Source organism: Podarcis pityusensis (genome assembly GCF_964106645.2).
Source record: "Podarcis pityusensis genome assembly, chromosome: 4".
Classification (NCBI taxonomy): Eukaryota; Metazoa; Chordata; class Lepidosauria; order Squamata; family Lacertidae; genus Podarcis; species Podarcis pityusensis.
The window spans coordinates 50,007,904-50,079,992 of NC_138027.1; the positions used below are offsets into that span (position 1 = coordinate 50,007,904).

Consider the following 72,089-nt stretch of genomic DNA (forward strand, 5'->3'; position numbering starts at 1 on the left):
ATGAAGAAAGCTGAAATATACTGAGCTTGTCTAATTTCCATAGTCAACTTGTGCAGGTAAACTAAAACAAACATCAGCTACAGTACCCATGATGGCACCTTATCCAGGAAAGGCTTTTGATCAAGCAGGTGAATCTCTCTCTCTCTCTCTCTCTCTCTCTCTCTCTCTCTCTCTCTGTTGTATTTCATTTAGATGTCATTTTCATTTAATCACTTGTTTAAGAAAGCATTTAAATGTGTAATGTAGCATTCAGTAGAAACCATTAGCTATGTGTGCTTTAGGATTGCTATACTCATTTTAACATGACTGTAAATACAAAAACAAATGAAATGGCATTTGACCTTGAGTACAAATAGCCTGTTCCACTTAACTGTTCATTGCTAGCCCTTGGAATGCTGATCACATGCAGAAGGGATTTAGACAAAATAGATTTGACTTTTTCAGTAAATTAATTTTAAACCAGCTTAGACATTTAAATAATGGGGGGAAAAATCTAAATGAGAATTATGAAGGGAGATTTAGCTCACCCTGGTTAACAAAATCTCTCATCATGATCTTCGTTTAGCCAGTTCATTTAGAAACTCTAAAAATCCCTCCTCCTCCAATGCCTTAGTAAAATAGTTGAAACAGCCAGAGGACTTTTTAAAAAAAAAAACCAAAAACTGCAAATAAGCATTTTTTAGGACAATTTGTTCATTTTATCCAATAAACAGAATTATTAACAATGCAAGAACAGGAATAACCAAGTAAAATAAGCACTATAATCTAATGAATTATTTTTGCAAAATTCAGAGGTTAGTTACTAAAATACGTCCTAACAATTAAAAAAAGCGCAAAGAAGTTGAAAGGTTATGCTATGCAACACTTTTTGTTTTATTTTTCCTTTTCAGAATTTGTTGTGTTATAGATGAACCCACAGCCCAACCCTAAGATTTACTGCCACAGAAATAAAGTATTGGTATAGACTATAAAATGCATTGAGTGGTACTCAACTTACTTTTACTCAGTGTAGACCCATTTGAATTGATGAGCCAGCAGGCAGAGGACAAGGGGAAAGGTGATGGTGAGGCTGGTGTGGAACAAGAAATTGGCTCTGCTGGTGCATTTGCACTGCACAGCCCTGCCTCACCCCTTACCAATGCAACCAATTGGAGGTCAAGTGACCAGCAGTGCTATAGTATTTTTAAATGGATGATCAAATCTTCTTACATGTTTCTTCCAAGCAGAAGTTTGAAATTATCCAATTACACTGTAGACAGAACTTTGTAGCAAACGTTGGAAGCTTAGGGGCATACATCTTCTAACAAATTCCACTAGTGGTTTTTTTGGGGGGGTAGAGGTAATTCTTTTTGTTTCCCTTGAGATTTCTTCAGTATTTTGACCAAGCAAAATTTCTATTTCAGAGAAATTCAACGGCAGTTCCTGGCTTATTTTCCCTGCTTCCTACCCTGGAAAGAAAAGAAAAAATCCAAGGAACTGAACATCAAATGGTGGGGAAAGCTGAAGTAAAAGATTGGATAGATGATAGATAGATAGATAGATAGATGATAGATTAGATAGATAGACAGATAGATAGATAGATAGATAGATAGATAGATATAGATGATAGATAGATGATCGATAGGTAATAGATAGACTGACAGAAAGACGTCCCTGAATACCAGTGCCCTGTGTGCTTTTAACAGAGAAGGCTTTTTTAAGCAAATAGAAGATGCACCACCTTAGTGGGAATGCTACTTCATCCTTGCATCTCTGGAGAACTTCATTATGCGTGCACCATGGGAAGACTAGCTTTTGCTTCCAATTTATTCTAGGAAGTAGAAACATCCGGCATGAAAGAGTAAAGAGCAGATTACCCTGTAGTTCATCTATACTTGTTTCCTATATCCTATTGTTTTCCATCTGTTAAAAACTCAATAGACATCAGCCCTCTGGAATTAGATAATAACCTCGCTAAGCGGCAGCATAATGGGTTAATCAGTCAAGCAACGAGAAGTTTGTACTTTGAAAAGTCATAAAGAAATACTCCAAAGAGAAGCACAGCTGAGCGAGTCATTAAACTTAATGCAGATGTGTCGATGAAAAGTACAAGACAAAGGTACAACAGTTCATTAAGTTCTCTGCAAAACAAAAGTTGTTGTACTTAAAAAAAAAAATCTACAGGCTATGAAGGCATATATTTGCACACATTTGACTAAGGTCATAGGCACAAACTGATTCAAGCTAATGGCAGCATCAGATTTCAAAGCAGGGGCTTGGAATGAGAATGCACATCTTCCACCTTTCCAAGCCTTCAGACTGGAGCCAAACAATCTAAGTGCCATGTTTAGCTGCAATGGGGTCACCTAGCAATGTCCACCCACCCTACCACTGTGCAAACATTTCTAATCAAACCTTACAATGCATTGACTTTATAGAGGGATCATGTAACCCTACAAGGTTGTTTCAGCAGCATCCCATTACCAGAATCCCCAGGGAATAGTCTTACTATACAGGCATTAGGATACATTTCTAAGTTCCTGGGGCACTGTCAAAAGCATGTACATCTACATTTCAAGTGCCATGAGGCAAGGGAAACATAGCTCGCAGGACTCCTGTGATCCCTAATGAGGATATCGGATTCTGTGGAAACCTCAGTGTCCACATTTCTTGGAAAATATCTTGCTATGCCAACCACTTCTCAGTAGAAAAGTTACGTTACGTAATATACTTGAACACTGAATGTGTAAGCTTATGTCTAAAGTCAATGGATGGAACAAATGTCACTAGATGTATTGCTGGATAAGTGTTTAATGATTCTTGAATTTGTTTAAAAAACAATAAAAATTATTGGGGGGGGTGTGCGTTTAAACTCATTTCACAGGGATCTTGATGTTCAAGCTGCTTCCAGAGCAGTGATCTAAGGCATAATTGAGGTCCGATTCTAAAGTTTCTCCATTCCAATGGTTTTCAATTGTCATTGTTTCAAAGAAAGGTAGGAATTAATATACTCATTTATTTCAGTGTGTGTGTATGTAAGCTAATAGATGCAAACTATCATATATAACAAGAAGGTTTTGACTCCCAAGTGTAGAGATGGGGCTTATAGCTTGAGTTTGAATGAACAAGAACTTTATTGAAGTTGAACATAGATGAAAGTGTTTTCCTTCTTCTCCAGCATTTTTGGGGAGGATAGAGCCCCCCTGGCTTAGGGTTAGTAGTTCATCTTTGTCCTATATATGCCCCTTCAAAGCCCTCACCACCACCACATGAGTCTCACAGCTTTGCATGAATGAGCCAGGAAGGCCCTTCTAATCTCATAACTTTGATGGGGCAGATCTGAAGAAGTTTTCCTTCACCTTAACACTTGCTTAAGGGTGCTTACCTGAGGATTCTCTTCATTTCTGTTGGACATATACTGTATACTGCATCAGCCAGCCTATACAGCTGTGACAACCAATCTTTAACCAGGAGGACCAGCAGGTCATTGTAGCATAAATAAAACCTCCTTCACCAGCAGCCATAAAACCGTACTTGGTCTGTCAGTAAAAACAATAACAGCTATGTGGCAGAAACCAGTTTAACTCACATTGTATTCTGGGTGGGGAAGTGGCTGCCAAGCTGCATGTAGAAGAAAAAGTCTTGGAATATAATTGTATATCGTCTTACTCTGATTTTTCTTTAACTGACTCACCAATTTACTCAGCTAGCCATTCTTTTTCCTCACCAGGGGACTAAGTGCAAAGATGCCTTTGTTTTGTTTTGCGGATTGGTTTTTACAAATGATACTTCACATTTCTGCCTAATGTCTCCTAACTTGTGAAGACTTGGCTTAGTTAATTGAAAGATGCACAGTTGCTGCATACATTTTTAATAACACTCTTTTCATAAGTCCGGAATTGTGATACATCATACAAAATAATACATTCTGATTGCTATTTGTTGTTGAGCGGAGTTATTTGGCCTTCAAAATAGCAAGAACAGCCTGCCCTTCTTCAAGTTGACACACACACAAAGCTAGAGCTGCAGTTCCCCTTTTCTTCCTCTTTTACCTTTCCCATATCTTCTAATTTGTTGAGGGAAATGGTCTGACACACCAAGTTCTTATGAATGCTTTTACATAGTCACTCTCTGTTATAAAATTATTGACTAAAACATATCCACTCCAGTTCTTTTCTAACGTTTTAGTAAGTAGTCCCAGATTTCTTTTGTCTGTTCCCTTAATAATGTATTCTGAAAGGAATGGAAAGAACATGAAGGAAGTGACTTGATCAACAAAAAGAAAGACAAACTGTTCTAGGTGCAGGAAACCACACAACGCATGAACACTCAAGGATGTAAGTGGGAGAGGGTAGCAGCACTGAATTATAGTAAATTGACTTGTTTAGAGCAATAGAATAAAGGAATGATGGGGCTCACAAACCAGAGTGTTCCTCTAGGCTGGCTCACATCCAACATAATTTTATTTTTCTGAATAACAGCTGTTTTTCCTGTGAGTCACACACTGGGTTAAAAAATTAATGGTGTGGCAAATGAGGCTCCCTATGTTAGGGATATTATTTGTGGCGGAACCTTCTAACTTCAAAGCTCTAAGAATCATGGATGGCCCTACTGTAAGACAGAGGAGTCAGGCACCTCAGGCAGCAAATGCTGAGGGGTGAGGAATAGAGCTGTGTGTGCTACATGGCCTGGCCTGTACCCTTTGTGCTAGATTGCTGCTCTTAGGTGGATTTGAGGATACTGTTCCCTTTAGCCAGTGTAAAAAAAGGATTCAATTGCCAGATTGGTTAGTTTCTGAACATTAAGGTTGCCATATTTTGCAGAGCAAAAAAGAGGACGCTATGACGGCCATTCAAAGCAAATAAATGCAATTTGACTCAAATTTTACCCTTGAAAAAGAGGATCTGTCATGAAAAAAGAGGGCACATTGACTCAATATCTTGTTCTTTGTCTCAGCAGCAAAATGTCTTGGGCTAGTCCTGCTTAGAATCATAGAGACTGAATAAGAGACTGATGGGCTTACCTAATGGAAGAGAAAGTTGAGTCTAGTCAATGAATCCTGAGTTAACTAAGAAGACCATTGGGAGAGAAAACAGCACATAGAAGAGTCTGAGTGTTGACCAGAGCATGGATAAAGACTTGAGAGATAAATGGGATCCTCCTTATGAGGGTCCTGGTTGCGTGAGGGCCCCTAGGACACCCCTGCAGGGTTAATTATTTAGGGGTGTAGCCTAAGACTTAGCATTTTGGCCCCGGGATAACGCCAGGCTGTTTGGACCAATTACGTGAGGCAGCATGATTCTCGGGGTCTATAAAAGCGACAGCGTGACATAATTTGGGGCACTTGCTTCGCACTGCTAGGCACTCGCCCTCCCTCCTTAATGTTAGGTGTTGCTGCTTTGGCCTTGCTTTGCATTGGGTCGCCTGTTTTGGAACATGGGCTGGGTAGGAATTTTTCCATTTGGCAGATTGGCTATAGCCACTTGGTTTTCGCCTACCCCCTCAGCAATTGTCACAACTTTGTAAGGTATGGCGGTTAGGCATTGGCTTATTGAAATGTGGGGGAGAGGAGGTGCAGTCATCACCTGCCCCTCCAGGAATAGGGTATTTCGGTAAAGGAATCTGGGAGTCCTGGATCTCGTCCGAAGTCCGCTTGAGGGGCTAGCACCATGCCAGGACCACAGGAACCCCAGGGTGAGCTTCGGTTGGTCTTCATCGATGTCCCTCGTTTGGTGTTTACCCTTTCAGACTACCAGTCAGAGAGTTATAGTCTGTTGCCAATGCCTAAGCCAATACCGCTTACTTTGCTGTAATCAATAAAATAGTGGCCTAAAATTTTGCCCAATAACTTAAACTAAAATATGTATCCATGTAAAGTTATTTACAGGGGAGGGTCTTGGAGGCCTCGAAGCGCAAAAAGCCACAAACAAAAGAATGGAAGAAGAAAGCAACCCTTCTAGTGGTAACCCCACGATGGAGCAGAACTGGAAGATTATTGTAGGTATTCTGAGACACTGAGCTTGATCAGCCTGTACGCACATTCCTTTCTATCACTATTGAAAGAGAGTGGATGCTTTTTTCTGCTTATTCTGCAGTGATTTATTCTGGGTCTTTGAATCAGTCCTAGGAAAAATATGGTACAGAAGGTTAAGGTTTCTGCCAGTGCTGTGTCTTTGAACATAGGTTGATGAAGGTTGCAGTCCTAAGCCTCAGTGAATCTCATAGTCGTTAAAAATGAGTAGATATGGTAAGAATTGTGCTGATTACTTAGAGTAAGAATGTTTAGACTTGCATTGCAATTCTTGTTAGTGTTGGTGTTGTTTGTTTTGGCTTGAGGCTATAAGACGTCAGTGTACCAGGATTAAAACACCCACACCCACACACCCACACCCACACCCACACCCACACCCACACCCAACCATGTGCATCTTTATAGAAACATGCTTCAAAAAATAAACAGTTCTGTTTCCTCCATGTTAGATTTCAAGTGATGTGTTATTAAATGGACTAAAATCATGCAAATGTAGTGGTAGAAATTTGTACATATATGCTTACAATGACTTTTTAAAAATCCAAGTTTTCACATGTCACCTTGCTTCTGATATTCTGCAAGTATGGCATATCCTGGAATGCCTTCTCCTTAAAGGGCACATGTAGGATTCATTTTCCCATGTAATCTGAGCTAATACATTCTCCAACATATTTACACCATTTTTGTCAATATGTGAATAATATTTCTGTGTTTATTTAGTTATAATGCAATTAGCTGATAAAGGCTTATTACCACTAAGACCATGTTTATCACACTAGTCCTGAAAGTCATTCAGCTCAGCTTTCTTTTTATAGTAAATAAAACTAGCTTTAGCCACACAGGAAATCACTGCCATCTTCTCTAAATGACATTTGAATGCTAACTGTGATCCTCATTGGCAAACTTTCTCCTCCCCTACTGCTGAGAATACAAACCAGATAGAGTTAGAAATTATGCATGTGGACTTTGAAGAAATTCAATGAGCCTGTCTCCCTTGAAAGACTTATAGATTGATGGCAGATGGCACTTCACTGTCCTGCAGCAGGCAAGTAATATGCAACAATACAGAAAATAATCATATATGATAAACAATCTTCCCATGGACTCTCATTTCTCCCCCAAGTGATGATTTTGGAGTATCAAAATGGTGAATTTAGGGGAGCATGACTGGTTTGGTTGCCCTGGGCACAAAACCTTAGGGGCGTCCTAGGGGGAATCACAACTATGATCTATAATAGAAGGTAAGAGGCAGGTGCCGCTGAATCTTGGTATCACACGGGGCATCAACGACATTTGAGACCCTGAGATTCTTGTTTCTGGAAACCAAGCCTTATGAGGAAGAGTTCAGGGAGTTGGTATGTTTAGTCTGGGAAAGAGGAGATTGAGAGGAGATATGATAGCCATCTTCAAATATCTAAAGGGCTGTCACATGGAAGAGGGAACAAGCTTGTTTTCTCCTGCCCCAGAGCCTAGGATCTGGACCAATGGTTTCAAGTTACAAGAAAGGAGATTCTGACTGAACACCAGGAAGATCTTTCTCACAGTAAGAGCTGTTAGACAGAGGAACGATCTCTCTCGGTTGGTGGTGGACTCTCCTGCATTGGAAATTTTAAAGCAGAGGTTGGATGGCCAACTGTCATGGATGCAAATGTTGAGATTCCTGCATTGCATGGAGTTGGACTAGATGACCCTTGAGATCCCTTCCAACTCTACAAATCTATGATACTATGATCTAGACTTCAGTTTGTTTATCTGTGTTTAGTGTTTGGTCAGGGATCACATTCTTCAGATTTGGTTTTCTGCCTTTTCTAGTAAGGCAAGTATGTGGTTTTACCTTTCATGCTTTTGGGCACTGTGGATCAAATGTTGATTTGTGGGATCTGGAGCTATGTAAGTAATTTTCAGGTTCATCTGCATTGTAACATTAGCATTATCAAATTGAGAATCAGAATATGTCCAGAGTAGTGATGATTTTGATCCAGAATCTAGATAGGGTCTCAAAGGGCCCCGTTTTGGAAGCAATGCAAACCAAACAAAGGAATAAAATAACTGCCTCTCCCTAGTTCTTGGTCAAGTATTTGAAACTGCAGCAAATTCATCTGGACTGCAAAGAACCTTTACAATACTGAATTCTAACTTTAGTCTTGTAATTTGCCACCTAGGTTAAAATCTGGACCTAGCAGCAAAGGCAGCTGTCAGGTAGATAATGAGAGGGAAATATCGGTACAACTGGGCTAAGGTCATCAAACCATGACATAAACTGGGTTTGAAAGAAAGAAATGCCACTTAGTCTGCAGGAGTTTAAGACCTCAGTTGAAAGAGGCTTGATAGGGAAATGGCATGAATTGGGTAGGAAGAAAAAGAAATGGAAGCAAATATATAACCTCTGCTCTCACTTTGGGGATAATTATAGATCCCATCACCCAGAAAGAAGGGTGTGCTTTGTCGTAAATGTGACTCTGTAGGGAAACATATAGATATGTTCTGAGGCTTCAGTAGAAAAAGGGAAATTTATTATCCCTTGCTGTATGAATGGAAGGACTATTTGTCAGAAATCATTACAAAACTTATTTCTGTTTTGTACATTAGGAGCCAAAGCTTCTTAGAATACAGATGCTGAAAGTAAGATTCTTCCAACCCCTATTGACAATGGTCTAAGTATATAAAAGGCACACAGAAGGAAATGGTTGCACTCAATCATAGATCAGTAGCAATAGGTACTATTAAAACTTAAAATCTGAAAATGCATAGTGGAAAAATGAAGATGAGAAGATACCTGGAAACAGAAAAGAAACCCAATTGTAAGACCAAGTAGCACCACAAATATTGAGGTTCCTTTCTTCTGGAATGCTGGGATGCAACTCAACTTGCACTGGAGGCTAATGTATCTGCATTAGAAAGGGTAGATAGAGGAACCTCCAAGTTTCCTGGCCTGCCCTTTCTGACCTAACCTATGCCGACATTCCTTTGGGTAATCTCTTAGGGTTGCTGGCCTCTTTTCTTAGTCTCTTCATCTTCATCCTCATCTTGGAAGAGGAGACTTCTTTTTTTGTATCTCCCACTGAGATGCACAAACAAGCAAAGTTCAAGGCATCTCCACGAGTTAGACAGAACTAGGATCTTTCCTATAAAGCATGTATTCCTTGTAATAAATGTTGTTTTCTTATTTTACAGAGTCTCTCTGTGAATATATCCAGGTTAAAGTGATACAGGGATTCCGTATTCATTTCAGTTTCTGCTGAAAGTTTTAAGTCTAAACACCAACAGTTCCCTACGGGTCTGCCATCTCATCCTGAAACTATTGTTCTATAATTAGTTTTCTCTTCTTCCATTTGCATCAAGCAGCCTAGCCTCCTCCCCATTACCAGAATTGTCCTCTCACTGTTACCTTTGACTTGAAATTTGCACTAGCAAGTGCTAACCTATTAGGACAGCATGTCCTTTGCAGATCTAGTCAACACTTCCACTGAAATGGCCAGCCAATAATTCCAGCCAAGGACCTCCTGAAGGCGTAAAAGCAATATTTATTCTTCATAATTCAGTCAAGACAACATTGTACCACTTTACATTGTGTTGATGAGAGTTTTATGTAGCTCTCATGTGACGTTCCAGGTAGTAACTAAACACACCCATCTAGAATCAAGTATCTGCTTGTAACAGGAAGTGATTATAAATTTATGTATGGAACTGAAAAAGTGAATAGAGAAAAGGGTTTTTTTTTAACCCCATATCTCTCTTGTAACACTAGAACTGATGGATACCCAATTCAATTGCATGTTGCAAGATTCAGGAAACAAAAGTTGAAGTGGTTCGAACTTCCGGGGTGGCGCCATCGGCAATGGCGGACTCCCTCTGATCCGGAGGGACTAGCTCCGCGCGAAACGGGTCTTTTCCGCTACAGCGAAGCGGGGACCCTTTTAAAAATCACAGGCGGATGAAGCCTGTGACCATGGGACTCGGCGGGCACCCTTAGCGCCCCCCAACCCGCAAAGGAACCCACTAACGGGCTCCGAAGCGAAGAGGGGGAAGTGGCGCGGTGCTGAGAGTCAACTTCTTTTTCCGTGGAGCGAAGCCGCATAGCCGTTTCCAGAGAGCGCTGCCTTTTTCCTGGGACAATTTGGCTTCTAAAATAATCACCCGTGAGTACTTAAATTTTGGACAATTGGACTTTAAATAAGGACTTGTGAGCAGAAAGGAATTGGACTTAAAAAATTACTTCAATTTGGCACTGAAACGGGAAGGTCTAAACAGGAAGTCAGCCTTCCGTTTCTTTGTAGACAGAATAAAGCAAAGACAACGTAAACTAGAGCTCAGAAAATCGCTTCTAAAAGATTAACTTTCATCATTTAAAATTGTTGAACCCCCCTTCGGAAGCAGGAGAAGAAGGGGGATCTTTTTCGGACTGTTTAAACCTGCAGAAGTGAGTTTAAAGTAAAGTAACTTTCCACCGTCCTGATCCTGGAGCGGGGTGTCAGGACTGACGTTTTAAGCTCATTGACCAGAGACAAACGCTTTTGACAGATAGCTAAAAGAAGAGAAACATAGTGATTCCACTGTTCCCTTTCGCATTTTAAAGGAACAAATATTGACAAAATATCTCAAAAAGGAAACCTTGTTGCTAGATTCGTCCTTAAAAGAAAGAACAAATAGAAGTTTTCCCCCTAGAGGGAGACTGTGAAACTGTAACTAATTTCAGGGAGCTTGCAGCTGTTACAGATTACAATCGTGGGAAATAGACTTGTGACCTTGTAGGACAATGTATTCAGAAGCTCTGTTGTGTGCTCTCTGTAAAACAAATGCCCTACTGGAACAGTTAAATGAGAATACGGATTTGATGACTAATGCGGTCAGAATTTTTGAACAGGCAGTGGGAAACTATGTGGAGCCCACCCAGGAATTAAACCAGGAGTGTGCCCTGACAGAACAGATGAGAGAAGAGGATGTTGCTGAATCTTGGGCGCCAGAGATGGAGGGAGCTGTGGCCCTGCAGGAACATGAGCTTTTGGATTTGACAAATGAACTTGGAAAAAGCCAGATTTGGAAAGATAAGGTTTGGACTGGTTTGGAAATGGGGGGTTGGATAGACCCCCCTATGCAGGGATGTTTGGACTTTCCAAGTCTGGCAATAGGCCGTGAGATGTTTGGGGCTGTGGGGGCTCTTAATCTTGGAGAGATTCTGAAACATGTTTTTAAATACCACATGGAGTTTAGTCTGGACTTTGGAAAAGGGGCTGATTTGTTGAAAAGGGTCAAAAACATTACCAAGCTGGAGTTCCCATGTGTGAAAGGAGAATATGAAGAAGAGCCGCGGAAGGGACATGGAAGAGACTTAAGGGCCTCGGATATAAGGTTACCAGGTTAATGCGCTAGATCAATGGGATAAAGAGGACTGACAAAACCCGGGACCAGGAGGAAGGGACGCTGGATGAAGATTGGATTGTTTTTATTTATTTCTTTTTATTACTAGGATTGTTTTATAAAATCGATGAATGTTAGAAAAATGTTGGAACGAAATTACTTGGCTCTAGCAAAAATGTCTAAAGAATTAGGTAAGAATATTATGGTTATGAGAAGTAGGTAAAAATAAGAGTTAAGTTTTAAGTTTTAAGGTTTTCTATAAGATAAGATGAAAATAGATTAAGGTAATGTAATGACAGAACATTATGAAATATGGAAAGGATTTGCTGCGATAATTAATAACTAGGATACAAAAAAAGGGAGGAGGAGGAGGTCAAAGAAAGAAGGTAATGAAAGTTGAGGATTCGAGAATGATGGATTTGTTTTTATCTGTTTGTGGTGTATCTTTGTTTTTTTTGAATTTACAATGTTTGATGTGGTTTGTTTTTTCTTTTTCTTTTTTTTCTTTTTCTGCTGTGTTTTTTTCTGTAATTCTAAAAAATTTTCAATAAATATCATTTAAAAAAAAAAAGTTGAAGTGGTTCTTCACAGAGTGCACATTAAATGATTGAACTCTCTCCCACAGGAGGCCATGAAGGCCATCAATCTGGGTGGCATTAAAAGAGGATTGGGCAAATTCAAGGAGGATAAGGCTACCAGTGGCAGTAGCCATGATGGCTACGCTCTGTCACCACAGCTGTACATAGTAATGCTTCTGAATACTAGTTGCTGGAGGCTACAGGAGTGCGGAGTGCTCTTATGCTCAAATTCTCTTTGAGGGTTTCCCACAGGCATCTGGCTGGCCACAGGATGCTGGACTAGATAGGCCATTGGCCTGATTCAGCAGGCTCTTCTTATGTTGGGATTAAGTGCAGAATATATTCATACAAGCATATGGTCACCCAACAGTATTGCATCAAACCCTCAAACCAGCCATGAAGGGCTGCAAGTTCCAAGAACCCTGTTCAAATGGCCTACCAATTTACTTCCATCTTCTTAACCCCTGCATTCCTAATTTCTCTCCACATAAGCTACAGGCATTTCCTGCCATATCAGTTTTCATTCCAAGATGTGTAATGGCAGGCTCCTACTGTCTCTCTTTCACAAGAGGAAAAAACTACTCTCTAACAAGCTCCTGCAATGGACCCCTTAGGGTCTCATTCTCCCCTGAATCAATTTCCATGGCAAGCAAAATACTATTCAGCATGCAGTCTCTTATAATTATTTAGTTTCTCTTTAGGGCTTACTCTAGCCCAGCACCTAAACTTCTCCAAGACAAAGCAAGGGAGAAAGTGGCCCATAGGCAATATTTCACCCACCCAAGTAAGACTTCCCATCGGAAATCAATTTTGTCAGTAGAAACTGGAAGCAGGGAGTTTGTCTTAACAGTGAATTTCCCCACTAAGCCAAATCATAGATATAGCATATCAGAATAAGTATGTGTCAGAGAAGACTATGCTGGGAGAATTGAAAGATTCCTTTGCCTCCTGACAGGAGTCAGAAACATAGCAAAAGAATCAAATGTGCTCTTGTGTCATTTCTGCAGCAATTTCAAATCGAGACTTCCTCGAGTTAACCATGCAGAAAAGTCCTAAATGAGATATACTCAACTCTTCCTGAATATTTGCCCTTGTTCCAATACTTGACTACTCATGGCCACTTCTGCAACACTTGAGCACAGATAGTACTGTATAGTGTTTAATTAGGGCCAATGGTGGACTTTAGGCTCTCAAATTTCAGCAGCACCCAGGCATCTGATGCCTGATACTGGTCATAGGAACCTTAAAATTAGCAACTGTGAGGGTATGTTTAAGTGTTTTTAGGTTTTCTAAATATTTTTAGATGGATTTAAATTGTTTTTCTGTTTTGTAAGTATGTTTGTTGCCCTAGGTTCCTTTGGGAAGAAGGGATGATGATTATGATGATGGCTGACCCTGTCCTCTCCCAATTCCAGATCACTGTTAAGTATTATGTCAACCAATATCCCAAAACACCAAACATTTAAAAAGGAATTGAATCTAATTCCAAATGCATTGTAGATCAACAAAGGTATGACACAACGCCATATTTGTAGGCTTCTGATTCTGTTACCACCTTAATTGGTATTTGAATTTAGGCTGGAAAACCTAACCTTGAAGATCCGTACTCTAATATTCAACTAGGAAAGTCCATCTCATAATACTTCGATGTTAATTGTTTTCAGGTCTATTTTACAAAAGTTAAGAATGCTCGCTGAGTTCTAATTAAGTATCTGCACAAGTCTTCTCTGAATCAAAGTCATGGATATCTATATTTCATTTTACTTTTAATTAAAGCATAACTCCTATTTCAATAAGTTGGCTCACTTTAAAAGATAATAGAAGATGGCGACTTTGCGATTTGTAATCCAATTTATTTGTGTTGAAAATGATCTCCTAATGTCATTATACTCATTATTAAATGTTATTTGATACTGATGGAATATTGTTTAAAATGTATTTTTAATATTTTACATTAGACATTACCAGTGCTATTTTCTGGGAGGACACAGGGGTATGCATACCCCTAAATATTTTTGAATCTAAGTTTGGCTTCAGTGAGGGGCAGTATTTCAATATGAGTAGGAAAATGAGAGTACCTCTAAACATTTTTTTTTAAGAAAAAAAAGCATTGGGCATTACACATCAGTGGTGACAATAATAATGATGTTGTAGTCAACTGACTTTTACTCAGTGTAAATCCATTTAAATTAATGGTGATGACTTAGGGCTAGTGATTTTAGTGGGTCTACAGAGGTTTCCCAGTGGGGAGGGCAGTAGAAGGGGGAGTGGCACTTTCCTGTTTCACCCGGGGCAGTGAAGTGGGATGGGCCACCCCTGGTCATTGGATGCAACCAATGGCTTTTGCATGTCCTGATAGCTCTTTCCACCACATACTTCTACAAAAGATATTGATGGGTTCCCTTCAGCTTGGATCTAATTAATCATGAGGCTGGACTTGATTCAGAACAAGGGAGGTGCCATCAGTCTTTAATCACAGGAAGTGTGCTTTATACAATTTTGAGGGAATGTGAATATGTGACTGGCCCCCTCTCTAGATAGCCATGCATTTGGCATATACATCTACATTGGCAAAGTCTACAAGCAAGCAGCTGTTCACATGCCAGTTTCCATGCTATCGGGAGCCAGGCATGATGAGCAGGGTTTCCTCAGTACAAAGAACCATGCTGGCATATGGATTATCCCTGATAAAGCACTCTTCACGTACCTTTCCAGTGAATAGGGGCAACTGATTAAGGGCAATCCAGTGGTGTTTTGTCAGTGGCTTAGGTCAAGACCCTGTTGTTTCCAAATATTCACCAAATACACTGCTTTTACACATAAGGTGACAAACCTTGCCCAAATAGTCTTATAACAGAATAAAAACAAAACAAATTTCAAAATACTTATAATCTGAAGCAAGAAAAGGAGAAAATTAAAACCATAACAATGAAATCATAAAAAGATGTCAAAGTGAGACATACACATACAGCATATAGATACATTATCATTTTTATTCTGAAAGTTTTGATTACGAGTTCTACCCCACCCACCCCCCACTAAAAATATTGGGAGAGGCGAATTTGATTTGGGTAATATTTTCAAAGTTTAGAATAGTCAAAGAGTAAAAGTCTTAAAAGATCAAGATATTGCAGAGTTCCTCCCACTACTTTTCCTTGTTTTCAGCAGAAACAAATGGGATTTTATCTTTTTCTTTAAGAAGCGAAAAACAGCAACTTGTTTGTTTTATAAGGTCACAGAGACAAATTGCCCTTTCTGCTGTTAAAGAAACCAGCTTGAATCTTCCCCTTGCAATTTGTCCTGGGTACTGAATACATTGTGTTTCCATATAAATGCAGTTAATGGACTTTAAAAAACACAAGATAAATGGCAAGCTTCTGAAGTAAAGTCACGGTGCTATCAGGGGTCCTATAGTGCCATCACACTGATTACAGGTGAGTTACAGGTAAGTGAGAAGTGAGTAAAATGCTCACTAGGTGCCAATCACAAATAATAATGTGTTCTCAAATGAAGAAGTGCTCTATCACTAATAATACCTTGCAATTTGCATATGTTCTACTCAACTATGGCTGCTGGTAGGTTTTAATTATGGCTATTTTTAATGCTTTGATGCAATTGCTTTATTGTGTATTTCAATTATGTTTGTTGTTACAACATACATAATATGTCAACACATATGACTTTATATGTGTAAACTGCCTGGAAGCCATTTTGGCATGCATGTAATTAATATAATAAAATATAATTAGTACGATGATGATAACGATGGTGATGAACACCATGGGGGCAGGTCTAGCCCAAGCTTGGCATGCTCATTATAATGAGCTAGTGACTGGATTCTAGTTTAAAAGAAGATCAAAAGAGATGTCCCAATTATCCAACCCATTTGTGTGTGGACGAGACCATCACGCCACTCCTATCTGCCATCCCGGGCCGCTCTTGTGAAGCCAAATTGTTCTCACTCCTAGCCGACCAGAACAGCTCGACAGCAGAGAAGGTTGCTAAATTTATCGAGAGAGCAATGAGACTGAGAGCTGCCATCTGAATGACATCAGTATCGTCATCCGGATTTCTCGCTTAGGATCCTATCATTATTATCATTATGTTTTATTATTAGTATTTTATTATCTCTGCCAAGTTTTAAGTACTGAGAGTATTAACTTATCTGCATCTGGTTATTATTATCTCTCTCCCTGCCCTGACCATTTATATTTATAATCTTTCAATTTGGCTGGTCTATTTACTTAACCGACCTGGAATAATATACCAGAGAAAAGGCCGCCACCCATGGGACAGAGGATCATTGATGAACGATAATCCAGCTTTTACCTAGGGTTTTAATAGGCCATAAGATTATACGGTAACTATATTTGTAATGTACTTTTGTCGGTGTTTGTCCTTTGATGCTATGGCCTGTTGGCTACGCAAATAAAGTCTTTGTTGTTGTTGTTGTTGTTGTTGTGTGTGGCGAATTGGGGTAGTTATTGGATCCGCGGCCCAAAGTGGTTTGGGAGTGAGCTTTATAATGGACGGGGGGGGGGGAGAAAGAAGACGTCTACAACTTTTACAATTATAAGCACTTCCCCCTTCTCTCTGAAATGGCTTCATTCTGCTTCTCCTCCCTATTTCAGAATGTCCCAATTCCCCGACTCCTGCCCCCAGGTGGGCAAATGCTGAAATAGAGAGATGCCACATTTGCACCATATCTTTAAAGCAGTATCATACCACTTTAAACAGCCATGGCTTCCCCCAAATAATTATGGGAACTGTAGTTTGTTAAGGGTCCTGACTCCTGGGAATTTTTAAGACACTCCCAATTCCCTTCACAGAGCTACAGTTTATAGAGTGCCTTAACAGTCTAGGTCTCTTCACAAGGAACTATGAGAATTGTAGCTCTGTGTGAGAGTAATGGGGGTCCCTTAACAACTCTCAACACCCTAGCTCCCATATTGTTTTGAGCAAGTAAAGATTGTTTAAAGTGGTATAATGGCATTTAAAATGTATAGTATCAACATGACCAGAAAATAGACCATCTCCAACCTAAGTGCTGCATTGAGCCGCTTCCTTCATAGACTCTCATTCTACACCAGGCTTCCTCAACCTCGGCTCTCCAGATGTTTTTAAACTACAATTCCCATCATCCCTGACCACTGGCCCTGCAAGCTAGGAATTGTGGGAGTTGTAGGCCAAAAACATCTGGAGGGCTGAGGTTGAGGAAGCCTGTTCCACACTAATAAATACCTGAAAAGGGCTAAAGCCTACTTCAGCCTTCTCCAACCTGATATACTCCAGATTTTTTTTACTACAGCTCCCATCCTAGGATGGGACCCTAGGAGTCCTCATAAGGGAGCTGGTCCTGAAGGAAGAATTGTGAGGGGAGAGACTCCATCAAGCAAGGCCTCTTTCCACCTGCCTTGCTCTACCCTCTAGTCTCTGCTTCTCAATGCGTATTGTATTGTTTTACGTACTGTGGCTTGCTGTTGTTTTATTGATCATATTATTTATCGTAACTGTTGAGTGGATTTCTGTTTAACTTTTATATGTTGATATTATTTTATACTATTCTAATGATTGTTGAATGTTACTTTTTTGATGTAGGTTGACTATTTTAAAGTTATGTTTTATTATCACATTTTTGTATTGCATTAGATTGTTATAAGATGTACATTTTTTGTTTCTTCAGCTTGTAAACCGCCTTGAGTATTGTAAGATAGAAAGACGGTATACAAATTTAAAATGATGATGATGATGATGACGATGATCCTCCCGTGCTATTGGCCATGCTGGCAGGGACTGATGAGAGTTGCAAATTCCAAAACATGTGGAAGGAACCAGGTTGTGGAAGGCTGGTCTTGGGAACGTAGCTAAAACATTATCTTCTTCTGAGGTATAAAATATTGTTCCCCAGTTCACACAACTCTGAGTTTCTGGCACAGTGCTCTGCTTTCCTATTTACAGTGGTACCGCAGGTAAAGTACTTAATTCGTTCCGGAGGTCCGTACTTAACCTGAATCTGTTCTTAACCTGAAGCACCACTTTAGCTAATGGGGCCTCCTATTGCTGCCGCGCCGCCAGAGCACGATTTCTGTTCTCATCCTGAAGCAAAATTCTCAACCCGAGGTAATATTTCCGGGTGTGGAGTCTGTAACCTGAAGCATATGTAACCTGAAGCATATGTAACCCGAGGTACCACTGTATTTCATAAAATTTACATACGGCTTGACTGTAGAAAAAAACCTTAAAGAGGTTTCCTGTCGCAAGATGTAGCTCAATCTCCCAGGATCCCTAACATGCAACATTATAGAATTTCAAGTCTCAAATGAGAAACTTGGAATAAAAAGTATTTCACATGTTCAGCATTGTCTTAGTGCACCTATCTAGTTGTTTCAAATTTTAGTTTAATATCTATGCAAAGGCAACCTATTTTTTCTAATACCTGGTGTGAATATATAAATCTTTCCTGAGACTTGTATTTTCTTGACTATAATACAACTAACAGATTTATACTAGAAATATATAGCATCATAAATTCCTACCTTAAAACATCCTGCTTCTGACTCTTCTTATCAACTTTGATATAACATGAATCAGCACACACAATAATCTTACATTCCCACCCCCCAATAAATTTTGCCCTGCATCTGTGCACTTGCCGATGCTTAGTTTAAAAATGGTATTTCTTGGAAGAAAACTTCATACTTGCTCTCTAGAACTAGTCTGTCAGGTGAAGTCAATGGAAAATAATGAGAATCTTTTTCCAAATGGTATTGTTAATCAAAGGAGGATACAGCTTTATCACAAAATAAAAGGGGGGGGGGGTGCCAAAATAAAAATCTGGGTAACTGCCATCAATGTATCAATGACAATACATTTTAAGCCTCCACATGAGCAGTGTTTTTGGTTGCTGACAGGAACAACGTCAGTTGCCCCAGGGACACAGAACACAATATAAAAAGCTGGCTGCTGAGTAACGCTTCAGGAAGTAAACGTGAATTCAGAGAACGTAGGCTAGAAACAGCTCCGCATTTTTGCAATACTGTGATATAACCTAACTGTGGAAGGGCAAGAAGGCAGAAGTAGAAAATCCATACTGGGAATGTGCTGCACATGTGAAAAACTGCTGTGAAGAAATACCATATATTCTGATATGGAAGCAGGTAGGACCGAGCTGGCAGGTGAATTTGTTATTGCTTTCCAGGAGGGAAAGGAGGAGGGGACAAGTTGTGGGGACTTGGCATGGTGCAAATGGACCAGATGAATCAATCCAGAGTTCCTGCCAGTGTGTTTGCACCCTGCTGACCTCTCCACTGTCTCACTCCTGTCCCTCATGGTAAGCAGCAGCAACCCACCTACAGGAACAGGAATGTAGCAACTCTACCCTGCCAGGTGAGCCTCTCCTGCTCTGATGTCTGGACAAAATCAAAAATTTACAAAGAAACCTAGAACAGGAATTTGGACTATAATCCATCTTCTGATCCAGTCTACAAGGCTTCCCTAACCTCGTACCTGCCAGGTCCCACCTTCTTGATTAACTGAATAAAAGAACCCGGATGTCAAAGCAGCGGTGAGGAGTATTCATGACACTGAAAGTTAGTATTGACAATTTTATTAGAATGGTTTGGGGTTTTTTTCATTTCCTTGCACACCCAATGGATCTCCACAGGGATTGCACTCTGTTAGAAGCCTTGCCTAAACAGTGCTTAGCCTTGCCTAAACTGCCTGCCTTATTTTAAATGCCTACATGGAGAATGCATGAGTCATCTTACTGGGAAAGTGGCAAAATAAATGTTTGTAAGCCAGGTATCATACATCTTTCAGACAGCTAAAAAATCCTACTCTTAGCATTTATCCTCTTTCAATACGAGAAGCTGGAAGATGAGGTACAAACCACTTCATAAAACTGGAAGGCATGGTCCAGTTACTCCAAATAGTTGGCTAACATCAAGGAGGCAGGTGCAACTAATTGAAATGTCTTGTGGGTCATTCTCAGGTGAGATAGTTCAAAATTCAGACCCCCACTTGACCCCAGAACTCTCTTGTGGGAAATCAATCAATCAATCAATCAATCAATCAATATTATTGCGGTCAAAGACCAGACAGCTCTTTTGTGGGAGTAGAAGGGACATATGAAGTTACTTTCATTCTAGAGCAAATCAGCTAAATTCAGTGTGTCTCAGCAAATATGACCCAGTGCTAAACTAACATATGGTTAAATCCACTAGCAATTCATTGGTTGTGCTGGGAAGAAATTCAAGGTCCCTTCACATCTGTCAGTAGCATGTCTCACTTTCCCCAAGTTGTTATTCTCAATTATTTTCATCACCTCCCCAGCATACACAGATTGTAAGACTGATTCCTGGTGCCTTTGTTGCACAGATGGCTTCAATGCCTACCCAACATGAGCTATTCAAGTTGCTTTTGTTGTTACGCTATCAGTATACAGAGTGCTTTACAGAGTGAAATCAGGTAAGCTCCAAGGAGCTTGCAACCTATTTGTTGACACTGCTGGTGACATACGGGGGAGGAGGAAGGAAGACTTAGGAAAATGTGACAAGCAAATGGAGAAAGAGAACAAATGGGACGGGTAACAAAGAACAAATTGTTCCTTGTTGAGTCATGAAGCCAATATTTCTGTTGAGGATGAGTATTAGTTTTGGACTACAACTCCCACCAGCCACCATCTTGGCTGTGAGGCTTGAAGGACACACTCCCTGCTTTCCAGGCCTTTTCCCATCTGACCTGGGAGGGCAGGGCCTGACTGATTCTAGCTACAAAAGCTAAGGCTGTTAAACAGACTTTTGTCCTGGGGTATTGCTTAGGGCAGAGCTTTCCGGACTTTCCATGTTGGTGACACGCTTTTTAGACATGCATCATTTCTTGACACAGTATTTCAGTTTTACTAGCAAACCAGATATTAAACTAACCCCTTTCCAGCCCCAGGAGGAGTGCAGGAAGCATTCACGTGACACACCTACACACTACAGTCAACACACTAACATGCCACAACACAGTTTGGAAAGCTCTGGCTTAGGGGTTTTTTGTGGGGGGTATTATTGCTGTTATTGATGTTAATTTTTTGTGGAGGGGATATGTATGCACTGGGTATGTGCATATGACTGTGTGTGGTGACCACATTCACTGCTGAGAAGTGGCAAATGGTGAATTTAGCCCTTGGACAAAAAACGGTTACCCCCCTCCGACGTACCACACATTAAAAATATTTTTTTTCCCTGCCCATACTGTGTACAAGTAAATGTTTCCTATAGCTTCATATGTACATTAAAAGCCTCAACTATTCTTTGTGCTTAGAAGACTGGAGAGACAAACCGAAAATAAACGTTTTCAGTTCTAAGCAAATCATTCTTCTTTTCTGACAGTGTAATATTGCTGCAGTAGTATGCCCCTGATGCCTAGGCTACATCTAATTGAAACACCACTTTTTACTGTCAAGCTGAGCAGAAGTCAAACGCATATCATTTGTTTCAGTTCTGTCATGCCACACAAGTGTTGCATATGAAAGTTCGCTTCTAATGGGGGGAAATGTAAAGCAGATTATAAATAACTTTACAGGACTTGCATTATTAATATTACATTACCAAGCAAACTCAAGGAAAATCACATTTGCATATTGATACTGTAAGTAAGTTTGGAATTAACAAGACAGCAATCAGGGTAACACAAATTGTGCAGCGATGGGAACCTTCAATCACAAATCATATGCTTTGCCTTCCCTTTGTATGCCTATGTTGATGTTTCACTCTATACCCCAAAGCATGTTCCCTCTCTGGTTCCATAACCCACTTTTGGAATCACTATCACCACCAAACTTAACACATTCATCCATTCATTCATTATTTACATCAGTAATGTAGGTGCCACCATTTGTCTACAAACAAAGGTTTCACTTGACTTGGTGGTGGCACATGGAGTAGGACATGTCTCTGAAGAGGATTGGTAGGTAGAATGGAATGGTCCCAACCTTGTCATTACACCTGAAGTGTATAATTTTAGGACCCACTTTCTTATAAGTTGTTTTAAACCGTTTCAGTTTTTAAACACCTGGTGACCTTTAGAGTGAAAGGTGGACAATTAATAATAATAATTAATAATTATAAATCATTTAGGGCTAACATCAGCTGTTTAAAATTGGAGCCAGATGGACTAGCCCAGTTTTAAATACTTCAAGCCTGGCACAGTCCCATGGACTAGATCATATGCCTCCTTTTTGCTCTCGCCAAGATTGACCTTTCTATAGCCTCACAAAGGAGGCTTGTTATGTTGGGTTTACCTCTCTTAGGGACAACCTCTCTCTGCCCACAGAAAGGGAAAAGCCAAATGATCCTACACCCCCTGAGAAATCTTCCCAGGTACCACAGAACAAATATGTATCCACAAACCAAAACTAAGTCCATTTGAGGCAGACTCATTTCCCTCAAATTTTCTGTTCTCAAGATATGCTTATTTGTATCCAGTTGCCCATGACTGTATGTATGTATGAACAAAATGAACTGACTTTGTGCTTCTTGTTATTAATTCAGGTGCCCTTCTTTTCCCTCTTTTTAAGAAAAAAAACAAAACAAAACGAGGAAAGTTTGTTCTGTGGTTTTTTGCAAAGCAACAGGAATAGCTCTTAACACTCCATTGCTGACTGTTTGTTCATTATAGACTGTACATAAAAATGGATAAAGGAAGAAAGGTTTTACTAAATGAGAATGGTTAAGAATACACACAAAGGGTTGTCTTCAATCAGTAATAACCTGATGTCAGGTGACATGTTTATTATAGTACTTAGTGCCCTGGCAGTGAAATGAGGGTGTACCTGTCAGAGATTACATACTTACAATTGTCAAATCAAGTCATTTAGTTACTGACATCATGACAGTAGTCAACGCCAGTTTATTTTTTCATTCCATTGTACCTAATGTCACCAGCAGGAGAAACATTTCAGTTTTTCTTCCACTCTGTTCACATGTTATGAAAAACATTGTACAATGACACAAATATGCTTGCACAGTCCCGGCTTTAATTGCTTAATTCTTGAATTTCAAGTACCTCAGAAAAGATGTTGAGGTTTGGTTTCTCTTCCTTGCTTTTCAAAGAAGCTTTGTGATCCTGTTCTGGTATCTTTGTTTCATAAGATAGAAGTGAGAAGGCAACACACACATACACACACACACACACACACATACACACACTAATGTATCTGTCACTCACCATACTTTGTTTATCTTTGACTTTTCTTTCAACTAGGATAATGAAAATCAATAAAGTAGTTTCACTTCTACGCATTCACAGTTTGCAAGCTGCTCTATATTATATCTGAGAGCTAAGATTCTGCAAACTTGCTTAACCCTAGGCTTTGCTGGTCAATAAGAGACCATTTTCAATTTTAAAGCTGGTATGTATGGTAGGCTATATATTTCTGTTTTTAGAGTGAATCTCTTGGCTATGAAGTCACTCTGTATTTCCATTACGTGTCAACCTTTCATATACAGTTTCATTACAAGTTTATTTCCAAGAACTAATATTTATCAAGAAGGGTATTATAGATGGATAGGCAAATGCATCAATTTCGGTTTCTCTAAGGGTAGAATTAAATGTAGTGCTAAGTAGTAGCACAAGCATTTCTCCCCTCCTTGCACACTGTTTTGGGGAAATCTCCTGAATCTCCAGATTTGAGGGCAGTGCAGGGGGCACAGAAGGAGGAGTGAGCAAAGTCCCATTTTGCATTAGCAGAAGTCTTTGAGCTGGCTTCTGCTACAAGAGCTCAGTAGTTGAATCTGACTCTCAGTCTCTCATTTACCAGACTCCCATGCCAATTTGTGAATTCTTTTTTTAAAAGTCCTCGTGAAAATTTATCAGCATTTTAGTACACATTTTTCTCCTAATATACACAACGTGCAAATTTTCCTAATGTACACAAACTTTCACTAATATGTGCCTTTCATGCACTGTTTATATACTCTGCATTCTTGCACACACTAGTGGGCTGGAGAATTGAACTGCAAAATTCAGAGAAATGTAAGTTTTGAAGGATGACTGTGCTTCAGTTCATATATTGGTACAGGCAGAAAAGGGTAAATTGGCTAGATTCATCTTTAAATGTGAGCTTTGCCCAAGTGAGCTGAATAAAATGTATGCTGGGCCCATCCCTAACTTATACCTTGTTAAAACAACAAAGATGACAATGATGCACACAAATGTACTGGATCTGTCAAATCAGGATGAATGCTTATGCTCATTCATCTCCTCATATAACCTCCCCACAAACAAATGCCCAATAAAGACTTTGTGCAGGATATTCATAGAATTGTAGAGTTTGGTGGGACACACCAATGGTCATCTAGTCCAACCGCCTGCAATGAAGGAATCTCAACTAGATCATAAAAGGCAGAATTCAGGATGAATGTTTGGTAATCTGGAGGAGCCCTCCATATGGTGAACATTTCACTTGCCTACAAAAAGTCTGGACATACAGTGATACCTCTTGTTACGAACTTAATTTGTTCTGGAGGTCTGTTCTTAACCTGAAACCATTCTTAACCTGAGGTACCACTAACTAATGGGGCCTCCCACTGCCGCTGTGCCCCCACTGCACGATTTCCGTTCCCATCCTGAGGTAAAGTTCTTAACCCGAGGTACTACTTCCAGGTTAGCAGAGTCTGTAACCTGAAGAGTTTGTAACCCAAGGTGTTTGTAACCCGAGGTACCACTGTATAGCCTAAATTTGCCCATGGAAACTTGAATTCTCTTTACGATACAGCATGAATAATAAATTATGGTTCTATTACAAGAAAATCTTTCCAGTAGCACCTTTAAGACCAACTAAGTTAGTTCTTGGTATGAGCTTTCGTGTGCAAGCACACTTCTTCAGATACACTGAAACAGAAGTTGCCAGATCCTTCTACATAGTGAGAAGGTGGGGAGGGGTATTACTCAGAAGGGTGGTGGGAATGGGAGATTGGCAGATAGCTGGGATGAGCCTGCTGACGACTCTTAACGACTGTAATGGGTCTTACAGGAAAAGGCAAGGGGTGAGAAGGTGAGAAATGGCTTAGTCATGTATAATGGGATAAGAATCCAATGTCTTTGTTCAAACCAGGTTTCTCCATGGTTTTAAGTTTGGTAATGAGTTGCAATTCAGCAGCTTCTCTTTCCAGTCTATTTCTGAAATTCCTTTGTAGTAAAACAGCTACTTTGAGATCTTGTATAGAATGTCCTGGGAGATTAAAGTGTTCTCCTACTGGTTTCTCTGTTTTGTGATTCTTGATGTCTGATTTATGTCCATTTATTCTTTGGCGTAAGGTTTGGCCTGTTTGTCCAATATAGAGAGCTGAAGGACACTGTTGGCATTTGATGCCATACACAATGTTAGATGATGAGCAATTGAATAGTCCCGAGATGGTATGTGTGATGTTGTTGGGGCCAGTAATGGTGTTGTCCGGGTGTATGTGGCAGCAAAGTTGGCATCTGGGTTTATTGCAGGCTCTGGTGCCAGTGTCCGTGTTAAGTCTGGTTGTAGTATTATTGTGGGTTAGGAGTTGTTTAAGATTGGGTGGCTGTCTGTAGGCAATGAAAGGTCTTCCTCCCAGAGCTTGAGAAAGAGAACTGTCATTGTCCAGGAGAGGTTGTAGATCTCTGATGATGCGTTGTACAGTTTTAACTTGGGAGCTGTATGTGATGACTAGAGGTGTTCTGTTATTTTCTTTTTTGGGTCTGTCTTGCAGCAAGTTCTCTCTGGGTATAAGTCTGGCTCTGTTGATCTGTTGTCTAACTTTATCTGCTGGGTATTTTAGTTCTGAAAAGGTTTGCTGTAGATCTCTTAGGTGAGAGTCTCTGTCTGTAGAATTGGAACAGATGCGGCTGTAACGTAGTGCCTGGCTATATACAATGGACTGTTTGGTATGTTTGGGATGGTAGCTAGAGGCATGTAGATATGTTTGTCGGTCAGTTGGTTTACGGTATAAGGTGGTGTCCATGCGCCCATCCTGTATTTTTATAGTAGTGTCCAAAAAATGTATTTCTTGCATAGATTGATTCATTGTAAGGTTGATTGTGGGGTGAAAATCATTAAATTTCTGGTGAAAGGTGTCCAGGGTCTGTTGACCATCTGTCCAGATGATAAAAATATCGTCAATGTATCGCAGATACAAGAGAGGTTGTTCTTGTTCAGTTCTTTCTTGTATTCTTGTGTGGGGTCTGAGTCCAATTTTGTGTAAAAGGCGGTATTGGAAAGTTCTTTGTGAGCCTCCTGAATGTAGTCAGTTTTGTTCATGATGACGACAGCTCCACCTTTGTCTGAACAAGATTGTTAAGGAGCTACCCCCACACATCCAAGAACAGATCCTCACCAACACACCAACAGAACCTCGACCAGGAACTTTCTATCTTCTACCTAAAATACACAAACCAGGAAATCCAGGACGCCCCATCATTTCAGGTATTGGCACTATTACAGTGGGTGTCTCCGGTTATATGGACTCTGTTCTGAAACCATATGCCATCAGTGCTCCCAGCTATGTACGTGACACCACAGATTTTCTGAGGAAAATACAATCTTTAAATAATCTTCCCAACAATACTATACTAGCTACTATGGATGTGGAATCTCTGTATACCAACATCCCACACAACGATGGTTTACAAGCTATAAGGAACACCATTTCAGATAAAACCACAGCGGACCTTGCCACCAAACTCTGCCAATTTGTCCTTACCCACAACAACTTCAAATTCGGTGATGACCTGTTCCTTCAGATCAGCGGCACAGCAATGGGCACCCGCATGGCCCCACAGTATGCCAACATCTTCATGGCAGATTTAGAACAACGTTTCCTAAACTCCTACCCACTCAAACCTCTCTTGTATCTGCGATACATTGACGATATTTTTATCATCTGGACACATGGTCAACAGACCCTGGACACCTTTCACCAGAAATTTAATGATTTTCACCCCACAATCAACCTTACAATGAATCAATCTATGCAAGAAATACATTTTTTGGACACTACTATAAAAATACAGGATGGGCGCATGGACACCACCTTATACCGTAAACCAACTGACCGACAAACATATCTACATGCCTCTAGCTACCACCCCAAACATACCAAACAGTCCATTGTATATAGCCAGGCACTACGTTACAGCCGCATCTGTTCCAATTCTACAGACAGAGACTCTCACCTAAGAGATCTACAGCAAACCTTTTCAGAACTAAAATACCCAGCAGATGAAGTTAGACAACAGATCAACAGAGCCAGACTTATACCCAGAGAGAACTTGCTGCAAGACAGACCCAAAAAAGAAAATAACAGAACACCTCTAGTCATCACATACAGCTCCCAAGTTAAAACTGTACAACGCATCATCAGAGATCTACAACCTCTCCTGGACAATGACAGTTCTCTTTCTCAAGCTCTGGGAGGAAGACCTTTCATTGCCTACAGACAGCCACCCAATCTTAAACAACTCCTAACCCACAATAATACTACAACCAGACTTAACACGGACACTGGCACCAGAGCCTGCAATAAACCCAGATGCCAACTTTGCTGCCACATACACCCGGACAACACCATTACTGGCCCCAACAACATCACACATACCATCTCGGGACTATTCAATTGCTCATCATCTAACATTGTGTATGGCATCAAATGCCAACAGTGTCCTTCAGCTCTCTATATTGGACAAACAGGCCAAACCTTACGCCAAAGAATAAATGGACATAAATCAGACATCAAGAATCACAAAACAGAGAAACCAGTAGGAGAACACTTTAATCTCCCAGGACATTCTATACAAGATCTCAAAGTAGCTGTTTTACTACAAAGGAATTTCAGAAATAGACTGGAAAGAGAAGCTGCTGAATTGCAACTCATTACCAAACTTAAAACCATGGAGAAACCTGGTTTGAACAAAGACATTGGATTCTTATCCCATTATACATGACTAAGCCATTTCTCACCTTCTCACCCCTTGCCTTTTCCTGTAAGACCCATTACAGTCGTTAAGAGTCGTCAGCAGGCTCATCCCAGCTATCTGCCAATCTCCCATTCCCACCACCCTTCTGAGTAATACCCCTCCCCACCTTCTCACTATATAGAAGGATCTGGCAACTTCTGTTTCAGTGTATCTGAAGAAGTGTGCTTGCACACGAAAGCTCATACCAAGAACTAACTTAGTTGGTCTTAAAGGTGCTACTGGAAGGATTTTTTTATTAAGAAAATCTTTATCCAACAGTATCACATAACATATATACATATGCGTGTGTGTGTTAGATACTTGTGGGATTAAAATGCTTGTCCGAAAATAGCAAATGTCACCAGTAGTTATTTATTCGCTTGAGGTGAAAGAATAAGATTAGTCACTTGACAAAATTGTGGAGCTCCTCTTAGATAATAGTACAAAAGGTCAGAATGCTGTATGTCAAGAACAAATTGAAACAGTAAAAACACAAATACTGTACATTGCAAAACAAGCCATCTTTACAAAACATAGATGAAAGCCCATGTATTGATATATATAGCAAGTCACAAAGGTTAGGAAATAACAACAGTGATGGCAGTCTTAGACCCTTCAACATTTTCCTGTGAATATCTATTTGGAATGGAACAAAATTATCAGCAGCAGATATGGGCATCTACTTCCCTAACCCAAAACAGTGAGGAAGAAAAATACGAAGGACAAAAGTGGTAGACAGGAGTGGTGCTCACCTCTTCTACTTCCCCCCTGTAAAACTCAATCCTGCCACCATCACCACCCATTTGCAAATGTATTATGACAGGGTTATATGAAATTAACTTAGATCCATTAAATTAAACATGTCTATGCTAAGAAAATCTTATTGGATACAACCCAGATTTTCCAGGGTTTTAAACAGAAGACATTCCCAGGCCTACCTAGAGATGCTAGGGACTGAACGTGGAAACTGTTGCATGCAAAAACATGTGTTGTACCTGAGCAATGGGCTTTTTGATGATTATAAATGCAGTAAGCACAGTCTGGCTTTCTGATGCACACACAAAATGAATTCACGAATGAAAAAAATAAATACTTTTTCACACAAGTTATTATCAGTTAACAGCCAACTGAAATTTAAAATACGGTAACTTCCATGGTATAATTTGTTAGCAATTTCCAAACAGTGTAGAAATTGGAGAAACACCATTTTAGTAGATCAGTTACTTTGTCTGAAAAATGTACTTTTTATTTAATTTCTTTCTCCTTTTTTAGATGGAAGGCCTCCTGACAAACAACATACATTTGACTTTATAGAGCCAAACATTTAGAAATTCAGACAAATGATCAAACATTTGAAGACCAAAGCTAGATTCTTTATAATATGTCTGCCCTAGGCATCTCCCTTGGCTCTCTAAGTGGTAAGGGCAGACCTGATTTTCAAATATATTTCATAGACTTGATGAAAGCGTAAAATGTAGCTAGATTAACACTGAAATGAAAAATACATGTGAACCTAAATATTTTAATTTTGACTCAGTGAGAAAACTGAAGCTGCAAGAGTGGTGAAATATTTTAAAATATGAAAGCAACTAATACAAAAATGATATTTAAGAAGCACTTTAAAAAAAAAACATACACTTTTGAAATGGCCTAATGGGCAAGCTTGTTGAAGCAAATGCAGAAATGTAATCAAGAAGCAATTAGAAGGAAATGATGTATTAAAATGGATAAACTTCAACAGACTAAATAGCTCTCATTTTGAATCATTTTTACAGCATTGTGAATTTAAAACGTAATGGGCAAAAAGGCAGCTTCTGCCTCTTCAAATTCTGGCAAGCTAAGAGCTTTTTTTCCACTTGATTAAATCACTGTAGGAAACCAATATACATTGATTAACTTTCATATTTCTTCAAAGGAAGGGAATGTTGCATATGTGAAAACAAAACCACGTGGGCCGAGTTAATTTGAATATAGTTAACAGACATAGATGAAATTTCTCAAATCTGAGATCTGAAATGCTCTGAGCATATTTTTTTCCAGAACTAGAACATTCACTAAACCTGATGAAGTCGGTTTTTGTCATCACAGAGACTTAATCCAATGCCCATGGCAGTCCATCAAAAGGATAAGTCCCTTTGTAGCTAGGTCAGAAAATAAAGGAGACAGTTTGATTTAACATGGCATTTATAGTTAAATTACTTTTCAATTATATCCCTGTGGTTTGCAGACTAACAGACAACAAAATTGGGTTCTGGAAGCCATTACAGTAGCCAAGATACTAAGACCCCATCAGAACTAGACATTTAAAGGAGAATCAGTCCTGACTACCCCCAAAATCCTAGGAATTGCAGAATATTAAGAGCATGGGAGTTGTTAGGACACCCATATTTCTCTCACAGAGCTACAATTATCAGAGTGGTTTAACAGTCAATTCCTCTTTCCAGAGAATTCTGTCATTGCAGCTCTTGGAGGGAAATGTTTCTTACTTAGCAACTCTCATCAGCTTTAAACTACAGATCCCAGGATTATTTGAGGGAAGCTACAGCTGTTTAAAGATGTGTGATACTGCCAGAGTTGGGAGGACAAATGCACATCATCTACAACTCAATAGTTTCACATCCTCTCTACCCTTTGCACATGGTTTATAGTGATCTATCTCATTTAAATATGTATTTGCACATATAGACTGCCCATATTAATCTATACATTTAATGGAACTGAGAGACGTTTTCCATAACTCACTTAACGTGATGAATATGACTTCTACCACAATAATCACGAGAGTCCGTCTGCAAAGAAATATACATTAACGTTTGAGAGAAAATGTAACAATCAAAGGAAACATCAGCAAAGATACCACTATGATCCATCTACCATCTGAATCATCACAATGTACCTTTAAAATTCCTAGAAACTAACAGATAGCAGAGCCAGAAACCCCCAACAGGATTCTACTATCATTTACTTTGTGATACCTGTGATACAACAACCCAGCAGATTGCTGAAGAGCACTTGCCTCCTTTAATAAAGTATTATAGGCAAGTGATTCAATTAGTCACCTAAGCTAACAGTATGCTCTGCACTGGAATGTCTTGAACCTAAACCATCAATAGCAGACATCTGCCCAGTCTTACTAGGAAAATCACCAACTGAATAACTTCCATTGCTGGTCAAATATGCTTCTTGGAATCCATGCATTGTTCAAAAAGAAAGAAAGAAAGAAAGAAAGAAAGAAAGAAAGAAAGAAAGAAAGGCAAGAGTCACACTTCTGCATTTTCCCCATACGGGAAATACAAGAGATATCATTTGTAGTTCAGGGATCTCACAAAGTATGAGCTGTTCCAATCACCACATGCCCACTTGTGACTGGGAAATCTAGATTATATATACTGGTTGAGCTCATGCTTTATTTGCCTTTTTTCCTTCAAAAGGACTGATTAAAATAGTTATTTTAAGTTTTAAAGTTATTTTGCATTCATAAATCAACTGAATGGTGCATTAATTTGAAATTACTTGGCAAATGATTTACAAATGTCTAACACTCTGAGGCAGAATTTATGCAAATGGATTAACTGGGTATCTTAGTAATGCAGATGACAATTATTAATGTTTTTCCATTAGTACAGTTAAGATGCATGAAGTCAGTGGTATTTATGAATCCTAATGCATTCACTTTGCAAGCTATAGTGTTTGGTAAAGGGAAAAAACAAATTTGCTAATAGAAATGCACTTTTTATTAATTAACATTTCCAAGTGTACTATAATAAGTTGCTGATAGCAAAATCTAATTTTAAATAAAGAATTAATCTGATGTCTATCTCTCAGGCTCCCACTTCAACACGGCAAGCAGGTTTCAGCAAGTGTTTCTTCAATGTGTTTTAAGATACCTGGTTCCCTACCCATGCCACCCCACCCACCCACAGTTTTCACTTTCCCTGGTGTACAACATTCCTTCACTGCAAGGATGTAGGGAGTGGTGGCCACAAGAATATCAGAAAATTGTATCAACTTGGTGCACAAAGTCACTCTTGTTTTGTGTTGTATTCTGTTAACCTTGAGTTTTAGTTTTAAGCAGTGTGTCTTTAACAGCATCCAGTAGTTGAGGGGAAAGGGGAAGGGGTGAAGAAGTAGGAAGACTATTCTGAGAATGTGATGATTGGTTATGAATAGAGCTCTCTTTGAGCATTATTAGAATCTATTTCTTATAGTTGAAAGGGTAGATACAAAACTCCACCTCCCAGTTTCTTGTCAACCTGCTGCCATGTACTTTCCTGAACTGTTCTTTAAGGATAAGGCATGGGAAAATGGGACCACTGTGTTGTACTCCTAAGTATAGGGACGTGGGTGGTGCTGTGGTCTAAACCACTGAGCCTCTTGAGCTTGCCGATTGGAAGGTCAGCGGTTTGAATCCCCACGACAGGGTGAGCTCCTGTTGCTCTGTCCCACCTACTGCCAACCTAGCAGTTCGAAAGCACGCCAATGCAAGTAGATAAATAGGTACTGCTGAGGCGGGAAGGTAAACAGTGTTTCCGTGCACTCTGGCACTAATCACGGTGTTTCATTGCACCAGAAGTGGTTTAGTCATGCTGGCCACATGACCCAGGAAACTGTCTGTGGACAAACGCCTGCTCCCTCGGCCTGAAAGTGAGATGATCTCCGCAACCCCATAGTCGCCTTTGACTGGACTTAACCGTCCAGGGGTCCTTTACCTTTTACTCCTAAATATATAAATTCAAGTCTGTCAAAAGCCTGACATAGACTTAGAATCTGAAATACATACCACAAACCTCTTTGGGTATGAATAGACAGGGCTAGTGCAGCCTCTGAATCTCTGCCACACAGAGCAGGCAGTAATTCCACCACTCTCTAAGTATCTTGGAGGCCTTGATGCTACCAAAGTGCAGAACAGGGGAGGTATTGCTACACGTATTCCAATATCTATGGAGTGCCAGGGGGACAGCAATACTCTCTTAACATACCAGAGGCTTCCATGCATAGGTGGCAGTTTCACATTGGAAGTTATTTGAATCTATTGATTCTCTAAGGTTAGCCTTCCATCGTACATAATTAAATGGCATTTGAGCAAAGTAATTTCTGTGGGATAACCAGCCAAATAAAACCAACATGCTTAAGTCTAATTAATGAATGAAGGGGTTAAGACCATAGAGTAAGCTGTCCTGCCAGGCTTAGCTCACCTTGGGAAGGACTTGGTAATCAAGCCTTTGTTCTCCTCCCAGGAGTCAGCTACACTGGTGAAGAAAAAGCGCTTTATATGTGTAGTATATGCATTATAACACTGTGACACCACATGGTGCTGTGGAATTCCGTTTTTGCCAATATGATTTCTTATACAAAGTTTACAACACATTTAACTGAAATGCTTCTTTGATCCAACCACTGTCTACCAAAGAAGCTCAATGTGTAAAGAGGTTTTGAGCTTGTTGATGCAGATCACACTTCACGGCTCCTACAGTTGCATGTGTTCCCATACCAATAATTTAGGAACTCACCACTGAAGCTAAAGCCAAATTTTACTGTCTGTGCAACCTTTTCTGAATACTGTATGGAAAAGCACATGAATTTGACCTTTGGAGAATTTGTAAGTAAACTATTTCTAACTTATCAAATGTGTGGACTTTTACTATGCTAAGGGAAGAGGGAAACTTTTGAAGGAACTTAGAAGGGCATATTTTAAAGGTCTATGTCTCCACACTTTAATTTCAATCTCTATATTTAAATCTCTGTTGGGGTTCTCTCACCAAAGAGTACTTGCCCAACTTGGGTCTTTGCATCCAGGAATTCTCTTTTATACACCTATTTTTCCTTGCCACCAACAGTTTCAGGAATAGCTTGCAATATAGCACGAGTGCCTGCTGCTCAAAGAATCCAGCTGGGTACATACAATTCCATGGGAATATTTAGAGTAGCTATTTGGATGCTATCCAGTCTTATTAAGTGCTCCAGAGTTGCTAATTTTATTTCTAGTGCATATATCTCAGTGAAGTGATGAACCTTGTCCAACAATTTACCTAAAGCCAAACTTTCTCACTGTATCCAAGCAAATTGCTTCCATATAATGACAGTTATCCACTGAGACAGAACCAGCACCACATAAATGCTTGTTTTGGCATCTTCTGGGGCTCTAGGATGTCCACCTCTGATACTCAACCTTTAGTTTAAAAGACAAAACAAAAACCTCAATTAAGCCATTTGGAGCTGTGGCCTTTTCCCCCTTTTCATGATTGACAAATCTATCAATTATTGGTTCTCTAAGTTGTTGGTTCTCTAAGTTGTTCATTGTTCCAATCTTAAATTGTGAGATGTAACAAGAAACCCCAGGGAATGAGAAAGAAGTTTTATGGGCTCATCAAAGTTAGCACACCAGGAACATTGAATTGAGAGGTTTAAACTTAAAGCTTTAAGAAAATAAGCTCCGTTGAAATACACATATTCAATAACTGTACAGATTTTAATGACGTACCCAATTATATGGTACTTCACCACAGTTCCTTTTCTTTATAAAAAATAACCAAAAATGGTTATTTGCCTTCTCCGTCATGCTTTCATAAAGCACAAATATGCAGTGTATTCGGGGGTGATACAAAAGGTACTGCCTTTTACATTAAAATAATTGTATACCTATGTGCGGTCAATTTTTGAAGGACCTTTCAAGGGAGAACATTAGGCCCTTATATTTAGCTATGATGGATTATATCTGGCTCACACAGGAATCAAAAAACAGCAACTGACTTGCATTCTCAAGCTGGTAGAGACAGTAATGGCTAGCTTTGCTTTCTATGCAATTTAAATTTGCCTTGTATTTGTCCATGCTGGGAGAGACCTGCCTCTGAAATCTTGGAGAGATGTTGCCAGTTAGTGCAGATAATACTGCGCTAGAGGGACCAATTGCCCAACACATTATAAAGGAAGCAGTGAAAGTTGACAGTTCCCTGTAGTTTCTCATGATAAATTCAAACCTGCACAGGAAAAAGGATGAAGCCTTGTGAAATTGAAAACAAGTGTCCAATATGGTCTCTCCCTTGTGTGTAACGTTGAGCACATGTTGCCCTCCCATGAGCCTCTGCATATATAGATGCAGGTGACAGGAAGCATGCAGTAAGAGGTTGGGTTGCCCTTTAACCTTCCATAATCCTTGGCCAAATTTCATTTTTATCAGAGATAGGAGCTGTCAGAGACCAGGCTGAGGAGAGCTACTCTGTTGAGGAATGATGGGGGCCTCCCCCTCCCCCTGCTTCTGACCAGAATCCTGCAACTGCTCAGGAGCAATGGAACAGTTATAGATTTGGAACAGTGGTTTGCAGAGTGACATAGTTTGGAATACAACAGCTGGGCAGAACTGAGTGGGGAACAGCTAAGGAGAAGAAGAACAGGGAGAGAGAGAATTAACAGACTCCCTTTCACTGGAAAGCGTCCCAGCGCCCAGTCCAAAGTCAAGGAGAGCAGATAAGGTAGCTACACAGAAGAGCAAATGGTTGTGAGATCAGGTTACCAGACAAGGAAGTGATGGGAGTGGCTCGGGGGGGAGTGGGTGGAAACCTTAATTAGGAGCACCTTTCCTCTGAGAATGGAGTCTTTGTTCCTTCACTGTGAATATTAAATATCTCTTTAACTGGTAAGACTAATATTCACTTTGTTCTGCTCATCCACGGCCAAAGGGAGGGAGGAAGCCATTTCCCCAAAGCCTGACAGGAGCACTGGGGGGCTCAGCCCTCCCACAGAGGGAGTTCCACACCTCCTTTCCCTTTTTGGTTACTCTCAACTCCCAAAGTGGGCAGTATTGGACATGGCTGTCATCAGGCATGGAGTGGCTTTTGTTCTGTTCCCTTCCTTTCCCTTGGCAATCATGCAAGTCCTATATTGTCACATGGCACTAAAAATCCTCCACTCTGGGCTGTGTGGTGGTGATCTAGTGGAAATATAGCAACAACATAAATTCCTATAAGGAAGCAGCCTTATCCTGAGACAGAACACTGGTCCATCTAGCTTGGTATTTTCGACACTGTCAGCAGCTCTCTCGAATTTCAGACAGAGATCACTCACAGCTTTACTGGGGGTGCCACAATTTTAACCTTAACATAAGACCTTTTGTATGCAAAGCAGATGTTTTGTCACTGAGCTACAATCTTTTCCTATAGTGCTGAGGCTGAATAGCACTTGGTAGCAAACAGGATGCTGATCTAGTTCCTCTCTTCTGCGTCTTCAGCTTGTCTACCATCAGGTGGTAATAACTTACGGTAGATTGGATCAACAAATGTTTATTTATGGATTCAGTTTTATACTTCTGTTGTAGCTTTTTTATTATTATTTGTGAAGAACTAGATAATTTGCTTCTAGAAAGTGCTAGAGTTAGCAGTAGTAAATCTTTCACCAGAGTAGAAAAGTAGTTAAAATCAAATGAGCTGGGAGCCCATAATTATTTTATAGAAGTCTCAATAAAGACACAGATCCTGAAGGACACACTAGGACAAAAAGGTCAAATGTATAAAGAAAACCATTCATTATATGGCGACAAAACATTCTCTTCTAACATGTCTTGACAGAAGCCAAACAGCTTTGAAATATATCACATATAATAGTTATTGGAATGATTACCTTTCCTGTTCAGAGTAAGCCTTGTATCTGGTGTCTATCATCTTAAAATCAGCACATGGATCAGCTAATCCAGTCTTGAAGCAAATGAGAGAAATGTATATAATCATAACTTTCTAGTATTAGTAGCTGGAATTGTGGTTGGCAGTATGTATAGACAGGTCAAGGTTTAATAAACAAAGCAATTAAAATCACTTTTTGGGTATGGGATTGTTGAATTTAGCTTCAGCTAGATTTCATCTGGTGCACTTGAATCCTTTTTCTGCATGGTTTTTAATATTAGAGAACTCTAAGGATCCATGTAAACAAAATCCATGTAAACAAAATAGAATGTGTAGCATTTGATTTTCTTCCAAGAGATACCTGTCCCATTTCCAGATTCCTAAATGCTGCAACAGGTTGTTTGAGAAAGATAATTTAGCCTTGTCTTGTCACTGGGCAGTACATCCCCTGCATAGCTAAAAAGGACTAGCCCACAAGGTGATACATTTTAAATCCAATATGTATATTTTGTGATGCACCCAGAACCTTGGATTTTAGCTGTCAATCTTGTTTCCACAGACAGAAAAAATCTGCAAGACCCACAGATTTAATGAAAGGGGGGAAGAAAGGATACTTTGTAAAGAGAGAAAAGAAAAATGAAGGGACATTTTGCATCATATAATCCCATGGTATTTCATTCAGTGCTGCCAACAATATTACAAAAATGAAAATCTTGTAAATTAAAAGTGCAAGGATGCTAGGGAAAAAATTCAACAATGAGAACAATAAGCACAAAGTGCCCCCATTTCTCATCAACTATAGCCTTTAGAAATTTACCACATAATGCTAATGCTAGTCAATCAATATTTCATTTTGGTGCTCTAAAATGATGAAATATTTGACCATAGATTCTGCTAGATTGAGAGTTACATAACTCAGGCTATGAATGGAGGTCTGCCTTCATTCTCCTAATTGCTCCTTTATTTAACTACATCAGATGAAATAGCTTTCATACTTCAGTTTGATTCAGAATAAATCCTTTTTCCAGATATTCTGAAAAATATATATCATAGCTTGGGTCTCTATTACTCTTTAGCACAGGGATGGGAAACATGTGGTCCTTCAGATGTTGTTGGACTCCTAACTCCCATCAACACCAACAAGTCTGGTCAAAAGTCAGAGATGATGGGAAATCAGAGACCCACAGTTCCACGTCCCTGATTTAGCATAAAACCTACCTTGTCAAATGCCACATCACTGCAGTTTAACAATTGAAATAGGGATTTGTGTTTTCCCCCATTCTGTCCTTTTATTGCTTCTTTGCCTTCCATTACATTCTTCTGGAATTTCTAAACAAAGAGAAATTCTAAAAGCAATTCTAGATTTGGAGCATGCAGAGCTTGCTGCAGGCTTCAGTTCCATCAGTACACTTACTCATTTCTTAGCCTTAATGGTGCATTTCTAAAACACTACATTTCTAGGGCACATATCTGAAATGTCTATATAACCTTGAAAGATAAGAGAGGGGGTTGGTATTGTTAACTATAACTCCCAACATTCACAAGTAGGTTTTGTTTATTTTATTGTGAGCAGAGGGGATTAGTGCAATATTGTGTATGAAATATGTTAAAGCAATTAGGACTAACAAATTAAAAGATGTTTGCTTTTCTTTTGCTTCTTTTGCTTCGCAAATATTTTTCCCTAGGAAATAGATTCTATAGGGTCTCCTCAACAGTATATTATCCATGTAGAAACTGTTATGAGTTTGGGGGGGAATTAGGCTGAAGGTCTTGGCCCCCTTCCGCTTCTTGGAATAGCCAGGGTACCCTTCTGGTGAGGTGATAGCCTGGATAATGAGCCATTAAGAGAACAAAGGAAGTGCCATGCCAGACAAGAAATGGGTAGGGGCCCTACCACTAACTCACAGACTGTTTGTATATATAAGTATGTAAACCATATATCATAAAGACACTACAGTCTCCACTTTCCATCATTCCAAAGGAAACACAAACCATGAGTAAGTGCTTGAAACCCCTGGAATCAAAGATTGGGGTTGTGTGCAACACCTGTTTTCTCCCAGCAGTTCCCAATGCAGCTGGGGTAATAGTTAGATGATTCTAAATAGGCTCATCACTTGGGTCCATGGATAACAGAATCTGCACTCTGCTGAGAGATGGGACACATGCCAATTCCATGGAAATGGCCTACGAAATTGGGTCCCAGCTATTACATTTTGTGATTTACATGCTACATTTGTCATTCAGGAGCTACTTGTAGGAAAATAGCAAAGATGTGACAATGGTACAATGTATAGGTCTCTAAATGAGTTAATGAACCACTATCAGATTCTCACTATAGCATGAGTAATCAAGCTGTGACTTCAGAAAATTCCCCTGAAAAGTATACTGAATTTTAATATATTATTCATATATTTAACAATGTCTGACTGAGACAGATGTTGGTAGAAATAGTAACAGATGCTGAATGATTCTCTTTTTATAAGACATTTATAAGAGAGAGAAAAAGTAAATGTCAAAGTGATAGAGGTTGCTCAGTACAGAGATATAAACCTCCTCAAACTCATTAAAGTCAAAACAACATCCAGAACAGGTGTATGTCAGTGGAAACTTAAATTTACCATCTTTGAGGGGCAAAAATGGTGCTAGAGGACAACCTATAAGCACTAAAGCACTTACAGGTCCAAGCATTGTGCTCCCCATACCCCAACCCATATAAATAAGAGACCAATAAGACTGGTTTGGATCAAACAGGCCACAACTTTATTGAATACAGATGAAAGAGGTTTGGCTTGGGCATGGGAAAATCAAAATACTTCCAGCCCACCCACATAGTCAATCCAGGTGGGGGGGTCCCTAAGACTTACATCAAATAGGGTGACCCCCACAAAGACCACCATCTGGGGGAGTGCCTTTGGCCCTGACCCTGCTTCGGCACGCAGACATGACTACTCCCACCAGATCCCTTTAACACAGCCTTTCTCAACCTGTGGGTCCTCTTATGTTTTGGGACTACAACTCCCATCACCCCTAGCTAGCAAGGCCACAGCTCAGAGATGATGGGAGTTGTAGTCCAACAACATCTGAGGACCCACAGGTTGAGAACCACTGCTTTAATGAGAACCACGCTAGCATTTGGAGGGGTAAGCAGAGACTGCAACCTCCTCTCCAACCAAGACAAAGGACTGCCCCAATGCCCAACCAGTTGTGATGATTGCTATGAGGTAGGCAAAACCACAAGGTAAGAGCCCATTTGCCTGGTGGACAAATTCCTACCCGGCCCCATAAAGAACAGCAACCACCATAGCCACAGCAAAGTCATTGACTATCAGCTTAAATCAGGGGTGGGTGGGCAGGGAAACCTGACGAAGAAACAAACAGATAGTGCCCCAGGTGTAGGTTGCTTAAATAGCCAAGGACCCGAGGGAAGCCTTCCAGCTCTGCCCCCTGCTACAGCCCAAGTCCCAGCTTGCATCCCCATTCGCCAAAGCAGGGTGCAGGCTAGGATCCAGCTCCTGATGAGGGGGGCTTATGCCCCCACCACCTATCAGAAACGGCACTGAAATCATGCTTCTCTCATCAGGGCCCCAGAAGAGCCTCTGCTGTCCTGTAACGCTGCCACACCCAAAGAGGTGAGCGGACTTGGTGAATTGTTTGTAATGTATGGCTGGACCTTTGCAGGTTACCACGAGACTCCAGCCAAAAATCATGTAATGTGAGGGAAGGTTGCTTTTCAGTCCTGTCCTGTCTGTCCCATCCCCCGTATCTATGTATCTGCCCTCATCAGTTCTCACACAGGCGTTCACATGGCCAATAGATGGCACTGCAAACTACGTGAAGAGAGGTTGTAGATGTGTAGTTAAGGCAAGCCTAAAGGAGCAGGCAGTGGCAGCCCCCCAGATCCCTCTTAATTTTATCCACAAATCACCACACCATGTTAGGGGCTAAAGGTGACTTGGCCGTAAAACAGGAACAAGAGAGGGGGCCCAGCCATTAAAAACTGAATGCTGGACTAAATAGGCCTTTGGTTTGATCCATCAAGTTCTTATCTTCATGTAGCCAGTGAGTTTTCTTTGACACAGGAAATTAAATTAGAGTAAGGACAATGCTTCCTGACCTGACTTCCGTTAACCTATGGGTAAAAGTGAGCACAATCATCATCACTACCTAGAAGTGGAGAGAGCTTAAGTGTTTCCTACAAAACCACCAAAATGTCTCTCTCCTGACATCACAGCCTGTAAACTGAATAATGAACTTGTGGGTGCCATTTTTAACTCTGTGCTGCTCTTAAGTCACCTGAACTAGCTCCTCTTTCTTTATGGTCTCTCTTGTTCACTAACTCAAGAGGATTGTGTTAAGAGTTGTAGAGCAAATATCCCTGGTCTGGACCTTCTGTAGAAATTAATTCTCTCCACCACAATAATGAATTTTTAAGCTTTACTGCAGAACAGCCTTAAACACTTAGGTTACAAAAGAAAATGTTACAAAATAAAGTAATAAGTTGCCCCCCACAAAAAGCAACGAGTTTCAGTTCCATAAAGTTGCCATCTCCGCTTCATATTTTACTGAAATGAAGTTTCTTTATCTCTCAAATAATACACTGTCGTTCTGTGTTGCAAGCAACCTTCAGGGAAATACATTTATTCAGGTTCACAGGTTACATCTTCTGTTGTGCTTTGTGACTATCTTGTGATGGACCATGAGATTAGTCACGAGGTGTTTAGCTCATTCACAAAAGAAAAATACTAGCTCTATGCTAAAGGTAAACAAAAACAACCTTCCTATACAACATTTCTAAATATAATGCACTTAAATACAGCATTTTATATACATTAAACTTAACAGATTGCCCCTATCAGCACCTTCTTTCTTTTGCTTCAAGGTGTGCAGAAAATTGGTATGCAAAAAATCAAATCAATGAGACTGGGAAATTGGACTTTTCACAATCACACCACTCCAATGTACTGGCCTCTTAGCAAAATCTCTTGCATGTTGCCCTTTGTTGGCATGGAGGTCTCAGGTTCAATCCCCAGGATCTTCAGGAATCAGATGGTAGAAAAGACCTACTAAAACCTTTGGAGCCACTGCTCATCAAATTATGCAATACAGGCCAATTGTTTTATTCAATCCATTAAATATAAAGATTAAAGTCAGTAAAAGTCAGTAGAATAATCTTTTGTATTTCTGGAAACATGCTTGTTTCCCAAAGAAAAACTCTCTTATAATACATGATTAATTACCTGTTGGATTTAGGTTTTAAAAGCAACTTATTTAACTGAAATGACTCCTCTAATCAGTAATTAATATGCACTGCTCAGTGTTCTGCTGAAATATTAACATACCATATTTTCAATGTACTAAATGTATTTAAAGGGATTAAAACTTGATAAATAAAATTATAAAATTTAAAGACATTATTGTTGAGGCAATTTGGTAACAAGACAGACAACAACGGTACTCTTGAAAAACATGTAGCAATAATTACTTCAGTTGTTTAATGTATTAATTAAATATCGTTACCAGTCATTAAAAATGTAATTCTCTAATAGAACTTTAAATCTGAATTTATTACTTGCATAAATTTGTGTTAAAGGCAATGCCATTAGATTTATATTTCACTTACTGAACTTTAGAATATGTTCAGCTAAATTATTCATGGTAGATGCCATATCGAGAAAAATCTGTGCTTAAAATGGAGCATCATACTATATTTCTAAAAGAGGGCATTAAGACAGGAGTGGAGAACCTCAGGCCTAGAGGTCTAATGCACCCATCTAAGAACCTCCATTCAGAGCTTGTTATTCTGCTCAAATCATGCCCCATCTCTTGACTCCACCCATCAGTGGCCTAGCTCTGTGCCCTCCTCTGGTAGTTTTACCTGGTTAGAATGTATCCTTCAAACTGATATAGTTCTTGCATGTCACACTCTGACATGCCCTTTTCAGCATCTGCTGTCATGAGAACACCAAAGGTGGTGAACTGAAAATGGTGGAATTTTCTACTGCCACATGCTTTTAAACATTGAGCTTGTCTATCCTAAGACCTCTTAGCCACTCTCTTAAGGAGCATGGACCTTCCAGAATATTGCCTATTATTTGAAACAACAATGGAAAAATAACTATCATTTCTGATTAACTTTTCAGTTGCTTTCATTGCACTTCCTACTCTAATTATTTAAATGCAGCCAATCTTTTAAGACAGCAATGACCAAAAGTTTGTTCTCCCTGAGAAACTAGGAAAAGATAAAATATATTGGTAATAATGCAAACTTGTCTTATCCTACAGCAGGGAAACTGAAAATGAGATAAATGAAATATTAAAGCAATGTCTTTTCCATACCCTTACTCCATATTTTAAGCTAAAATCACTTGCAGCTAACAGGGGGAAATGAGATAAATATTGCAATCCATGTGAAATATTCTAAATGCTTGAGTAAAATTATTGTGTAAGGGCATTTGCCCCTTTTGCTGTAATATTTTGACTAGAGACACTGTGACGGACAGCACAAGAATTATAAATTTCATCCAAAGTAAATTCCTCAGTTGTGTCTTTTTGTCACACTCTAGCATGACTAAGAGGAGAGCAAAGGTGTGCAGATTAAAGGGTGGAACAATGTAGGTAAGAACAGATTTTTTTTCTGAGACAAAATAAACAGACTGCGGTCATTAAGACTACTGACAAGAGACCAAAATCTGCTCATCCAAGAAACCATCAAGGCTAGATGGCAGATTTCACCCACCCCCTCATTGATTGTCTTGAATTTGCATGTTTCCCTTCTCCCATATAAGGGGAAAGTTGTCATTATGATAGACATAGGGGATCCATCTAGCTCATAAATATTGCAAGATGAAATTCCTGTCAGAAGAGGCTAAGCTTACCAGTGTACAGTGGTACCTCGGATTAAGTACTTAATTCATTCCAGAGGTCCGTACTTAACCTGAAACTGTTCTTAAGCTGAAGCACCACTTTAGCTAATGGGGCCTCCTGCTGCTGCCGAGGTATGACTGTACAGGACTGAATATTTCTCTGGCCCCTAATAATGAATGACAGCCATTTAATTATGTGGCAAAAAGGTAAAGGACCCCATAACAGTTAAGTCCAGCCAAAGGCAACTATGGGGTTGTGGAGCTCATCTCGCTTTCAGGCAGAGGGAGCCACCGTTGGTCCACAGGCAGCTTTCTGGGTCATGTGGTAATAGGTGAGAGAATAGGTTTTGAGCCTGTGTATTTTGTCCCAAAGAAGTCTATGGGGTTTTATGGAAGACACAGGTGGCTATATTCAGGGAAAGTATCTATCTGGGTTTTGTAATCAGCTGGAAGAAAAATATCAAAAAGCTATTGGGTGAACTAAAGACTTTATTGCATTTTAACACTAAGGATATTGTGAGAGGATGAGAAAATCATCTACCTATCCACATTCTCCACACCAGACATAACTGTATACATTCCTGCTTAATTTTTAAATTCCAAGCTAAAATAGTCCCAAATGTTGTATACTTTTTTCATAATGGGGTTACTTCATTCCATTGTACATTTTGGTTGCCATCAAAGGGCTGTGATCACTTTTATATACAGTGGTACCTCGGGTTAAGAACTTAATTCGTTCTGGAGGTCCATTCTTAACCTGAGGTACCACTTTAGCTAATGGGGCCTCGCACCGCCACTGAACGATTTCTGTTCTCATCCTGAAGCAAAGTTCTTAACCCAAGGTACTATTTCTGGGTTAGCGGAGTCTGTAACCTGAAGCGTCTGTAACCCGAGGTACCACTGTACTCTTATCTCACAAGGGAGAAACATGCTAAGAGGAAGGCACACTTGGCAAATCCACACCGTTATCAACTCCCACCCAGAAACCAACGTCCCCACTGTGAAAGGACATGTGGATCTAGAATTGGCCTCCACAGTCACTTACAGACTCATTGTTAAAACTGTGTTTATGGAAGACAATCTTACTCGGCTACGAGTGATCGCCAAAGAAGACTGTTCAGACACAACGTGTGACTACTAATCTTTTTATGCTGCCCCTCTTCTTGAAGCAGACACAGCGGTACACATCCAGTAGTGGAACATGGATGAAGAGACGTGGGCATGCATACCAGGTATACAACAATTACCCTTCACATTGGTGATTCAAGTCTCTAATGGAGCGTTGGTGGGGTTTTGTTCACTCACAACTATGCTCTGCATTTCCACCCCTTTGCTTTATTAGTCAAAATATATGAAATCCGGATTTCAGTGATTTAAACTTGTATTTGTATACTTGGACAGAGAGTTAGCTCTTTTTATATTTATCATTTGTTTTCTGCACTGTTTCCTTTGACGGTGATCTCACCCTGTCATTTTTAAAATTATGTTAGTTGTGTTGCACACATGGCTGGTGGCTTTCTCCATCAGGGCAAGTTGCTGAACTAAGACTGAAGCCGATTGAATTTTCTCTATTACAAACAATTATAATTAAGCTATAATGACTGCATGTGGGTCAAATTCTCATTTAAGCCAAGCAAAAGGAGGACAATAAGATTACCCAAAAAGTCAGAGCATAGAGGAGCATGTCAAATACACTATATGGATGTTTGAATGTAAAGGTTTCTAATAAAATACTGCTGCAGCTACATTTAAGATTAATATCAATGTCTCTTCTCACTCTTAGTGAGCTTAAAAGCATTCCACAAAGGCATGAAATTATAGCGCACATAGCATTTCTAGCCATAAACTATTTTGACGAACCATTTACAATTCTGACTACAGGTTCAGAATCAAATTGGCTTATTTTAAAAAAAATAAAAAATAATACTTTTATTCCCACATGCCATCTGTTCAAAAAGGAGAAGCAATAATTTTATGCTCAGACAGATTTTTTTCACTGATAATGTTGTATGGACTTTTGCAGGAGAACAGTGCACACTGTATTCACAACAGTGTACTTTCCTGCTTCTCTGGACTTCATATCCTATTAAATTTGGAGAAATCCTTATAAGCCAAATTACCTCTAGGCCTTTAATATGGCTCCAATGCTACTTGCGTGGCGATTCCCGCCCCCTCCCACAGTTAGAGTAAATAAAGACACCGGACACCAGAATTTAGGTTAATGGGCAAAAAATGGCCACAACTTTATTGATTACAGGTAAGAGTGGTATTGGCTTTAGGCATTGGCCCTATCAGACTAACCGGTATAACCGGGAAGGGTTAAGCACCAACAGGGGGAGCCCCCGAGATGCACATCCATAGGCACTCCCCAAGGGGTTACCACTCGGGAGCGCGCTTTAGGCCCTAGCCTCCATAGGTTTCGGACGAGGCGACACCCCCCGGAGTCCTTTAACGAACTACCCTTCAAGATTTGGGGGAGGTGATGGCGTTCCTGCCCCCCCGACTTCATTTGCATAACAATACCCCTGCCAATGCCTAACCGCCAAAACCAAGGAGTTGTGACGTTTTGCTATGAGGTAGGCGAAAAAACCAAGTGGCTTCTAAAATACAGCCAATTAGCCAAATGGAAAAACTGCTACCAGGCCCCTTGCGGCGACCAGCCGAAGCCCATAGCAAAGTCCGAATTCAAACCTAGAGGGTGGGTGGGTGGGAAACCGCAGCTGCTGTAGAGAAAGAAAAGGGGCGAGCCAGGGCTGCCCCGACCTTAAAAGCACCTAGTAAGCCCGGCCCTACCGCCAGCCGATTGGCTAGCGCTGAGGATTATGAATATTAATGAGACTGGGGAATCCCCGAGTCCCACGGGGCTGGCGCGAGCCCCGCGAGAATGTAGACGGGGGCGTGAGCCCGCAACCCCCCCTCCTTAGGTCGGGAGTGGCTTTGTCTCCTCTCCAGCAAGTCCTACAACACTATTAAGTTCCACTGGAACACCTGTAATGTTTACTCACACAGTAAATAGCAGCTTTATGGAGAGAATTTTTCATGGTGATTTATGAAAGGGTTAATCCCCTCCCACAGGGCTTCATTCCTGCTTAGAGACCCGATGTTGCATAATGGCTAGGTCACCATACATTTAAAGCATTCTTACACCCCTAATAGTCATTGCTTTCCACAGAATCCTAAGAACTGTGGTTTCTTAAGGGTGCTGGGAGTTGTAATAGGTCCTTTAAATGACAGTTCTCAGGATTTCTTTGGGGGATGCCATAACTGTTAGTGGTAATAAAACATAAGGTGTGGTGTAGGACCTAAGGCAATGAGCTATGACTCAAGAAGTGTCTGGTTTGATCTTTGCCTCTGCTGTACATAAGAGCCAGTGTGGTATCTAGAGGTATAAAGTGTCGAATTAGGACCTTGGAAACTAGTGTTCAAATCCCCACTCAGCCATGAATCTCCCTATGTGACCTTGGGCCAGTCACTGCCTTTCAGTCTAACCTACCTCACAGGGTTGTTGTGAGGATTAATTGAGAGGGAGAACCATGTTGACCTCCTTGAAGGGAAAGGTGGGGTAGAAATTCAATTAGTAATAAATTTAATCCATAGCCTTAGGTAAGCACCCATTCTTGGTCTCACTTCCCACCATGTTAAGTGTTCAGAACGCTTGAAATGACTATACAAATATTATGTATTAGATTGGGGGGGTGTCTCTTGAGGTTCCTATTAAAATTCAAAAAAATTTATTACATTGGGGAATTCAGCATGAATCACCTTGTGTTATATCTAATTGCAACCTTAGAACAACCTCATCAGTTGTTCGCTTATTAAAGATACATGGATTGTTCCATTTCACCTTGGAGAGGAATATTCCTTCAGATATACATCCCGAGGCAATGATCCATGCCATCACTCTCAAATGTCTGCCATATGTCCAATAAAGAAAAAGAAACAATAGATGGCATTTCCTTCAACCACCCTGTCCTATTGTTTGTATATACGCCTGCCCCAGGTGACATGGACCAGGATGCAAGTTAACTTGCAAGTTAAAAGAGTTAACTTGATTCCTGTCCACTGAAGTTCTTTGGATTGTTCTCTGAAGTCAGTTTGTCAAGCATCCTGCAAGGCACCAGGACTCTGCAGAATGTCAGGAAGACAACAGAATCTGAGATTCTCCATTCATTAGCATGGCAGGGAGAGAAAAACTGGTCCGTAACATTTCAAAAACAGAGAAGATTTCTCCCTTTGGAACCCATGAACAAGACATGTGTAGATGAGTCATTTTTCTGCAGTACATCACCTCTGAAGTAGTATATGACTTCCCTTAAGCTAGAGTGACAAGAATACGCCCTTTCTCAACAGGGAAGCAAGACAGGTTGAAAAGTCAACTGGCAGTTCCTTCAAAATGGTTAAAGAAAAGTTAAGAGGACAAACCTTACAATATTCTGCATTTATTGCTTGCTAGACCAAACATCATCAAAATAATTACATGTTTGATAGCCCCAATTTTCAAAAAGTAAAAAGAAAAAAAGCCCTGTAACAAATTTATGCCCCTAAACCTTCATTGACTAGAATCCACTTTATGACTCCCCACACACAAAGGAAAATTCAATATCTTGTCCTATATATCTATATAGAGAGAGCCAGTGTGGTGTAGTGGTTAAGAGCTGTAGACTCGTAATCTGGGGAACCGGGTTCGCGTCTCCGCTTCTCCACATGCAGCTGCTGGGTGACCTTGGGCTAGCCACACTTATCTGAAGTCTCTCAGCCCCACTCACCTCACAGAGTGTTTGTTGTGGGGGAGGAAGGGAAAGGAGATTGTTAGCCGCTTTGAGACTCCTTAGGGTAGTGATAAAGCAGGATATCAAATCCAAACTACTCCTCCTCCTCCTCCTCCTCCTCCTTCATCTCTCAGCATTTTTAAAAACAATCATTTAAAATGGCACTCTTTATCTGGGAGTAAGTTTCACTGAACTCAACATGACTTACTTCTGAGTGCCTGTGCGTGCTCCACGATACCTGTGTTGGGGACTGCAGCACAAGATAGCTATAATTATATATATCATAACCATAGTGCATTGACTGTGCTTTGTTTCACTGCTTTGGAAAAAAACAAAACACCTCTGCTCCATTTTAATCCTTCAAGAGTTCATCAGCCCACATTTTTCTCCCTCCTATGCTGAGAATTTCTGTATGAAAATCTACAGGGAGATGTCATATCAAAAGTATAGGGTTACATTCAGTTCTTTGTTTTATAGTCTCGTCCCTAATAAATTATAAATGTTTATCCCCATGTGACACTTCTCTCCCTCTGATGAAGCTTCTGCCTCTTTTGGAAATGTGTTTGATCCCTTCCTCACAACACATCACTTGAGGATTTAATATTCAACAAACGTTGCACTGAGTACCACCAGTCTGATGCATTCCCAAACAAGCTATAATTCTCCAGGGATTTTAATTACATAGCTCTAAACCCCCCAAAATAAGGGAACAGAAATCCATCTCTGCAAAATAATATCCACCATGTTTAGGGCAGTTTTATATGCAGTCCAAAACACTATCATTATCACATATGTGGAACGGTCATAGTTCAGAGGCAACATTTCCAGATGGGCTGGGAGAGACTTGTGTCTGAATTCTGAAGAGTCATTGCTGGTCATTGTAGACAGTACTGAACTAAATGGACCAATGATATGACAGAAACTAAGAGGCCTCACAACATTACTGGCTTATTGCAGGTTCTCTATTGTAGGACACTTGATTTGTACCTCCGACTTGTGTGGATCAGAACTTAACCAGCCACTGGTTTTTATGCCTCCCAAATATCCTACACAGTTCTTGGCTCAAACATGTGTTAAACCCGATTTTGAATTGTTGAGAGAAAATATGTGTATATATTAAAAATCACAGATCATATGGAAAGAGGACGGAATGAACTTAAAAATGAACATATGCAAAACAGGAATGAGCCAGAAAAAGACTGATTTTTCTGTCCTTATTTTCAAACCACCAGCTTCTCTCCAGCCCTCATCCAAGTGGACGAGTTGTGTCTAGGAACCAAAAGGCGGCGGCAGCAGCAGCAGCAGCAAGACTATCAGAGTTGATTTAAGCAAACATCTGCTTGCCATCAATGCCCATGAAGGTAGCATAATTACCTCTTCACTATACGAGAGACTTAAGAGGTCATTTTCTCTTTGGGTAGTCTTTGATACAGTTCATTCTTCCACTAAATCATGAGAGCTCCTCGCAGACTTTTTGAAAAACAAGTAGCAATATACTAAGCCTTTTCTTTCATACATTTATTCCATTCCCCCTGCTATGGACTGCCTTTTAAACACATCAGTTATGGAGGGAAATTGAAACAGCAGATAATGTATCACAGTGCATGTAAATAAAGTACACTTGCTTGCAACCAGGAATTTAAGCTTATTCACACATTATGCTGCACAGATATAAACTGACTCCATAAATGTAGCAGTGTTTGTGTGAAAGATTATACAGCAGTACCTTGGTTTTCGATCGTGATCCATTGTGGAAGACTGTTGGAGTTCTGAGACGTTCAAAAACCGGAAACTCGGTAGCCGACAGCTAGGACTCAGGATCTTGTACTCAGCTGCGTGGCACGTTCAACTTCTGAGGCATGTTCGAAAACCAAAATATTTGTGAATGAACATGTTTGAAAACTGAGGTATCACTCTACACTTCTTGATTTGCATAGCTCAACTATTGTGCATACAGTTATGCAGACTGTACCCTCACTGAATGCAACATTTTAGATGTAGCTTTTAGATGGAGTACACAGTAGCTATCCAAGACAGAGGATGAAATAGCACATCCCTTGCCCTCATACGGGAAATGATCATATTGGCAGTTGAATCTTATTTCAATATTGGAAACAAGGTAACGTCTGTCCCCACATCTGGGGAAAGCAGGGTACCATAGATGGCACGGGACACAAGACAGGCCATGTAGCACACAGGCTCTGTCCTCTGACACTTCCCATACCTCACAGCCTCTGCCACATGAGGTAGCTGCCATACTTTGCCTAATGGTTGAACCGGCCCAGACATGCTCCCTTCTTTGTCTCATTTCCAAGGTTTGTATTTGTTCTAATAGTGTGCTAGATGTCATTATTGTTCTAACACCAGATTTAGGGCAATGTGGGTGGTTCCCCTGCACAGGGCACTGAGCCAAGGGGGCACAAAATATTAATAACTGTATTTATACAGGTACCTATTGAGAAGATCCATAAAGAACCAAGTGTACCAAAAAGAATTATTGTGAAAATAAATATTTAGTAGGAGGGGGACAATTCTTGTCATCTCTCAGGTGCAATATTACCAAAGTCCACCCTGATTGTCATCATAAACAGGACACATTTTAGCAAAACAGTGGTTTATACCAATTTGAATTCAATACATGCTCTGCAGTCTAGAGGAAGTGAAGCAGACTGGAGAAAGTTTTCCTTTTCCTTCCATGTAGAACTCCAGGCACACAAAGATAAAGAAGGATTCCATTTGTCTGTATACTTAACACCCTTTACACTGTATTTAACTATAGTCAGTAAAAGGGGATTTTAAAAATAGAATAGAAAACATATAGTTAGCTTAGCCAGATTCATACATCAAATGCTCTTCAGTGATAGTGACAGGGAGAGAAAAGCAAAACTTGTAAAGAAGACCATTATTTTAGTGCCCATTTTTCTTTTGATTGATATTTTCCTACACATTTCATGTGAGTAGTTAATAACAGCTTAGGCACACACTGAGCATTCCACACAATAAAACTTTGATTCTCAAAAAAGCTCATCTTAAGCTTATATGAGTGGGAAGAAAACTCGGGCAGTGGACCTATATTATGGAAATTGCTTAGAGGATACTCTGGAAGGATGATGCGGATGTGAAAGATGTGAGATAACCATTGGTAGCCTAAGAAAGGTCAATGCAATGATGAAAAGAAACTTTTCCCTCCTTCCTTCCCCACCCAGTCATTTCTGTCCTCCTTTCACTCCCAGGCCCTGAATATAAATGTATAGGATTACCCTGTGAAAAGGTTAAACCAAAAAAGGAAGATGTACACATTAGTTACAAATTAATATGTATTTAATAGGTTGCATTCTACTGGTTTACACAGCCTAAACATCGTTATGGTCTGCAATGGGGTTGCTAGGCCAGAAGCATCCTGACCTGGCATCCAAACCAGGATTTCAGGAACCCCCAAAGGATTACATAGGAATCTGAGGTTACCCACAACTAGGTAAAAGGTAAAGGTACCCCTGGACAGTTAAGTCCAGTCATATGCAACTATGGGGTGTGGCACTCATCTCACTTCAGGCTGAGGGAGCCAGCTTTTGTCCACAGACAGCATCGGGTCATGTGGCCACCATGACTAAACCGCGTCTGGTGCAATGGAACACTGACAGAAGCCAGAGAACACGGAAACACAATTTACCTTCCCACCACAGCAGTACCTATTTATCTACTTGCACTGGTGTGCTTTCAAACTGCTAGATTGACAGAAGCTGGAACAGAGCAATGGGAGCTCTCCCCATCACAGGGATTCAAACCACCAACCTTCTGATCGGCAAACCCAAAAGGCTCAGTGGTTTAGACCACAGCACCACCCACAACTGGAAGCATTCCAAACAATCAAGCACATATTTGCACCATCTTTACAATCCCCACCCATGCAGAGCTCTTTCCCTTGCAATATTTAACATCTTACCATCTACAAGATAGATTTTCAAAAATCCCGTACTCTGAAATATACTGCCCTTGTGGCACAAAACAGGTGGAATCCATCACACACGTTTTACTTTATTGCCCATTTTATGTAAAATATATGGTAAGTATTTGGCCCCCTTATTGAAGGGGATTTATTGCAGTGACTCTTCCAGGGTGTCTTATCTGCTGAATAATTGTAGGAATGACGTTGTGGAGAATGTGGCAAGATTTTTGAATGACCCCATGAAATGATGATATCACTAGAGGTCCTAAGAGCCATTTTCATACCTCACAATGTCTGATCAGTTTTATCCTAAAATATTTCCTATGTTTCATTCTCTGAGTTGTATATGATGCACTTTCTCTATGCCAATAAAAGAGGTTGACTGATTAACTGAAGTTAATTTGGAGAGGGGAGCAAACGAGAGTAGACCCCCCCCCCAGCAGCGTATCAATGCTAAGTGACGCCCCCCCCCCGGAGATTCAAGTCCTTCACCTGCCCACTTGGAGGGGCTAGGCAAACCTGGAGACTTCAGGTCAGATCTGAATCTCTGGCAACTCTAGTCTGCAATACAAAACCTAATTTTTAAGTTTCTAATGCATGGTGGCCAGTGCTTAGTTTTTATAAAACCTTTTTTTAAAAAAACAAGCAGCCAAAAATAATGATAAGTTAAATATCTGTCCCTACAGCAAGGGTGACATACAAATTGTTTCATTTAAAGAAATACAATTCTGGAACATGGAAGATTACTACCTTGTTTTTCTAATTTGCTCTTTAGGGAGAATAATGTATGCTGTTCCGGTTTCAGACACAGGACATAAGTGAAATTATAATCTTAAATACACAAGTGGTTATGGATGGAATATACACTACACTACACACACACATCTTCAATGAGTATTAATGGGCTTTTAGTACAAAGCACACACTGAGAAGATAATTTGCCTACAATCCACATTACACGTTATGCTATTTGTCTAGGTGTGGTAATGCTGTGCTATGGTATGGACAACCTGACCACATTTTTAAAGGATGTGCATACTGGAATGTAAAAAAGGCTTTAGCTGTTGGAGAAAAGAAGAACTTGTGCTTTCTACTTTTGAACATCTCTCCCCATTATCTGAAATACATCAGGAGCTCACGTATAGTCCAAAGAAGGCATTTAAGACATTGCAAGAGGAAGCAAAGTAAGAAATGCAACAAATTCATACTTATTGCCCTCCTTGTAACTTTAAACAGCTGTAATTACTTACAGAAATCACAGCTACAGCATATGGGTTATGAGTGTCACCCTGGGGTTCTATGGAAGGATAAGATAAGGGTGAGAATCTAGTTATTGTGATGAAAGTTTGCCTGCAAACAATGCTTGCTGTCATGAGTAGTACTTTGACTCAATACCACTATCTCTGTGTGCCACATATCTCCACTGAACTGAGCTTGCAAACAGATAGCTCACACCAATCAGAGGGAAGTGGCACAAAACATATGTCTCCCAAACCATGCCCAACCATCCCTTCCACACAGGAACAAGGATTATGCTTGTACACGTCACACAAATTACCGTATTTTTCCATGTTTAAGACTATTTTTTCCTAAAATTTCCTAAAATTTTGAAGTTTAAAGTAAGCGGTCATCTTATACACGGATAGTGCATTTTCTTAATTTAGAGTCCCAAAAAATAGGGAGCATCTTATACATGGGGGGCGTTTTATACATGGAAAAATACAGTAAAATACTGAGGATTCATTCGAGAACTTTAACAAAGGTCAGATTTTTTACAGTGGGAAAAAACAGATTTTTAAGTACATTATTCTAGAATTCTAGCTGAATACTGGCAAGATAATGCGGCAACATCCCAGCAACTAGACCATTGTAAATAGTAAGTGTTATGTACTGAGATGAATAGGATCCAAAATGCAGCAGTCTGATTGGTCCTAGAACAATAGGATCTGTGTTTCTTGAAAACAGACATCTTGGACTTAGGTTTTAATAATGTATTTGGATGGCATGCATATTTATGGTATGACAAGGTCAAAGCACATAAAGCATTCAAAACCCATATTGTCAGGAAAGCATTGTTTAATGTCTGGATAAGATATAAGGATTTACTTGAAAATAAAACCCCAAGGTGGTTGCCACCGATGGAAGCGAAAGCACTGAAAAAGCTCAATATGGAGGTCAAATGGCCGAAATATTGGGAAATTCTGGAACAAGAGGGAGACAGATTGAAACTGCAGAGTTTTGAGAAACTAAAAATAAAGTGCGAGATTGGCTTCATTATTATCAGATAATGGAGGCATATAATTCGGACAAGAAAAGTGGCTTCCAGGTGGAAAAATCAAAATTAGAAACAGAACTGTTAGAACCTAAAACTAAGACTTTATCAAAGATGTATAACTTGCTGTTGAAATGGAATACTCAGGATGAAACGGTGAAATCTGCTATGATTAAATGGGCACAAGACATTGGACATAACATAATGATGGCTGACTGGGAACAGTTATGGACCACAGGTATGAAGTTTACGGCATGCAATGCCTTAAGAGAGAATATTATGAAAATGATATACAGGTGGTACATGACCCCAGTCAAGCTTGCAAAAATCTATCATTTGCCCGATAATAAATGTTGGAAGTGTAAAGAAACTGAAGGTACATTCTTTCACCTTTGGTGGACGTGCCCAAGGATTAAGGCTTTCTGGGAGATGATCTATAATGAATTGAAAAAGGTATTTAAATATACCTTCCTGAAGAAACCAGAGGCCTTTCTCCTGGGCATAGTCGGCCAATTGGTGTCAAAGAAGGATAGAACTTTCTTTATGTATGCCACAACAGCAGCAAGAATACTTATTGCAAAGTACTGGAAGACACAAGATCTACCCACTCTGGAAGAATGGCAGATGAAGGTGATGGACTATATGGAACTGGCGGAAATGACTGGCAGAATCCGAGACCAGGGAGAAGAGTCGGTGGAAGAAGATTGGAAAAAGTTTAAAGACTATCTACAGAAATATTGCAAAATTAATGAATGTTAGAATGATGTTGGATAGAAATTAAGTGGTTTTTAGCTGTAATATTATAAGGGCATATGAAAAATGGATTATTAATAGGTTAAAATTCAATGTCACAATATTTTAAGATTAAAGATTAGGATAAACAAAGAGGGGAAGGATTTGCTGAACTAACAAACTGAATTGGAATACAAAAAAGGGAGGCGCGAGGAGGTCCGGGAAACAAGCCAATGAAAGATAAGTAATGGAAAGATTGAGTTGTTTTTAACTACTTTTATTTTGTATTTTTTCTTTTTTCTTTTTTCATTTTGTAATATTTTGAAAATTTTAATAAATATATTTTTTTAAAAAATAGAACAATAGGATCCAGAATGCAGCAGTCTGATTGGTCCACAGGAGCCACCCAATCCAGCTCCAGGTAGAAAAGTCCAAGTAATTTCTTTTGTTTCTCTTGAATCTCTCATTGTTTGGCTTAATTGGATGATCTACTATGTCCCAACACCCCCTTCCTCAACTCAGCTTTCTCCACCTGTATTAGAAAGCCCCAAATATTGAAACCTTTCTTCACAGGTGTGTTTTCTAGTAGTGTTAAGTGCCTATGATACATATGTACTCTATACTTGGCACATCCTATAAGAATTCAAGATGCTGAAAGGTTAACCTTGTTTAATTCACAACATCAATCCATGTTCATTCCTCTTGCCTTGATCATTTCATGTCTTTCACATGCTCACATGTTCTAATGTGAATTCGCAGCACCTGTTAATTCAATTATGACCAACTCTACATTCACAGAACCCACTGGCATCCTGTCAGAAGCGGTTTTAGGGTGGAACGACCAGTGCAGCCACACTGCGGGGGCACCAAAGCAGTGATGTAGAACAGAGTTCAAGAGGTGGGGGCACCAAATTTTAGCATCATTAATTTCAGAATGTCTGTTCCAAGCATGACTAACATCTGGATCAAGCTTATATTCTTGGAGGCATTGTATCATAATGCTTACCTGATAATGCTCATCAATATGACTTTAGTTACAATCTCTCATTCATCTATTATAGAGACTGAAGATTTGGTACATCCATGGATGTGGGTGGCGCTGTGGTCTAAATCACTGAGACTCTTGGGCTTGCTAATCAGAAGATCGGTGGTTCGAATCCATTTGATGGTGGTGAGCTCCCGTTGCTCTATCCCAGCTTCTGCCAACCTAGCAGTTCAAAGGCACACTAGTGCAAGTAGATAAATAGGTACTGCTGTGGTGGGAAGGTAGACAGTGTTTCTGTGTGCTCTGGCTTCCATCATGGTGTTTCATTGGGTTGTAAGCAGTTTAGTCATGCTGGCCACATGACCTGGAAAGCTGTCTGTGGACAAACACCGGCTCCTTTGGCCTGAAGTGAGATGAGTGCCACACTCACTAATCACCGTTGACTGCACTTAATCATCCAGGGGTCCTGTACCTTTTACCTCCATGGAGACAGAAGATCCTGAGGCTTTGTTTTTCACTTAGCTTTACATAATTAAACAAGAACACCATGGCTCCAAGTCATCCACCTCCCCTTCACTCACCAAATTAACTCTTTTAGGGCCTCAGAACATGAACAATGCACAAAGAATTCTCTACTATGCTAGACTGAGAACTGGATCCTAATAGCTCAATTTTTAGTCTGAAAGGTTAATTATAATTTGATTGGACTGTTCCCACATTAAATAGCTGAGCTCACTGATGAATAGCAATACATATCTAAAATTAGGTATCTTTCTTAAAAAAATAAAAAAGACAGTTCCTTAGTTACATACATATTAGCCTGATTAGTTGTAGAGCTAAGAAATCTGAATCTATGAGCTTGAACCTTCTTTGTTAATTCTAGCTGTAATAAAAGATTGTATCTGTCCTTCTATTGTCTTCGTTTAATACAAGTAGAATCTTTACTAAGAACTTAACACACCCACAATTTCTGCATTAAAATGGATTATGAGGTCTAGGCAGCCACTATCAAAATGGTCATTTCACCCCAAAAATTGCTAGATTTCCGCTCCCCCCCCCCCCAGAGTCAATCTGTACGTTTCAGCCTATTGTGCAATGACTGAAAGATAAATATTACATGGCTACTTATCTGCACAGGAACCAGAATGTGTGGATTGGCCTACTAGGTGGATTGTCCACATTGCATAGAGAAATTGCATACAATAACAGCAGAGTCTACCCTGAGTCTTATGGGATGTCAAAGATTTGTGAGGGGAATGCAGAGTCACTTAAATAATGCAGATGGAGTCCAGAGAAAGAAACTGATAATCCTTTACTTTGTCAAACTGAACAAAAGGAATATATAATATAAAGGAGAAATAAATGGGGTATGCATCTTATCTACAGGCCTTGTTCACAGCAATACAACAGTCAAATAATATACAGTGGTACCTCAGGTTACATACGCTTCAGGTTACAGACTCCACTAACCCAGAAATATTGCTTTGGGTTAAGAACTTTGCTTCAGGATGAGAACAGAAATTGTGGAGCAGCGGTGCAGTGGCAGCAACAGGAGGCCTCATTAGCTAAAATGGTGCTTCAGGTTAAGAACAGTTTCAGGTTAAGAACAGACCTCCAGAACGAATTAAGTACTTAACCCGAGGTACCACTGTACTAAGGAAAACTTCCTCAGATGTACACAGCCAATCAGAGCTTGAGTTACCTCAGGCAGCAGTGCCAACCAGATTTCCTTGGCACAGCACACTGTATGTGGATTGGCCCCTCTGCACTCTTGTGCCCCCCCCCCAATCTATTGATTAGAAGAGCTGCTTATGTTACATATATGAACTCAGCCTAGCTATTGCGAAGCGTGTTCTCCAATAAATGAGAGCACATGTTGCGGTGTGGGCCACCGGGCCAGGCCTCTTGTTGCCAGGCAGGTTAATAGTTGTTGCCTGGCATTGTGATTGGATAACCGGGTTGCTGGAGCAAATTGTATGTTGCAAATTGGGTGGGTGGGACCATAGTCTTTAAATATTGGTGCACTCTGGTTTCTCTTTCTCTTTGCAGAGTGCATCGGATCACGCGCCCGCCCGCCCTCTTTTCCGGTTGACCTTGCTTTGCCTGTCATGGGGTCGTCTGCCTTGGCGCAGGGGCCTAGTAGGAATTTTGCCATTTGGTGATTGGCTGTGCCATTTGGTTTTTGCCTACTACTCAGCAATTCGTCACAACTTGTAAGGTTGTGGTTAGGCATTGGTTATAATATGCTGGTGGTGGAGGGGTCAGGATAGGCTGTGCCTGCCCCTCCTATTGCGCTGAAGGGAATTCCGTTAAAGGAATCCTGGGGCTTGCCATGATTTCGTCCAATCCCTGTCATGGGACCAGGGCCGCCCAATCCCTGTCATGGGAATCCCTGTCATGTGACCAGGGCCAGCAAGCTTTCGGGGAGCTGCTGGGGTGAGCGGTGTGGGTCCGACGCTTAGCTCAAATGACCCCCAAGTTTGACTTTCCCTTCTACTGGCTACCGATCGGACCTCAGGATGTCAGTTCTATCCCAGGCGGGGGGACAGATAGTCATAACCAATGTCTAAACAACCACTCACTGATTTTGTATTTTAATAAAGTTGTGGCCAAAATAGTGCCCAAAAACCAAAACTAAAATTACGTGTTGTGTGTGAAGTTATTTGAGGGGTGGCCTGGGGACCTACACACGCAAATTTAAAAGGGGGGAGTGAAGGAAAACCTTTCATAACCTTTTGCTCCCGGGTGGAAAAGCAAGATACAGATCTGGTTATAACGACGGAGGAACCAGGGGAGAGTGTCAAAAAAGTATTGGAGGAGATTGAACAATTTGGAAATGTGGCCGGATTTAGATTGAATAAGATTGAATAAGAAAAAAACTAAAATAATGGTGAAAAATATGGAGTACAATAAGATAGAAACACTGCAACAACAGATAGAGATAGAGGTGGTAAAGAAAGTAAAATACTTAGGAATTTGGTTGACTCCTAAAAATATTGACCTGTTCCAGAATAATTATGTTCAGATATGGAAAGGAATTAAGAATGACTTGGAGGTGTGGAGTAGAATGAAAGTGTCCTTTTGGGGCAGAATATCTACGATAAAGATGAATGTGCTCCCAAAGATGTTATTTTTATTTCAGACTATCCCCGTTATCAAGGGGGTAGGGATTTTTAAAGATTGGCAAAGAACGATTTCAAGGTATATCTGGCAGGGCAAGAAGCCAAGAATAAAATATAAATTACTAACAGATGTGAAGGAAAGGGCTTCGCCCTGCCAGACATGAAATTATATTACGAAGCAGCTTGTCTTTGCTGGTTAAAGGAATGGATTAAATTAGAAAATACGGAGTTATTGGATTTAGAAGGTTTTGATAACAGATTTGGGTGGCACGCATACTTATGGTGTGATAAGAAGAAAGTTCATAAAGGATTTGGGAACCACATCTTCAGGGGTTCATTAATAGAAGTATGGGACAGGTACAAAAGCCTTCTGGAGCCAAGAGTTCCACACTGGTTATCTCCATTAGAGGCTATGAGTGTAAAGAAAATATGAGAGGGAAATGGGCCACATACGGAGAATTAGTAACTAAAGGAGGAGGAAAATGGAAATTAAAACCATACGTATATGTTAAAGATTATGTGTATGATTGGTTGCATTACTTTCAGGTAAATGAAATGTTTAAAAAAGATATAAAGGAAAGTGGATATGCAGAAAATGACTCAAAGTTCCAAACAGATAATAAATAATGAATATAAAACTCTGTCAAAAATGTATAAGATACTGTTAGAATGGTTTACGAAAGACGAAGAGGTCAAATCGGTAATGATACAGTGGGCCAAAGATTTTGGATATAACATTCAATTTGAAGATTGGGAAAAATTATGGAAGGAAAGTTTAAAATTTACTGCATGCATGGGGTTGAAGGAAAATGTAATGAAAATGTTTTACAGATGGTATATCACTCCGGTAAAATTGGCAAAAATGTATAAAACATGTAATAAGTGTTGGAAATGTAAAGAAAAAGAGGGAACTTTCTACCACATGTGGTGGGAATGTAAGAAAGTAAAGAGTTTCTGGGAAGCAATATATAATGAATTGAAAAAGATGTTAAAATACACTTTTGTGAAGAAACGAGAAGCCTTTCTTTTAGGGATTACAGGAAAAGACATAAGAAGAAAAGACTGTAAACTTTTCCAGTATACAGTTACGGCAGCAAGAATTCTATTGGCTCAGAAATGGAAACAAGAGGAAATACCGACGATTCAAGAATGGAGAATGAAATTGACTGACTATGCGAAACTGGACAAACTGACTGGGAAAATAAGATATGCCCGAAACCAAAAGTTCATCGAGGATTGGGGAAAATTTGCAGATTATCTGAAAAATATATGTGAGGTGCAAGTAACGCTAGTGGGGTTTCAAGAAGCACTGTAAAATTTTAAGAGGTATTGCTGAAAGTAAATAGAAAAGGAAGGGAAGACAAATGGCAATGCAATTAAAGGAATGCGTGCTAAAGGGTAAAAATGGATGATTATCAGAGAAGTTGAAGGAAGTCTAAAATTTGTATTTTGTTAAAATTAGGTAAAATTTGGATAAAATTGTATGATTATATTGAAAACTAATAAAAATTTATTATAAAAAAAAGGAAAAGCAAGATACAAATGTATGTCACACTGTACATAAACTATAGGATATATTCCCATGGGAGGCAGTGATGGCCACCAACTTGCATGCCTTTAAAATAGGATTAGAATAAAAGTTGGAGGCTGAGGCTATCAGAGCCCATGCTCTGCCTCCACAGGTAGAGGCAGCGTGCTTGAAATCCTAGGAGGAGAGAATGCTATTGCACCGAGGTCCTGCTTTCATGCTTCTCATAGGTATCTGACCACTGTTAGATCAGGATGTTGGAGTAGATAGGCCACTGGACTGATCCAGCAGGGCTTTTCTTATGTTCCTATGTAATGTCATTCTGAGATCATGTAAATAAAGCAAAGGCATGTTTTTTGTCTTAACTGCAGTGTCTCATAGTCCTTTTTACATCAAAATACCCTAATAAAAAAAATTCTGCTGATAAATGACAATAAAAAAAAAATGATGTGACTTCCGGGTTAGCACCATCGGCGAATGGCGGAGTTCCTCCGACCGGAGGAACTGGCTCCGTGGAAACTGGGTCTTCCCGCCGCGGCGAAGGTGGGGACCCGCTAGAAATCCCAGGCGGAGGAAGCCTGGGAACGTGGGGTTCGGCAGGGCACCAGGAGCACCCCCCCTACTCACGGGGAACCCCTTTCTGGGATTCCGGAGTGAAGTGGGGTGAGCGGCGCGGTGCTGCGAACTGACTGCTGCTTTCACGGAGTGAAGCTGCACAGCCATCACCGGAGAGCGCTGACTTTTTCCTGTGGACAATTGGATTTAAAACAAGTACCCGTGAGTAGAAACAGAAAATTGGATCAAGAAATATCTTAATTTGACATTGAAGCGGGAAGGTTCAAAACAGGAAGTCCGCCTTCCGCTTTTTGTATATGGACTGAAGCAAAAACCTTGTAAGCTAAAGCCTGGAAAGTCGTTTAAAAAGCCTAAATTTCCTTCATTTATAACTACTGAAACCCCCTTGGAAGCAGGGGAAAGGGGGGGGGACTTTGTGTAACGCCTGCAGGAGAGGGAGTGAAGAAAGATAAGTTTCCACCGTCTCTAACCTGGGAACGGGGTGTCAGAGGCAGAAATTGTTGGAGAGGTTCATTGACTGTGAATGGAATACTTTGACAGATAGCTAAAGAAGAGAAATAAACTGATTCCAATGTTGCCTTTTGCATTCTAAAGAAACAAAATATCTGAAAAATGAAAGTAATTTTCCTTTGTTGGACTTGCCTTAAAAAAATGGATACAAATAAAAATTGTCTCCTCTAGAGGGAGCTTGCTAAATTGTTGCTGCAGTCTACTTGAGGAATCCACAGCTGTGAGATTAAGATCGTGGGATTAGTCCTTTTGACCTTGATTAAATATGAGCTTGAAGGAAGTCTTGGTGCTTGCTTTATGCAAGACAAATGCTTTGTTGGAACAGATGCACGAGAAGATGGATTTGATGAATGAGAAAATGGATTTGATGACTGTTGTGGCCAATAACTGTGGGCAAATAGTGAATAGTGATATAGAAACCATCCAGGGTCCAACTCAGGAACCTGTATTGATTGGGCAAGTGCAGAAGATAATGGAGGAGGCTGCGGCTGCACCTCAAATAATACAAATGGAGAGGCCCAAGGCCCTACAGAAGCGTAAGCCGCTGTTTTTGAAGATTGAAGTTGGAGTGGGCCAGGGGGAGTCTGGAGCTGAGGAGGCTCTCAACTTTGGAGAGACTTTGAAATATGCTTGTAAACATTTTTTGGATTATATTGATGACTGTGGGGAGTGGGACTGTGGGGAATGGGCTGGTTTGATGAAGGGAGACGGAGATAATTTTGGGTTGGAACCCCCCAGAGACCTACTCCTCAATGAGAAAGGAAAGAAATTAAGAAAGAGACCAACAAAAGACAAGGAAAAGTGCAAGTATAAACAAGAAGAAGCAGATCTGCAGAAGGGACATGGAAGAGACTTAAGGGCCTCGGACATAAGACTTCCAGGTTGATGGACTAGATGGAATGGACAGTAAGGACTGACACGACCCGAGACCAGGAAGAAGAGACGTTGGATGAAGATTGGAAGAAAATTTATAAAGAAATTTTTTTTATTTAGGGAATTAGCTTAAAATTAATGAATATTAGGGAAAATGTTGGAATGAAACTATATGACTCTAGTAGAAATGATATCAGGAGTTATGTATAACTGAGTATTAAGTTTCAAGTTTTAAGGTAGTTTATGGTAAGATAAGGTTAAATAAATTAAGGTAATTTGAATAACAGAATATGGGGAAAGATGGAAAGGATCTGTCAAGTTAATTAATAGGTTAAATTGTTAAGATAAATTATTTAATAATAATTGAGAAAGATGGAAAGAATTTGCTGAAATAACTAACTAAACTAGAATACAAAAAGGGAGGTGTGAGGAGGTCAACGAAACAAGCAAATGGAAGTTAAAGATATGTAATGTGGGATTTGTGTTTTGTTTCCCTTTTTTATTTTTATTTTTGCTGTATTGTTGTATTGGTTTTTTATGTTTTGCATTTTTTCTTCTTTTTATGCATTGTAGTGTTGTTTTTTATTTTTTCTTTCTTCTCTGTAATTCTGAAATTATTAATAAATATTATTTTAAATAAATAAATGACAATAAAAAATGATGTGTGCCCCTTGTTAACAGCTGTGTTCTCAGCAAGGCTCATTCCACACTGTCTGGTTATTAGACAAGACCTCCTCCACCACCACCCCTTGGCCGGCTGACTAACCAAACAGAATTAATCCTTAGGTTACTAACTACAGTGGTACCTCGGGTTACAGACGCTTCAGGTTACAGACTCCGCTAACCCAGAAATAGTACCTCAGGTTAAGAACTTTGCTTCAGGATGAGAACAGAAATCATGTGGCAGCAGCAGGAGGCCTCATTAGCTAAAGTGGTACCCCAGGTTAAAAACAGTTTCAGGTTAAGAATGGACCTCCAGAACTAATTAAGTTCTTAACCCGAGGTACCACTGTAAATGGAACAAAAGGTTGTGGTTCCTGTACAAAGAAGCCATCATATGGAAGCAAGTACCTTGCCTTCAATAGGAGGGCAGTAATACAACCAGCAGCCTTTCTTGTTCAAAGCAGAGCTGTACTTTTCAAAATGCAGTTTGACTCAAACATCAGCTGCTGGGTTTCTGTATACAATAGAAATATTGGGAGTTGAAGCTGTTTTTATAAAAGATTGATTACCAACATTATCATTTTTCTTATGTAGGGAAACAAGATGTTTGTATGAAAGGTACTGAAATTAACAGTATTATCGTTTACTTCATTTACTATGGGGCCATTTAGATTTCTATGTTTTTAGGGGTCATTTATCTTCCTGAAACAATTTCTGATACTGAAACAAGAACTGAACCAAAACAGTATTTTTTAAAATTTAGTGTTTCTGCTGAAAAACACCCACATTTATCATTATGCTTTTGACTGCACCCCTCCCCTGCTTGAAATTTCACCTATTTTTCATCCAGCTTCTGGATACTAAAAGGAATTGTGCAGAAGCCTGCAAGACTGCTAGCCCTTTCCCTGATGTGTGTTAATGTTTTGTATGTGCAATGAATGTTTTCTTCTCTGGGAAGTATCTGCTCATGCAATTTCTCATCTGTAGTCAGAAATGGTATAGTAGCAGCTCATCTGCCCTGTGTGTGAACCAAGCTTGAAATATTTTTCTATGCATTTTCTCCCATGAAATTCTCTGTCCTCCCACTGAAACAACATGCTGGTCCTAAAAAAAGAAAAGAAAAAAGAACACAGTTCCAGGAAAAGATCTCAATACAAGTTGCAGTGACGCATAACCTGCCCATTACAAAACTGGATGTATAACATTGAATTCAGAACTCCATGTAGACTAACCCTAGGTGTCTGACAAATGTAAACTGAACTACTATTTTTAATGTCCTCCCTCCTATAGTGAGAGGAGGAATTATTTTGCTTCAATGGCTCTGGCATGGATTGTCTCATTGAGTCTTGTTGAAGTAGTAACAACACTACCAGCAAAGCCTAATTTATCAATATCATCAGAAACAGGGGGGGAGTAAACATCTCCTACTGGTGACCATCAGGCCACAGTTTCCTTGATTGCTTTTGCTGAGCTGAAATGTTTCCCTGCACTAGGTAAATACCTAATAGTCTTGAAGGAAGATAGACATATGAAGTATGTGTAGAAACATCAACCTTTCCAATGGCTGGAATGAACATACAGTGTAGGTGCAAGAATCATATCCATTGTTCTTCCCACTTTCACATCTGGTCCCAACCAGCACTGGTATATGGTCACAGCTGCTTGCCAGAAATCATTGCTGCAGAAAGCGCCAGGACCATATATTTTCTTACCTGACCCAGAGAACAATATGGTGTTTTCCCTATTCCACACAGAATTCAACTGGATTGGCAGTTGCTGCTGCATCATCTGTGCTGAAGTAAGATGTGCCAACCATCACCACACTTGAGGCCAACAAGCTAACATAGGAGGCCTTAGGGCCAGCTGTATAGAACAAACAGCTTCAACCTCAGCATCTAACCAAAGACACCCACAGTCTGAGGCAGCCAAGTCACTCCACATAATAATGGTAGGGTGGAACCTGACAACTAGGGAAGCCAAGAATGCCAAGGACAGACAACCATGTAGGCAAACATGGCAAAGCAGCACCCAGTACAACCTGTCATAATTTGCCCACACAGAGGATTTCTGGACATTCCCCTGCAGCATGCTTTGCATGGCAATGTCCATGCTACTTCCAGGGATCACTACCATGAAGAATGAGCATGGAGCTTCCCCATCCCCTAGGCTGCCACTTAGTTTGTGATGCTCTTTGCCCCACCAATCCCTGGGGATGGCCTCAAGGGTTAAGGCCAAAGGTAGAGACGATTTAAGTCTTTCACTGGATGATCGGGATCAATTCCAACTAGTTAGCTTTTAAAGGCAAGACCATCAAATCTGCACTTTCCAGGGAGAAGAGGGAGGAGAGAGGAAACCAAAACAAAGATCCTTCAAAGTTTGTACTTAGTGTAATTTGGTGGTGCAATTCCCCAACCAATGTTTACAAAAATGCATGTATCAGTGGAAAATGTGCATAAAAGTGAACAGATCAATGAAAATAAAATACAAACACACATTATATTAAGCAAAATTGAAAAATGGGTACATTAGTCAAAAATTTGTTTAATAGGAGAAATTCACACTAAAATGCTGGAGAATTTAAGTGATTGCTTTTTTTAAAAAAAGCTTAAGAATAATAATAGAGAACTTAATTTAAGATTGCAAAAAAAAAATGAATTGAGAATTCACAGACACTTTCACCAAAGTACTCACCAGTGAAGACAGGGTTATAGATGCAACACAGTCCAGCAAACCAAGGACAAGCAAAATAAGGGAGCAACAATCTCAGGACAGTATGGCAGGAAGATCACACAACATACAAAACACTAAAACCTGGGCTGGTGCCAGAAAGTAGCAGCTTTATATACTTTGGCCTCCTAAGCCACACCCTAACCACAGCTGCTGGCAATGAAGGAGAGTCTGGGATTACTTACACACAAGTAGACCCCTGACTCATGAGTAGACAAACAACTCTGGGTCAAAGACTCATACTTTGCCGTTGTTCTTCAGCCTGGAACCAAAGCTTTTGGTGTAGCAGGCGCTCTCAAGGACCAGAGGTCAGTTCCACACCCTCCTCTGACAATTTCAGAAGTTCTTATCAACATGCAGGGCCCTCAATGGGATCTTCAGCATTGGATTCAGAGTTTCTGCCACCTCCTCACTGTCCTTGACCTGTGTACTGTCTGGTTTTTTCTAAGAGGAGTCTATGCAGGCTATAAAGTCAGGGCTAAATTTGACACCACCTTATAGAAAAGCATTGAGCATCACTCTTCATAAATAGATAACTAGCATTAATTTAAGAGTTCAGTAATTTTTATCATCAGCATCAGTTTAATTCACTGCCTCTTCCCTCAGTTATAATTGCCTCCCTGATTATATTTTTTGCTTAGCTAATAATGGGCAAATATTATGAGCGATGGCTGTCAACACAATCCATTACAACTTGAATTTTCCCTTTTTAATTTCATCTCAATCATGTTAGCATGTTGTTTTCCATTCATCATTTAATTGTATTTAATTTCTGGTTATGAATTTACAATTTATATTTTAGTTGTGATCCGTGTTCTGATCCAGCTGTGATCATAGCTGTCAAGTGTCCCTTATTTGAAGGGACAGTCCCTTATTCCAGCGCCATGTCCTGCTGCTGTCCCTTATTGATGGATGTCCCTTAAATGTCCCTTAAATGATGTCCCTTAAATTTCAAAGGAAGCAGCTCCTCTCCTTCCCTGCCTGCCGGCCAGGGAGGAGGGAGGCTCCAACTGTGTTGCTTGGCTGTGTTGCTCACCCAATAAGAAGTCTAAGAACGACTGGGAGCTTGCATGCCTTGTGCTGATCAAATCGGCTGCGTTGCCTGGGGACTCGCCTTTGCTCAGCGCTTCCCAGCGGAGAGGTGACGTGGTTTTCCCTGAGGCTTCGTTTGGCTGCTGGCTGGGCTTTCTGCCTTTGACTCAGAGGGGCTCAGAAATTGAACATACCTGTGCTGAGTGCTCGGATCGGAATTGGATGGATACGTCATCGACGGCCCGCTCACCCTTGCCGGCGAAAAGGTCTGTCTGAAGCGAGGGCACATGGTGGGGGAAAGGGAAAGGAGATCTCGTGGGGGGGGGCTTTTGAATTTGTTTTGGAGGCTCCTTCTATTGATTTATGGGGGGAAAGAAAGGAGCTGGTTGACTAAAATGGTGGGTGAATGGCGATCTCGTGGCGAGGGGGAGAGGCTGTGTGTGTGTGGCTAGTTAATGCAAGCTGAGGGGTTTTTTGAATGCTGGACGCCATTTTGTTGCACGTGCTGCTGCAAACTTTGCAGTGCAAAGCCAGGCCGGGGAGCCATCTTAAGTTGAGGCTGCATAGGCCTTGTGGTGCATGCGATTCAGATTCTATTCAGTTGAACCTCTGGTTACAAAGTTGGTTGGACAGTGTTCTCGAAGCTACCAGCATGAGTTTGACCAGACTGCAGGAGGACAGGAAGACTGGAGTGCAAGGAACAGGTGAGGCTGCAGGTCCCTTATTTTGGCTGCTGATCCCTTATTTTCAAGGCTGCTGGTCCCTTATTTTCAAATCTGTAAGTTGACAGCTATGGCTGTGATTAGGAAGACATATCAAAACTTTGGTGTACATTAACTGCAAGGACTTGAGTTTAGAAGCACCATCAACAGTTGGGTCTGTCACTGGGATTCCAGACAAAAGGCTGTATTAAGAATGGCTGAGGGTAAAGACAAAGCATATAATCAGAGAGAGGAAAGGCTGGACAGAAAGTAATTCATTGTGAAATCAATGGAACTTAATTGCTTAACTTGAAACTACAGTGTACTTTCTGTTCTGAGCCACAGTTACACTATTATTTGCAATAACTGGAGTGAAAATAAAAATTACAGATACGTAAAAAGCCCCCAACACTGACATCTTAACCTACCATATGACAAAGTGAGGAGGTTACTTTGGGTGTCACAAAAGGTCAGAAAATTCTTATTTACTGTATTAGTATTGTATGCTTACTACTGGGGAGGGAAAGATAAATGCTTACCTCCAGTGGCCATGATAGGAGAAAACTTCTCTTTGGCACCCTTTTAGACACAAAGCCTTAACATGAAATATATATAACAATGAACACCGGGGAACATGGTCTGCCAGGGACTTAAGGCCCTATCCCTGGCAAACTTTAATATCCACAACTTCTCACTGTATGTATTTGGCTTGCTGTGGGATGTGTGGCTTACCTCATTGCATATGTCAGGTGGGACCATGGGTGTGAACTCTAAGTTCCTGCTTTCTAGTTGTCACAAACTTGAGTCTTCATTGTGTTGACTGTCATTGTCTATCAGCCTATGATATTGTGCTGTTAGAATTTGATGCTAGGCCCCTTCATTCATTCACAAGAATGTCCCTAGTCATCTGTGGCCTACTTTACAAAGGACAGCTGTCAGAAGACATTCCTTTATTTGAAGGGGTCTGTATTTGGAGAGCTGTTTAGTCTCAGTCCACTTTGTAGATAGAAGAAGAAGAAGAAGAAGAAGAAGAAGAAGAAGAAGAAGGGAGAGCAGGGGTCTGGAAGTTGGCCATCAACATCACCTGGGCACCCAACTGAATAGGCATAAAAGCCATGTGGTCAGTCCACCCCACTATGGCAAGATGTTGTGTATTGATTTGAATTATAGTGAATTATTGTTTGTATCCATCCACATAAATTAGCATTTTGGAGATGGCTACATGACCACTTTACTATGAAATGTTGAAGGGTGCATTTTAAATAGCAAGAGTTCTGGATAGAGAGAATAGACCTGGCCTTTAATATTTGCAATTCTCCATGTATATTTTCTTGCAAAAACTCACAAGAACAATTTTGGCCTAAAACTGTTGCATTGTTGTGCAGTCTGGTAAGGACATTATTTTAGCAAATGTATGAAATTGTAAAAATGCACGTGATGTGAGGTTTAAAATTACCGGTAATACCTTAGTCCCATGAATTTGAATACAACTCTAATTGCTTGAGTATACAAGATTATTATTACATTTATTTTTCATACCATTCCAAATCCTGTGAAGTGTTCTTGGTAAACATGATTCAAAAATAATCTGTTAGGCCTGTAACCAATTAAATAACCATTTGTTTGATCCAAAAGACAGATTACCTATAAGGCAGTCACAAACATCGGGATATGAAATTACTATAAATTGTGGAGTCTTTTTCATTGCTCACTAACCAGTAGAATGAATGAATGCAAAATCATGAATCACAGTAAATGACAGAATTATTGACAAAGATACTTCCCCTTGTAAATGTTATTTTTAAAAGTGTCTCAGATTGGTTTGAGGTGCAAAAGAGCATTTATACACAATTTTACAGAAAGATTGAAAACTTGAGCTTGTGTGTGTACTGCTGATGTTCTTGAAAATCTATACAAAAATTGATATAATTAAGCATTGACCTGGTGTCAAAGGAGAGTATCAGATCTCCTTTTCCTTGAACAAAAATTCTGAAATAAGTTTGATCCAGATGTCAGCCACTCAATCATGGAACATGATAAGTGATGCAATTTTGATCCGCCTGAGCCCTCTTCAGCTGTTCTGATTCTGTGTACTGTAATAATGCCAGGTGGAATTAAAGGAATGAGTGTACTAGCCCTACAATCCTATTTTCATCCTACTTGCCTCCGTCCATGAGTTAGATGCTGATTGCATGAACCTAGGAGCTCCTCTACTCATGGATACTCACTGAGAATTTTAGAAACCTAATTTTCCAGAATTCTAAAAGGATTAGGCAAGTGTCCCCAAGCAAGGCATGCTCCCCATTTCTGTTGCCTTCATGGAGAACAAAAATGGTCATGAGTGAAGTGAAGCTAGCACAGTCTTCCCTGAAGGACACACAAACATGATTTTGTACATGGCATAAGAAAGCTTGAACAGGGCTCTATAGCTCGCATATTTACTTGACCAGTACAGTTCTTTTCTGGCAAAATGGCACTTAATTCAGTAATGACAACTAGAGTACAACACAGAAGTGCCACTTGTGATAGGGCACTACTATCCCAGAAGGATAGATGCATAATATTTTAGGAATAAAGATAAACTGAAAATGGAAACAATAAATAAATTTCTAATTAAGATCCAGTTTTTAAAAATATGTAGGGATAAATGTATATAGGAATGTAGCCCTGGAATATATTTCTGAGTAGACATGCATAGGATTGCAGTGAAAGTCTACAAAATATTGAGATGAATTAAGCATTTGAGGTTTCATATGTCCTCCTTCTGAGTACGATAATTCTTGGAAAGATCCAAAATTTGTTTCCCCTCTACATTTATGGTTACATATAATCTTCAGCCTTTGGATGAGGAAATCTTACAAGCACATGAATTCAGACACCGCTCCCACAGGATCTCTTTATCTAGAAGGCAAATACTCCCCATACAACTTCAGGCTTTATTGGGAAAGGGAGAGATTCCCTCAGAAACACACTTCTAGGTCAAATATATGGTTAAGAAACAGGTAGGGAATTCTGTGTCATTTTACTGAAATAGAAGAAAGTACAAAAGAAGTATGAGGTGAAAAGTGTGTGGGAAGAAAAGAAGGAGAACAAGCAGAGAAAGTGATCATGGGAGAAAGGAGGTGAATGAGTAATGACAGAAGAGATGGGAAGGTAGTCAGGTAAACGGAGAAAGCAAGATATATTTGATGTCCCACAATGCTCATTTTACTTGAAAGGGAGGCTGTTATTCTAGGCATTCTCTAGCCAATTACCACTACTTTTGGCAACCAAAAGTGGGGTGAGTGGAGAGTGGGGTGGCAATCTGTTCATCCAATGCACATGACCTTTTTGGTTGTCCCAAACCACCTTCCCTCCTGAGAACGTTTATTCATGAAGCTGTCATCTGTACAGGTGCACTCATCTGCTCATGCACAATGATTGCACATAACGTCCACACCATTCTGAAGGATGAAGTGAAACAGTGGTCTGGCAAAGGATTAGAGCTAGAGCCAGATTGCTGGACAGCACAGATGCAGCCACAACCAGGATGGGGATGGGGAGTGGCGATTCCCCTGCTTCCCCTTGCAATCCTCTGCTGAGAGTTAAATAGATGAGTGGTTGTAATGGTGACTGTGTATTATTTGTAGAGAATATAAATTTTTTTACATGAGATTATCAACAAAACGCATAGAGAAGGCATTTCTCAAATGAAGAATTTAGCAAATTTTAGAAGGTAAACCCAGAATTCTCAAATATAAAATCTGATGTTTGATAACACAGTTAGAAAATCCTGAATCTTATACTCATGGATAAATATTAAGACAGTAATGAAGCACCTTGCATACTTACAGTAAAACACTTTGCATCCTGTTTTGCTAAAACTTCTTATATCTACCCGAACCAACATTGGAATGCTATTACTAATTCAAAGTAGGAGAATTTAAATCAAAACAATTGCAAGCACATTTGAACTGGAATTTACTTAAGGGCTTTTCACAAATTTGCTTCAGCTTTAGGTATTTATACAGCTATAATTGTAGCAAATTAGGACATCTGGGATATAAACACAGAATTGCCTTTTATAAATGGAGTAATTTAGGGTGGCATACAATGGAAATGGAAAAACAGATGCAGGAAAGTGTATAAAGCAGGTTTCGTATGGTATGATAAGTTTTTGGTTACTCAAAATAACTTACATCTATAATTGTGACATTCCGTTTCAAGTTGTTTTAATGGTATGAACACTCTAATCTTTTTAAAAAAACATGTTCTTTAAAAAGA

General features: G+C 40.0%; 1 protein-coding gene across 1 annotated transcript; it reads right to left on the minus strand.

The window, feature by feature from the left end:
• Nucleotides 1–837: 837 nt before the first annotated feature.
• LOC308476368 (uncharacterized protein) lies at nucleotides 838–39,227 on the minus strand (the record flags this gene model as incomplete). The annotated part of the gene is made up of 6 exons (XM_081003911.1): nucleotides 838–1,448; nucleotides 30,658–30,704; nucleotides 33,111–33,164; nucleotides 36,529–36,602; nucleotides 37,746–37,856; nucleotides 39,204–39,227. The coding sequence occupies 6 exons, from the start codon at nucleotides 39,225–39,227 to the stop codon at nucleotides 1,444–1,446; spliced, it is 315 nt and encodes a 104-aa protein (XP_080860037.1). The 3' UTR covers nucleotides 838–1,443.
• Between the last annotated feature and the right edge of the window lie 32,862 nt (nucleotides 39,228–72,089).